We start from the raw sequence: 72,089 nt of genomic DNA, 5'->3' as shown, positions 1-72,089 counted from the left end.
ATATTTTTATTATGCAAACAGAAAATGCAATCTTGTAACTCTGCTAAAAGCAAATGTTTCCATGTGTATGCAACAATTCTGCTTCATTCTGTTGCAGTTAATTATGAGGTAACTTGTTCTTTTACATGCTTTAGGGTATATAATCCGTATAGCAGCCAAAGAACCATAATATGATGTGACAGAGAATACATAGAAAAATCTATTCACTTATGTGTCTCTGATGCTTACTTTCAGTTGAAATCAGAACTTTGAGTTAGAAATAGAGTTGACATTTGGAGGCAAGGGTTAGGCTGCTGGTTTACAGGCTTCTGTACCTTTGGAACAACACTTCCCCCCCCCCCCCCGCAATAAACTGTTTCTGTACACTCTTTTCTCTCTTTAATATTAATGCAGTTTCAGGAACTTGCTTCCATATATGTATTTCCTAGTAAATCACATTTCCTTTTACACAAGGTGCAATATTTGAACATAGTTGGAAGGTTATGGCATTGACTCGAGAAAGTTCAATTTACCAGCTTCCTAATTCTGTAATGTTAAATGTGTGACTGATTAACTCACAGAATCTGACACTGGGGCTCATAGGATAGCCTGTGTGCTGAATCATTAAAGAATGTCTAAATGTAGTTTTAAAGAAATGTGCTTTATTTCAGTGAATTTAATCTTAGTGCTTTTTTTTTTTTTTAAGAGAGATGTTTTAGGGGATTATAACAGAAATGTTTTGTATTTTTGTATGGAATTATGTTTTATGAAAGAGAAAGAATATTTATTCTGTGGCATCTTTATTTTAACATAGTAATCTTAATAACTGACATGATAAAGATAAGTTTTTGCATTGCTATTAATACCTGGGGCACTTTCTTATTCAACAGTGTCACCAAAAATAGCAAGTAAATCCAGTGCTAATGAAATGGAAATGATGATAATCCTATCTCAAAATAGGAACAATGTAGTAATATAGTGAGGAGTGGTGGTGGTTCCTTTCGTATATGCCAGCTTCCTAATTCTGTAATGTTAAATGTGTGACTGATTAACTCACAGAATCTGACACTGGGGCTCATAGGATAGCCTGTGTGCTGAATCATTAAAGAATGTCTAAATGTAATTTTAAAGAAATGTGCTTTATTTCAGTGAATTTAATCTTAGTGCTTTTTTTTTTTTTAAGAGAGATGTTTTAGGGGATTATAACAGAAATATTTTGTATTTGTTATACAAAATATTTGTATATTTTGTATAACAGAAATATACAAGTATATTTGTATATTGATATAGTGGAAATTTCCACTATATCATTTCCACTATATCATATCCCTGCTAATCACAGACTTGGGGCTGATAGGAGCCACAGATGAGTATTAGGAGAACCTCTGTTCCATTAACGCAAGTAAAGGAAAGCTCACTACTTCACGAATTCTCAAATCTGATGGTAATTCCATTAGCAGAATATAGTACTGAAATTTGTCAGATGTACCTGAGTCAGAGATCTACAAAATTAATTTTGAACACCAGCAAAATCATCATCATCATTGTCATCATCATTTGAATTCAAATCATTCAAATTTTATGAGAAACACAAAAATATTATAAATCATATTTTGGGGGATGGAAAAATCTGTAATCAATAGTTTTAATCCTTCATTGGAAGTCATTGTGTCACTTACACCCTCTTGTACTAATAAAAGTTAAATGGTTTTTTTATGGAGGTAAAAGATCTAACAATATAAATAAGAAATGACACCCTTCCTCTTGAGAGAGGGGATGAAAAAGCTTCTCACTCCACTACTCTGCCCTGACTTATAGCTGTTAAAATTTATTGAGTGACATCACTACTACATGTTCCATCTATTATGAGACAAACATGCTTTGAAGTCCTTAGGTTCTGCATCACCTACTCGCTCATGTCTGTACCTTCATAAAACCAGATGGAGAATATTATTTGATAATTTATCATTTCAATATGAAAGTTTAAAAAGTTGTCTTTTCTAAGTATGATGACTGATTATCAGTTTATTTCTATAGATAAAAAGGACAAGTTTGTGACAGACTATGGAACTGTAAAAATAAATGAGATATAATAATGTGTTGAAAATATTTACTCATAATTTCAGAAATTCTGTATGTTATGTCCTGCTTTAGGTCATTGGACTCTGAGGTAGTTAGATGACTGACAGTCATGTTAGATAAAAGCTCATCAGGTTGGCCTCAATTTGCTAGTGAAGTAAACACAAGTAGTAAGAGAAACACCAAAATATCATAAATCATATTTTGGGGGATGGAAAAGTCTGTAATCAGTAGTTTTAAGCTGACTGAAGATGAGTTACAAGTAAAGAAGAAAATTATTTGATGTCTGGGGGCTGGAAGCTCTTACGGAGACCAATAGTTCTATTAGGAAAAAAACTTAACCAGCTACTTCAACACTGTTTTTATTTACCATTTACCCCAATTACAACAAATGTTGGCTATTTAATGCATTTATTTATTCATTCTTTTAGTATTTATTGCAAGTTAATTATGTGCTGGCTCTTACTTAGGTACCTTCTAAGATACCCAGTTTTTTCCCTCAAGAAACTTAGAATGTAGGAAAAAAAAAAAAAAAAGGACAAGAGCACGAAGAGTTATAGTAATAGCAATATGTGATAATAACCATATATATTACATATATGCATATACATGCTCTATGCATTTTACATCTTTTAAACATGTAAATATATTGTAAGAATAGTTTAATATCCATAATATTAAAATGTCCTATACATTTTAACTTTGAAGTCATGTAGCAACTCATTTTTCTCTTCTGCAAAAAGGAGTCCTAAAAATAAGACCTAACTCATAGCATTATCTTGAGATTAAATGACATAATAGAAGTTCATATTGCAGTACCTGTTCAATAAACATCAATTATTATTGAAGATTTCTAATAGATTAGTTTCTACCTAATTTTCTAAATGTAGTTCTCATTCCTATGTCTTCTACAGATTTTAGTTAAAATTGTATGTAAAATTTTTGTCTATTAATCCCACATTTTCAGTTCTCTTCCACCATTCCTTCAGCCATACTTTGCATATATACACCAAAAATATCCTTGTTTTCTTTATTGGCATAATATGCAGTGAAGAGTATAAGGAAAAGAGGAAGTAATATTAGAAATAGTAAAAAACAGTTCCTGTCCTCAGAAAGGCAGCATTCTGCAGTAAAAACAATATTCCCTAGTGATTTGAAAACAGGTTTCTACTAACTAGGAGAGCAGTTTGGGGCAAGTCACATCATTATAAACCTTACTTTCTTCTTCTGTAGGAATAAGAGGCAATAGACTAGATGGTCTTTAAGTGTTATGATTGTAAGAATCCTACAATGGATACCTGGAATGGACAAATATATTACAAAGGTTTAAGGAAAATTTGCCACACAACTGAAAGGAAGGATATTTAAATTATAGAAGCAAATGAGTTTATGCTTAATTTTTCATAAAATTTCACATTTAAAAGGGAAAAAATACAAGACTAAAATGGTCTTCTTTCCGAATATGAATGCATTCATTCTGCAGATGAATTATAATTTTGTAACAGCTTTGCTATCTCATCTACTCTGGGTTCAAAGCCATATTCTCGTTCTCTTTAGAGAACATGCTATTTTGAGATTTATCCCGGCTAATAATCAATGCAGGACCCTGTGGCAAAAACTCAACACAGATGCATAGATGGATGCTGATCTCATGATATCCACAGAATCACTACTTCTGGTTTAGCTACTAATAAATGAATGTTTGGGTAGTTTAATACACAGGGGCTGGAAGCAAGTAGAGGCGATGGCCCCAAGAGATGTCACGAACGATAAATGCTAAAAACCTGGAAATGTGGTTGTTGATGATCTGCGATAGTGTTCCAGCACAGTAAGTCCCAGAAACTGACAGCTAGATATCAAAGTGAGAAAGATCACTTCTAGATTTTTATGTAACTAGAGGGAAAAAAAGCTCTTGCACAGGAACTATAGATGTATATAAGCAGTATATAATGAGAAAGTCATTTTCAAAGGCTATAGGGATTTGTGGGTTTGTGATAACTGTTAATGCACTTTCATGATAGATTTTATATACCAAAGAAGATGACCCTAGCTGACAATTGCTCTGAGATCAAGAATTTGTAAATTTAACTTGTTTTGTATTACCTAATTTTTCTCACTAAATAAATCTTCTTTTTAGATGTTTGCATGTAAGAGCCTGGAGGACAGAGACCAATGCTCTATTCTTCTCTATCTTTTTGCATGCTAGGAAATGCCCAGCAGAGTGATTAGTACATGATAGGCCCACAGTAATAAAGGTTTGTATTTAAAAATGCCCTCAAACACATTTATACACCCTTTTTCTTACAACAGTCTTGTAATGAAAACAAAACAGATATTATTCATGTTCTACATAAGAATAAAAAGAAGGGAAAAAAAAAAAAGAAAAGAAGAAAGAAGAAAAAAAGAAAAAGCAATGAAGTTCCACAGATTTTTAAATGACTTGAATGATAGTACTTAAATCCTGTTCTCTTCTTTTTAAACTTAAAGCTTTGGCCATCATATCACCCTGATTTTTCCCCATTTCAAAGCATGTGTGCTAACTTACATTCAGAAACCCTAAATAGTTTCTTCTGTATGACATTACTAACAAGAGATGAGCCAGAATGCAAGCCCCCAGCTAAGTAAACATTTTATTATTACGCGGTTGGGAGTGAGACTATACTGAAAATAGCAGTGTATCCTACGGAACACATTAAATGGGAATATAGTTTGTCTCTGGAGAGCCTGCCCAAAGGGATGCTTAGCTTAATTTATGCCAGGTTTTTTTTTGCCATTAAAAAAAGGTAATGGTAGAAGGGGAATATTAGAGAGTTGAGGGAAATTAAGTGTAAGGAAGACTTGACAGCATGAGGAGAAATGTCCTAACTCTCAGTAACAATAGCAAGGACATATTAAAAAATCAGATTGTAGGGGCGCCTGGGTGGCTCAGTCCTTAAGTGCCTGCCTTTGGCTCAAGTCATGATCCCGGGGTCCTGGGATCGAGCCCTACACCAGGCTCCCTGCCCAGCGGGAAGCCTGCTTCTCCTTCCCCCACTCCCCCTGCTTGTGTTCCCTCTCTTGCTGTCTCTCTCTGTCAAATAAATAAATAAATAAATAATCTTTTAAAAATCAGACTAAGAAATAAACTAGCTTCTGAGAGACAGGAGACAAGTTACTTTTTTCTCCAGGATAGGTTTCATGTCCTCATTTGTAAAATGTATATAGCAATGTGAAATTTCTTCTTGTACTAAGTGGAAATGTCAGAACAGTTTTAGATATATTTAACCTTTCATGTATTGACTCCATATAGTTTAAATAAGCCATTTGTAAATCTTTTTTTGCTATACCTAAAATAATCTTCTAGTAGTTGAGATAACCTTCATGATAGTAGACAATTTATATAACTATTTCCTCCTGGATAGTAGCTATTACAAGCTATGTTCTCTAAGAGTGTCACTGTCCTGGCAAAGCTCCAAAATACTTGCACATTACTTTGGGCCAAGAGGGTAAGCCAAAATTTCCTGGACACTCTTGAATTTAGTTATATATCTGTTTCTCTCATCAGAGAGTGAATCTCGGTAATAACTTTAAATAAGAAGTTTATTACTGAAGCACAAAGTGTGGGAAAAAAAATCTACAAAACCAGGTGTTATGGGATTTCATTTCTGGCTGTAATGATATGCAATATTAAGAGAGATATCACAGCTTATCTAAACCTTTACTCTTGATAAATCTTCCCTTTACTTACTGTACTCCCACTTAGGCTTTCTTGCCACCTCTCTAGAATTCTGAGCCTTGTCTATGCTTGAATGTCCTTGGTTCCCTTTGTTCTGTGTTTATCAAGCTTATTACAATGTTAGGACCATAAATGACAGTTTAATTATGAAATTCTTATGAAAATATTAATGTATCTTCCCTATCCAACCCTAATTGATATGTTTCCCTTCCACTGAAAGCTAGCAATTAATAAAAGTATTGGTGGAATTATTCATACTAAGATCTTTATCGTTTTTCCTAAGTGAATGTATAATGTGTAGGTCAGTACTTGCACTTAAGGAGGGTATTGTTGCCTAAACCCCAACTAATAGTGAAATTCATATATTAGCCCATATTGTGCTTTGGTAGGGGGAGCTTTCATATATTAGCATACATTCTAAGCATTTTTCAAGCACAGTGTCTTGGGTAATCACCCACCCTGCTCTCCCTATAAAGCCAACCCTTCCTCCAGCTCCAAGATGTCCATTAGAGAGCCCAGCTGCTGTCGGCCTACCAGGCATGCAGCCAGGTGGCTATAAGCCTGAAGGTTCCAGTGCCAGAATGTCACAGGATCCTCTCAAAGCTATTTGGTGAAGTGTAGGTTAAGATTACCTAGAATATCTGCTTGCTTCTCTCTATAGAATAAGTTGTAAGAATAAATGAGATAATTTAGGCACTTTGAGATCCTAGGAAGAAAGTGCACTCTATTTATTCGAGTTATTATTATTTTTAGTATTATTGATAAATGCTACATTGAAGTTGGCCTGAAGGTAAGGTCTGACACTTTACTATTACTGTATGTGAATATGAAGTTTCTGTAAAATTGGTTGCAGTTTGCTTCAGGTTACCAAGATATGGCGGGATCTCTCATTTTATTGAATTCCAAGTTGTGGAATACCTTCCCTATCTAAGTCTATTTGTAATGTAAATAATTTGTTTTGTAAATAAACAGCATTTTTCATAGTTGACATATTATAATTTCCAATAGAAATGTAAGCTAAATTAATGAATTCATTAAAAAGCATATAGTAAGGTGATGCTAATTTATTTTCAAGGGATGAATACTGCATGAATGCCTAGTTGTTTCTATCTTTATTGTTTTCATACTGTGCCAAACAATGTAGAAACCTCAAATAGCCAAAGGGTGTGGGGGCGGGGAGAAGGCAATTAGGAGCTTGTGAATTGGAGAAAAAAAAAAAAGAAAGAAAAACTTGCTACAGAAGAGACTATTAATTTAAATTCAATCTTCTCCCTTTTTGTGCATGAACAGAGGGCAGATTCTTTTCTGCTCTGAGGCATTCCCATATCCCTGTATTCTCAGACTAACTCTCCTACTTCCCCAATTACTTAAATCCTACAGAGAGACGCTAGTAAAGGCTGTTCAACTTCAGAGCATAAATGCAGGCTCTAAATAGCAGGAGCTCTGAAACAGTACTTTAGCCACATGACAGGCCAACATTTTTTCCCTTTAATCATCTCCCTTTTCATTTTCATTGGATCATTTGTATCTGACAGGGAACAGCCTGCCCCTAGAACAGGAATGTCCTTATTTATCCCTTAACCAGACCCTACCAGAAGCAGAACTTCCTCTTCAAGCACAAGTTAGGGATCCTGTTTCACATTTGATGTTTCTGGATTGACAAAAGGTAGAAGTTTTCCTCCCAGGGTGCCTGGGTGGCTCAGTTGGTTAAGCGTCTGCCTTTGGCTCAGGTCATGATCTCAGGGTCTTGGGATCGAGCCCCACAATAGGGTTCCCTGCTTAGCGGGGAGTCTGCTTCTCCCTCTGCCTGTGCCTCTCCCCCTGCTTGTGCTCTCTCCCTCACTTGCTCTATCAAATAAATAAATAAATGAATCTTTAAAAAAAAAAGTTTTCCTCCCTTCCTAATTTTTTTTTCCTGTGAAGACATGGGCTGAGTTCCTTATTTGAAATGCTAATATGTTACAAAAGTATTGTAACCCACCAAAATAATGTTTTAGACAAAATTCATATAATAGAACAAAAACATAATAAGGGTCCTGATGTAATCCTTATATAGAATAAATTTCTTTGAATTCAAATGTATATATCAAATGATACTCCCTTAAATACTAGAAACTGATATGCATTATCTTTATGAATAGTTATAATGAGAATACCATTTTCATGTCTGTATTGTAATAACACTATCAATATAATGTATTCATATCATTACAGTTGGAAATGTTAATTCAAATCTATAATGCTTTACCAGAAAATATAAAAAGGATGCCAAAATCTGTTTTAAGAAAGTGAGCCTAAGACCAGAGATATTTGTAGTTTATATTTCCAAATAGTTGGCAAAAAAAAATAGAGAAAGAATGTAATATATTCTGTTAAAGAGATGAATATTTTAAAATTGTGTGGGTAATTTATTACTATAAGAGATGGAATTTATTTCCCTCTATGTTGAGATATTTCTTGGCAGGAAATTACTCACCTAGGAAACTATCAATTCTCTTAGACCACTATACTCTCTTGTAGTGCAAGTCTCCCCAGACTTTAGGACATTTTTTTTTTTTCTTATGAATTACTGATTGTGGATAGATGCTCATAGTAATATTTCTGAACCTGAGAAGGGGTGGTGAGGGAAGGAAGGGTAAGTAAAGGATATCCTGTATGCTCCTTTCTATTAGAAATGACTGCATTCTACAGAGAAGGAATTTGAGGATAATCTTTCTCCAAGACTTCTTTATAGTATTGAGATTTGTGGTAGTTGCTGATCTATGCTAGAAATTTATAAACTCTTAAGGTTTATTGTCAGAGGATCTTTAATTTAGCAATTTTTTTTTTTTTTTCTGAATAGTGGATCCATTGATCCTGGAACAGAAATGCACAAATAAATCCCTTTATTTGAATATTTGTAATTACAGAGCAATATTTCATCTATAATTGGACCCTGACCCAAATACAGTAAAATATGTTTTAAGTAAGAACCATGTTTTTAAAGAAATCTTCAATGATTATAGGGTCACTTCTATGACAGTGTAGATTTTTTTTCTCAAAAATCTAGGGAGTGACTTTCACATTTTTGTCTGTATGAATGAAATCCCTAGTGTATGTAATCAGTGGAACTAAACAAAGTTGTCTCTCCCGCCACATGGAGCCCAGGGTTCTTGTAGATAAAATAAAGAATGGAAAGTAAGGGTAAAAAATATGATTTTCACCATTGGGTAAAAAAAAAATATATATATATATATACACACACACACACATACACATATGTATATATTTGGGTAAAAAATATATATATAAAATATATATGTTTAGTAAGGAATTCATTGCTATAAATTAAAAAAAACAAGTAGAAAACAACTAAATGCTTAATACATTCAAGAGAATAAAATATGAGGACTTGAGTAAGTGTTGGTGTCCTTGAAGGAGATGATGCATAGTCTGACCAAGAAGGATATCTAGGTAAGACTTGGTAAGGAATATTCCAGAAAGAAAGAACATTAAGAAGGCAGCAGTATAAGAAAGAAACACTGTGTGCAGAGGGGATGATGAAAATATTGGCTTGATTGTGGCTGTGTATATATTAGAGAAAAACTGCTTATCCAACCTTGGATTGGATTGATTAAGTCAGATCATGGCAAGTCTTGAAAGCTAGACAGATAAGTTTGCACTTGATGTCGTGAGCAACAGGATGCTACTGCAGATTACTGAACTGAAAACAATAGCAGGGCTTTTGGAAAAGTATTAAACCAGTGATAAGAATAGAAACTTTTAAGAAAAAAGTTTCTGGAAAGGCAACCAGATTTCATACGTTGACAACATGAGGAAATAATGTGCTTATATCATGTCTTAAAGGGTTTTGTCACTGCTAGAAAACCAAAGAGCACTGGAAGAGAAAGAAAATTAAAAGCTTTCTCCTCCCTCTTTCCTTTGATTTGTTTACAACTGAAGGACTCCTTAATGTGCTCATAGTAGGAATGAAAGGAGATGTTGAAGAAAGCCTGATGCAGATGTTAAAGAGGGAGTGGGAAGAACGGGGACTAGGTTTCCACAAACAGTGGAAACTGATGAGTTTAGACTATTGATGGGAAGAAACTGAGTAAAAATGAGAAAATAGACTTAGGAACAATGCTCTCTAGGAGTCTGTTAAACAGAAATTTCTATTTATAATGATTATTGATTTTTTAATGATAACCCAAAATACTAGAACGTCTTGAATTGCTTTCTAAATCTTCAGTGATTAAGTTATGCTCAAATTAGTCTTCTTGGATATCAGTGTATACTAATCCTATAAAAATAGGTAAGTCACATATACATATATGAAAACTATATAGCAACCAGAATATATGAAAATTGAAAACCCCTTTTCCTAATGAGAATGGATAATAGTTTGCTTATTATTGCTCATGCCAAACTAGCATTATAAATTATGTAATTTATTCACTAGAATTCTGAAGTTTATTTTTTAATTTTTTTAATTTTTTTGCTGTAAAAGCAATCTTTGAAATTTAAACTAACTTTTAAAAATATTTTGTCCAACACACTTGCAGGAACATTTTTTTCTTTTATAATAAACTTTGAAATTTAAAAAATAAAATCAATACTCGATGGACCTGAGAAAAAAGTTCAAATGCCACTGGCTTGTATTGTTTCTCTGTTTAAGTTCCATCTTTTATGCCATTCAGGCTATGTTATCCTTAATGTAGATAAGGAATCTAATTTTTTTTTTTTTTTTTGGAACAAGGCTAATGTAAGGCCAGGATTAGGCTATTATCAGATTTATTTCTTATATGAAATTTCCTTTAAGAGAGACAGTCACTTATTAACAGAGGATGAATGCTTCTTTAAAATCTGATTTCTATAGGAAAAACATGATGTGTGCAAATATTTATAATATGCAAGCATAATTTATCTTAATAATTGAGAAGCCTTTGTTTAATTAGATGAGCTTTGTTGTTAACCAATATAAACAGGATCCTAATTAATGAATTGCTGACATTCCAATTTTGCAGTTATATTTCATAATTTTTCATGATATGTTTTTCATTCTTACATAAACAAACATTAGAAAGACGGCAAGTTCAGGAGCAGTGATAATGACTCTTTCAGAAGGAGGACTAAACTAGCATCTATCATTTAGTGAGGACTTACTTTATGCCAGGCATCATGGTAAGTTCTTTACATACAGTATCTGGTTTTTTTAACACCTATGAGGTATATGTAATATTTTACCCATTTAAATTGACAAAAGCTAACTTAGGGAAGGCTTAATAAACGCCCCTAGGTCACACAGTTACTGTATGTCAGAGCCAGGGTCAAATCCAGGTATGAGTGATTTTCATAACCATGACCTTAACCACTTTTCTGTATTGCTTTTTGATGTCTGGTTCAGAAGGAGGAAATTAGTTGCCTAAGAGTGTACCATCAGTGGCCAGCTGGTATTTGCAACCAGAGAGACAACAAAATGAGCGAGAACGTAAAAACTGTAGAGAATCATGGAAATTTAAACCTAGGAACACAGTTTTGAGTTCATGTAATCCAGACCCTCAAACTGAGAAAACTCAGACTCAAAATGACCAAATGGCATTACAGACAAATAACATCAAACATTTATCAGCTGCTTTTATCTGTGGTAAAAGTCTAAAAGGTCATGAGACCAGTCCCCTACTGCATTAAAGAGATAATGGAGGAGGGGAGATTATGTCAGGGAACACAAAGTTGGAGATTTGAGGATCTAGTTGCAAGTACTTCTCCACAGCTTTTCAAAGGAAGAAAAAGAAACCTGTTTGTAATAATAATTAGGCAAAATTTAATTTCAGATTTAGAAAATCCTCATCTAACATCTTCAATGCACCAGATCTTATATTAGGTATTTCACATTTATTATCTCATTTAACCCTCATATGTGGAGCTATTAACATATACAGTTACACAGGATTGATATTAAACCTTGTTGACAAGCATATTTGTTTTAGACTCAGCCACCAATTCCACACATTCACAGTTAGAAATTATTTATTAAATCTTAATGGAAGTCTATTGTGAATAGCAATGCTTTGCCAAACAGAATTGCCTTTCGTTAAATAAGCCTTGGGTATATCTAAGTAATTCTTAAGCCATAAGGTTGTTTATATTACTATGCAAGTTTTTATATCCCACAATGTCATAACTCCTGAGTGATTGATTTATGGGAACTTCAAGAATGATTTTGATTTCACATGACTTTTTTGTGGTGACCTCCTAACTTAATTGCCAAAGAAGAGGAGACTTAACTATATATGCAGATCTTCTTCAACTTATGATGGGGTTATATTGGTATAAACCGCATCGCAAGTTGAAAATATCGTAAGTCAAAAATACATTTAATACACCTAACCCACGGAACATTATACTTTAACCTAGCCTACCTCAAACATGCTCAGAACAGTTATGTTAGCCTACAGTTGGAAAAAGTTATCTAACACAAAGCCTACTTTATTATAAAGTGTTAAATATCTCACGTGATTTATTGAACACTGTGCTAATTTATCGAATACAGAATGGTTGTAAGTATCTTGTTTGTTTACCCTCGTGATTATGTGGCTGAACTGGGAGCTGGGGTCACTCCTGCTGTCTAGCATCAGCAGAGAGTCTTACTGTATGTCACTAGCCCTGGGAAAGATCAAAATTCAAAATCCAAAGTATGGTTTCTACTGGAATGTGCATCTGTTTTGCATCATAATAAAAAAGGAAAAATAATATCAAAAATATCAAAAATAAATCAAAACATAAATTATCAGGGACTGTCTGTAGTTACTAGAACAAAAGTATTAAATAAATGTATACATGGGTCAGAACCAATGTTTCTAGACCATTGTTTCTTTCCCACACTGTAGTCCTCAGACAACCTGCATCATAATTACCTGAGCTGCTACTGAATAGGCAGATTCCTAGGTCCACCTCAGAACAACTGAATCAGAATCTCTGAGGGCTTGACACATGGATCTGCATTTTTAACAAACCTTGCGGGTGATGTCCATGCACACTAGAGTTTAGAAGCCTCGTTAGGTATTTTCAGTCCAAAATTTTCCCACATTGCCACAGAGGGGGGGTTAAAATTAGCAGCTCTGTAAGGATTTCCCCTGGTTTATTTCTGCTATAATTTCATGTGGGAAATTACATCTCATATAGACTAGGAAGGAACTTGTCTTGAGAGGAAAAATTCTTGTTGGAAGAGATTATGTTCTCTCTTTTTTTCTCGAAGACTGTGTGAATGTCTACATCTTTGTACATGTGTATGTGTATGTCAAATAAGAAGGAAAAAATAGAGTGCTTCCCTCACCCTCACATGAAGAAAACCTTTGTACAACACAATTATGTAAATAACTTCAAGAAGAGATGTCACATTTGTCTGCATTTGTACTCATTTTTGATTCCCCTATCTACACAATCCATCTTAGTGAATAATGGGTGTCTTGTTCTCTTATGTAATACAGTCTTTGAATTGCAGTCATGGAAATCATCTTAAAAGGTCATCTTGTCCTTCCCTTGACCTCCAAACCTCATATATTTGAAATTCTATTTTTAAAAGATTTCCACAATTGCAATGTTCTGAAATCCCTTGGGGACCCATTTAGTGTTGAGCAGCTTTTTCAATTATCAAAAGCTCCTTTCTTTCTTCCCTTGTTTTGCTATTAAAATTCATTTTCCTCTGTTATGTTTTCAACAAAAATGAAAATAGCTAGTCACCGTAATCTATGGAATACCCTTCATTGAAGACTATTAATAATGGCCTTTCAACCAGCTCTTCTTTAGCCTGAATAATATAAACCTTTTTAACGCTTTTTGGAATTCTCATTTTCTAACCCTTCAATTATTTATCTTCCTCTATCCTGAACTCTCTTCATCCTTCTTAAGTTCTGGAGTGTGAAACTAGACACAGTAGGATCTCACCAGTGCTGAATATAATGGGAGGATTACCTTGCTGTTCTTATTTACTCTACTCCTATTTATGCATCCTGTAGAACTCTGAGAGGTTCAGATGAGATATAAATGGGTGTCCTGATGCTCATGGTCTCGAATAATTTCATAGCACTTTTCATAAAGATATGGATGTTATTTCCAGGAACCAGGGTAGTTTGTATCATAGGTAATTATTTTCTGCCTATCTGTAGCATTCTAAGTTTCAATTAGATGAATTATTCTTCACTTCTACCGGTAAAGCCATTATTGCAAAAAGTTGTTTGAGTAGAACAGAACAGCTCTGCATTTTAACAAAGGGAGAAAGGAGACTTTATATCTAATCTGTAAAGAGGCTAGCATTTCCTTAAGTGTATGAAATACAGTGATACAGAGTCCTGCTTCCCATCCTAATGTGCACTGTCCAACATGCTCTCTATATTTTTCTCCTAAATCCTCATCTTGCTTCGTTATCCTAAGTCCTGACAGGAAAATCTACCTTGATAATAGCTTTTATTCACCAATTTCAGTGAAATTTTAAGTCAAAGACGTTTAAAGTAGAATATAAAATCAACAAAGCTGTAAGTCAGATTTACACTTGTTTCATCAATTTAACTAAAAATGCAGAGGACTCAGACTTTTATTTTTGCTTTTTTGTTGGTGTTGTCTAGTTCCATATTGGAAATGGTCAATGAAATTACATATTCATTGTTCTATAAAAATATATTGACTATTTACTGTGGCAGTGCATGCAATCAGTTTATCTGTTGTCAGAAGGTCTAAAGCAATAAGCAGTCTGGCTTTTTATGTATCCTCTCTCTTATTTTCTATTGAAATAGGATTTCTTTCTACCTTTTCTTTTTAAAAAGTTGTCTTCAGGGGCACCTGGGTGGTCCTGATCCCAGGGTCCTGGGATCGAGTCCCACGTCGGGCTCCTTGCTCAGTGGGGAGCCTGCTTCTCCCTCTGCTGCTCCCCCTGTTTGTGCTCTCTCTTTCTGTGTCAAATAAATAAATAAAATCTTCAAAAAAAAAAAAAAAAGTTGTCTTCAGTGTCATCCCATTTATTTGATGCCAAGACTTTTCTTCATGCAGTTCACAGTCTCTTAGATATAGGTAAGACAGGAGGACCTAGGCAGCCAGGTGTTGTTCAGAAGGCTGACTTCAGGAGCACATCTTTATCAGCTCATTCCTCAACTCTTTCCTACTTCTACTTAGCTAAATTCTTTTCATTCCCAGATGGGCTTATGGGAATTTAGGGATGTTTTACAAAGGCAGTGAATGTTTTTGAACTCCATCTTAAACCCAAATGTCATCTTGTCATTCCCATGCCTTTAACAGAACCTCTTGCCTATAGGATAAAATCTACACTGTTTTGTATGCTATGTCAAAATATACCCATTTTCAATTTCTCCGTTCTCTTCCACACACACCCCCAAACTGCTATTTTCTAGGTTATGCCTTTTGCTCTTACTTGTATCCTGATATGGATGAAAATTATATAATCATTCTTCTATTAAGATGCAGCTCAGGGGCACCTGGGTGGCTCAGTCGTTAAGCATCTGCCTTCGGCTCAGGTCGTGATCCCAGGGTCCTGGGATCGAGCCCCGCATCGGGCTCCCTGCTCAGCGGGAAGCCTGCTTCTCCCTCTCTCACTCCCCCTGCTTGTGTTCCCTCTCTCGCTGTGTCTCTCTCTGTCAAATAAATAAATAAAATCTTAAAAAAAAAAAAAGATTCGGCTCATACATTTAATACACTAAAAAAGCTTCTCTAACTTCCATTAGCAGAACTTTGTTTCCTTCTTTATGTTCCTATGGCAGTTTAAAAAAGTTTGAGGGGGATAAGAGGACACTTATCGTGATGAGCACTGAGTAATGTATAGAATTGTTGAATCACTATATTATACACCTGAAACTAATACAGCACTGTATGTTAACTATACTGGAATTAAATTTTTTTAAAAAATCTTTGCTATAATATTTAATATTTTTATTAACATTTTTGTTTAATTATCTGCCCTTTGCTCTAGAAATGTGCTTTTAGATGCTAGGACTATATATAATCATTCATTCATTCACTCATTCAATAAATATTTTACTAAGACATACTAGAAGTCAGGCACTGTCATGTGATATAATGCCGATGAAGAAAAGAAATAAAGGCTATGTTTTTATGTTCCTTTAATTCTTTTTTTTTTTTTTTTTGAGAGGAGGAGACAACAAGTGGACAAATAAATAAGTTTATTTCAGGCTGTGATAGAAAATAAAACAATAATATAATAAAAAAATCAAATTCAAATCCTAGATTAAGGAAACTATTCAGCAAAAGCATATCTGAGGATGTGATCCTTAAGTTAGACCCTAAATAATGAGCATGCGTTAGCTATGTGGAGATCTGGTAGAAGAGAGTTTTAGACAGAGGAAGAATATGTGCTGAGGCCCAAATAGCAAGAATGAGCTTGGTGGTTTGTAAAAGAGGGCCATTGTGACCAAAACAGAGTAAAAGTGGAAGGGCATTGTCAGAAGTAACATAGGAGATGTAATCAAAACCATACAAACTGTCTTTAATAGAAGTTCTTCAGTAATTTTTTAAGTGAATAGTAATTGGAATTGATATTAATTTAATATTTTTAATTGTGTAATGAAGTTCATAGGATGAAAATTAAATGCAGTAATAGATTTAGATCCATAACCCTTACATATTTCAATCCAATAATGGCCAAAGTACTATTATATGTAGTATAATATAGTACTAACATCAGAGACAATGTACAAAATACGTCTGAGGCTATTACAAATAATATTATTATACAGATTAATCATGCATACTTCTCTTTTGTGATCTAAAATAATTTGTAAAGAAGAAAATAAAAAGACTTTTGATGTCAAAAGAAGAGATGAATTAAAGATAGGGCAACAAATTGGGTAATTTGTGAATATAATTCTTTCTATGGATATATTCAAAATGAATTTGACTATAATTTCTTAAAGAATAGGAACTTTACCTGTTGTTCGGTCTAATATTTACTTAATATCTTCTACACAGATATTTAATTAAACAGAAAATATATATCCTATTTTGTATTTTAAAGTTTACCTTTGCTTAGACAATTAAAATGATTTTTAAAAACCTCAAAGATTGAAGTATAAGTTTTTGTTTATTAGTTTCTTTATAGTTATGTTAAATATTTTCTACAACTTTTCTATAAAATGGGTTTGGATCAACTCCAAAATAATTTTGTGCATTTTTTTTCTTTTATACTAAATAATCATTGGGGGTGGCCTATCATAATTAAGAAGAAGAAAAAATCATGAAATAATATTCTAAAGACTGAAAAATTCAAAATTACAGTTTTTTTTTTCATGAAGCATTAAGCAGATGGTGGAGATTACTGTGGTTCTTGATGAGTAGGAGTAGGAACATCTCCACGTTGTACCGTGGATAAGTGTCAGCTAACAAGTACATGTTTAGTGTAAAATTTGATGGAACCTATTATTCCACTTTTATACTGAAGTGTTTGTGCTCAAATAATCCCCATTTTGAGATTCTCTAATGATGTCTGATCCATATTAAAGCTGGGAATTCCCTGCAATATTTCATTAGACTTGTCAAACAGATTTATTCATAAATGAGAATAAATGAGCATGTCAGCATAAGTTATTGTGGTAATTTGTGAAACTGTTAATGAGATATTTTCAGAGCTCATAAAAGGGAAGAACTATGTCATTAAATTACTGCACAATACTTTTATTTTGATATAGTAAGTGAGCCGGTATTTTATCAAAGACGACACCCTGATGCATCAGTGGACTGAAGATGAACAATTAAATGTTCCTATGAAAGAGGTCTGATGTTATTTAGAAGCAGTTAAGACTTACAAAGGAATGTGGAATTTTTAAAAAAAAGGTGATTGTTTTGAATTAATTGGTATGTTTTTAACTTTTTAGAAAGTAATTTATGAATATTAGGAAGCAAATCAATAAAAAGAATTACCTAAATTTATAAAAAAAAAATACACAAACATTTTACAGTGTAACAAGTATGTGGTGTTTTGAAAATAGACCCAAACATTAGATATTTACAGGATCAAAGGATAAACCAGTCTTACTAGTGAGTCCACAGGGACAGTCAGTTAATTGTGGGTGTTAAATGTGGGTTCTGCTGTGCTGTGAGGAAAGGAGGAAAAGGACATGGACCCAAGAGAATGAAGAATATGTGAGTTTATCTTAATTTGAACAATGTTTAAAAATAAACTGTATAAGCACTTTAGCAGAAAAGGAAAATTGATGATGCTGGCAGATACCACAGGACATTCTACCAGGAGGGAGGAATGTGCTATTGGAATGGAAAACATTGCCTCTTTAGTGAAGCAGAAGGAGCACTTGTGGCTTACTAGACACTGTAATAGGCAGTGTAGGGCTTGTGAAGAAACAAGCTCATTGAGTGTGCACTGTTCAGTTCTCTAGTATCATTTCTATGGGATCCAGAGATCCAGTACAATTTTCGTAATGCCTTTAGGAGCATTAATTAAAAACCAAATCATCAAGGGTCTGCACACCTCGAAGGCAGTACACAAAATATTTACAGCCTCTGAATATAAGAACCTAGTGTCAAAACAAGAAAATATGCATATAGATAGGTCTTCGCGATACCTCATTATAAGTATAACTCATAAATAACTCTTTCCTTTTAGCGGTGGTTTCATTTTGTCTCCCTTAATGTATCTGGTAGATGAACACCTTTCTAAAATCTCTCCTACCTGTGGCTTTTATTTAACTCAGTAAGAAATCATTACTGGCTCTCTTCCCTAAATAAAAGCTAGGTGAGACCCATAAGGCTTGAAGTAGACTAATCTTAAACCTGACAGGTGTAATCATCATTGATTTCATAAGAAAATGTCTGTTGGGTGCTTACTGAGTATAGGGCCTTAGGTAAGAAGCTGGGAAGGCACTTAGAGATTCCCTGCCCTGGAGAGCCTATAATTTCAGTAGTGAGATAGGAGACACACATAAAAGAAAAGTGAATTATTAAATGAGTGTATTAAAAAGTGCCATAATTCTTTAGGAAGGCCACAGACATAGAGGTATTTGATAGGTAAGGCATTGTGAACAGGGATATTCAGTTGGGACATAAAGCAAAGGCAGAATAACTTTAGAATACTTTACAGTTGTACAAAAATTTTGTGTCATTTAATTTGCTTGTTATAATTACCATGACCATTATTAATTTGCTCATTTTTTAAGCTACTGAACCTCAAGGAATTTTACAGTAAAGTTGGGAGTCAAATTTAGGCATTCTGTTTTATTGCTTATTCTATTCAATAGAGGACTTAGACCATCAGGTAGACTTTTTCTGGGAAAGTTCATTATCAAAATCATGGAGGTAGTATAATGCTAAACAGCATGGGACCCGGTGTTCAGATCCTGGCTTTATTCCATTTTATCTGTGTGACCTCTGACAAATTGTTTCATCTATTAAAAACTCCATTTCATCTGTAAAAAACTCCATTTCATCTATAAATCATGAAAATATTAGTTTCTCATAGGGTTGTTTTGAGAATTAAACAATGTGCAAAGTACTTAGACTAGTATCTAGCATGTATTAGGCTGAGAGTTCTCAAATTTGGAGTTTTAGGACATTTTACACACTTAAAAATTATTGTGCACCCTAAGAAAATTTTCATGTGCATTTATAGCTATCAATATTTACCATATAATGATTTTAAAGCATTTTTGTATAAATTAATTAAAATTGTAATAATAAACCTGTTGCAAACTAAAAGAACATTTTGTAGGAAAAATACTATTTTTTCATCCAAAAATTTGTAGTGAAAAGAATGGCATTGTTACACTGTCACATTTTTTTTCAAATCTTTATCATTTGCCTCTATGAAATAAAGCTAGATTATCATATCTTCTGCATGCAATCTATTGTGTTATGTTGTTTTTGAAGAAGTAATATGAAGAAAAACTGGTATTATACAAATATGGTTGGAAAATGGGGGAGTATTTTCAAAAGATTTTTATATAATTGTGGATATTCTTCTTTAATACTATACTAAAACTACATAAGTGATCATTTCTTAAAGATTAATTGCAATGTGGAATCTGAAACTCTATCAATGAACATTTTAAACTCTGATACATTAAAGTCCATTGATCTATTATGTACTTTTTAAAAAATATATTTTATTTATTTATTTGAGAGAGAAAGATAAAACATGAGCGGGGCCGGGTTGGGGGGAGTGGAGTGGTGGGGAGAGGCGCAGAGGCACAGAGGCAGAGGGAGAAGCAGACTCCCTGGTGAGCAGGGAGCCCAAGGCAGGGCTCAATCTCAGGAGCCTGAGATCATGACCTGAGCCCCAAAGGTGTATGCTAAACCAACTGAGCCACCCAGGTGCCCCAACCTATGATGTACTTTGAATCGATCTCTTACTGATGCATAATTTTATAGCATCATGCATTGGTTATTTGAAAACTGTTGAAAATTGAAAAATTGGTTATTTGAAAATTAACTGAATTATTCTGATCTTCCAAATGTTGACGCATTTCCTTATACAGCATCAGAAAATCACATTCATTAATGTCACCACCAATCACATTAGAAAAGTCTTTAATTATTGGGAAGATCTTAAGCTTATGACGGTGGATACAAGTTTTTTATATTTCTTATTTTTGCTTGAAATCTTGAATTTTACTATTAAAAATGTTAATTGTTTTCTTTGAAGTATAAACTCACATTGTTCATTTTTGAGAAAATTTCTGCCAAAAAAATCTGAATAATGTAATTTGTCATTTGTTCTTATGAGCAAAAAAGGTTTTCCATGTAAAAAGCATCTAGTACTAATCTCAAATTGTAACTCAATTGCACAACTAATTTTTCTAGAGATGACCACTGTACTTTCAGTCTGCAGAGGAAATGCTTAAGTGTATATTTTCCATTTTATCACATGGAAGAGTAAAAAAGACATATTCAAGGATTGTGATTCAATAATATTGATAATTTTAATGCTTCATGGATATTTGTAGGTGAATCTAAGATATGTATTTTTTTCTTTTTTAGCTGTATGGCGGTAAAGGATTCAGTAATAACAGTACAGTTTTGTACTCGTGCCTTGATTTGTGCTGAGACACTAGCAGTTTTCTCCACCTTCATTGAAAATGTCAAACAACATTTGAGCATTACAAAATAGATACTGATCACAGGAACCCCTGTCTCAGGGTCTTAGGGACTTCAGGATCCTTGACCACACTTTGAGAACCACTGTAGTAGGCATTCATTATTATTACCATTAAGAAGAAAGATACTGTACTAGGTCTGTGCAAAGAATTAGTAGAACAGGTAAATGAGAATGGCAGATTCATGTAGGAAGAAGTAAGAGATTGTAGAGTTCTATTGCTAAAGTGATCTGTATTAAAAAAATTAAACAGGGCGCCTGGGTGGCTCAGTTGGTTAAGCGACTGCCTTCGGCTCAGGTCATGATCCTGGAGTCCCTGGATCGAGTCCCGCATCGGGCTCCCTGCTCGGCAGGGAGTCTGCTTCTCCCTCTGACCCTCCCCCCTCTCATGTGCTTGCTCTCTCTCATTCTCTCTCTCTCAAATAAATAAATAAAATCTTTAAAAAAAAAAATTAAACAAATACACAAGACCTAACATTTTACTTTGTAACAGGCTGCAACAGGATGTCCCCTTGTAGCATAGAGGAATGATTCTATCAAAAAGAATGTACAACTGTTAGATGAATATAAGCTATATAATTAAGTAGTCCACACAGTGTTTGTGGATTTGAATTGTTCACTATTGTTCAAGTGTGTTACTTTTATGTATCTAGTTTTGTCAGACTTTACATGATATCCTCCATGGCACCCAGCCCAAGGGAAAAGGTAATTATATATACTTACTGAACGATTATTGATTACTATGCAAGCCATATTTTATAGTCAAATTATGTGTGTGCTTCAGTATCACAGACCCAGGAAGGGTGATTTTGTGCTTAATAGATATAATTTTGAAAGTTATATCTAGGTGGCATTTCTTTTACATGCTTCTAAAAGAGACGTATTGTTCTATCCCTTCTATGTGATCTCTCATTTACAATTATATTTATCTGGAAAGGAAAATTCACTAAGGTAATCATATCCATTAGGTTCATTGTACTGGAACCAACATTAAAATTTAGAATTAACTTATTTATATAGAACTTTGTATTTTACAGGAAACTTTTTTTTTTAAGATGAAGAAAAGTTGTTTTTTTTTTTTTTTTTAAGATTTTATTTATTTGCGAAAAAGAGAATGAGAGAGAGAGAAAAAGATGGAGGGAGAAGGTCAGAGGGAGAAGCAGACTCCTGCTGAGCAGAGCCCGATGTGGGACTGGATTCTGGGACTCCAGGATCATGACCTGAACCGAAGGCAGTTGTTTAACCAACTGAGCCACGCAGGCAACTGACAGGAAACTTTTTGATATATCATCCTCTCATTCAATATTCCAATCCTGTGAAATCTAAAAAAAAAAAAAAAAAAAAAAAAAATCCTGTGAAATCTGGGGTCTTTTCCTCATTTGACTGTCCTTCCTAAATGACCCCAGGCCACGAGCTGAGCTTTGAGAAATAAGCCTCTAAACTAGATCTGCTGATTTTTGTTTAGTCTTAAAACAAATATACCATGTTTACCTTCATTTTAGATTAAAAATATGTAATTTATCACACTGCTCCATGCAATAAAAATGTTAAAACCTTCCTAAAATATCCTTTGTAATTGGACAGTCAACTGACATTGTAATAGTACAGTAAAAATGCTTGCAGCTCAGCCTCTGTTTGCCAGCAGAGGCTGCTCTTAGGTTAGTGATTACCTTGAGATTACAGCGTATCAAGAATATTAAGCAGCTGAATGGAAGCTACATTATGATGTAATTATGCAGAAGTTAGATTTAAATTGAATAATAACCACTTGAGTGACTCTCACACATGTGTTAATCCCCACATCATCAGAAATTATGCTCTTTACAAAGATATCTCTGAAGCAGAGCAGAAAGTGACATTCTTGAAATGAAAACAGTTTATGGCTTGCCAGGAGCTAAGAATTGCTAATTTAGAAAATCAGAAAAAATCTGAGGCTTATCAGAATGGATTTATAAAATCATACACTTATTCTTATCATAACATTTCTTTGATTTGCTTAAAAAAAGTGCAAATCAGTCCACATCTGTTTAAACCAATGTAAAAATAAAAGTAATTGCACATATATGAGAAACATATTTTGTTATATTTTTAAAATTAAAAAAATATATTTACTTGCTAATAAGCAGAATGGATAAAATGAAGCAATGATGTAAGATAGACTATTTTATTTTCTTAATAGTTCCATGAGTGTGCAATGTTCATTTCCCAAAGAATGACTGTAAAGTTTGAATTCTCTTCTGGTAATTCAGACATATAAAATTAATTAAACCAAATACTTTTAAAATGGTACTTTAAGGGGCGCCTGGGTGGCTCAGTTGGTTAAGCGACTGCCTTCGGCTCAGGTCATGATCCTGGAGTCCCTGGATTGAGTCCTGCATCGGGCTCCCTGCTCGGCAGGGAGCCTGTTTCTCCCTCTGACCCTTCCCTCTCTCATGTGCTCTCTCTGTCTCAAATAAATAAATAAAATCTTAAAAAAAAAAAATGGTACTTTAAGAGCATTTTATTTTAGAAGACTTAAAATATCAGAGAACATTATGAAATAGAGGTTTTATCTTCATTGTTAGGAATTTGAAGTTTGAAAAAAAATTCCTATTAGTAATCTTTTTAAATTTTTTTTTGTAAATATGCATTTGAAACCAGTAAGTATTTTAAATATTTTATTTATTTATTTGAGAGCGAGAGAGAACTAGCAGGGACAAGGGGCAGAGGGAGAAAGAGAAAGAGAAAGAGAGAGAAAAGCAGACTTCCTGCTGAGCAGGGAGTCCGACTCGGGGCTCTGTCCCAGGACTTAGAGATCATGACCTGAGCCAAAGGCAGACACTTAACCCACTGAGCCACCCAGGCACCCTGAAACCAGTAAGTATTTTAAATACCATTTAAACCATTTTGTTAGTGACAATAGGTTATCTATAACAATGATCCATAGGGGGGCTTAGCAAACTTTTTCTGTAAAGAGACAGTAAATATTTCAAGTTTTACATCTGTAAAGAAATGAACATAGCTTTGTTTCAGTAAAACTTTATTTACAAAACAGCTGGTGGACCAGATCTGGATTGTGGGCAGTAGTTTGGCAGCTCCTGATCTATAGTATAATATTACAGAAAAACTAAATGATTTTTATCAAAAATTTTTTATTTCAACACCAGTTGTTACTGTTTCATAGCATCTGTTGGGGACTTGGCATTTATTATTCTATTTATGTTATAATTAGATTAATATGTTTCATTATCTATATTTTTGCACCTGATGCCATAGATTATATACTTTTTATTTTCTTTTTTGCATTCCTCTGTTACCACCCTTTTATAAAAGTAAAAATTATAAATATAATTATTTTAATCTTAAAATGTCACTCTGGAAAAAAAGTCATATATATAATAGTTAAAACTACTAGAAATTGTAGCTCTCTTTTTTTTTTTTTTTTGCAGCAATGTTTATTTCCCCAGAGATTTATCCAGGATTATTTTTTGCTAATTTTTGTTATTTCATGCTAATATTTAAAAAATAACATATTAAAACTTCTTTATAAATATTGTGAATATGGGTTTTGTTTAAGATAGGTTTTTTTTAAAGATTTTATTTATTTGAGAGAGAGAGAGAGAGCACACAAGCAGGGGGGAGGGGAGAGGGGGAGGGGGAGGGGTGGAGGGAGAGGAAGAAGCAGACTCCTCACTGAGTGGGGGAGCCCAATGCAGGGCTCCATCCCAGGACCCTGGGATCATGACCTGAGCTAAAGGCAGACACTTAACTGACTGAGCCACCCAAGCACCCCTAAAATAATTTTATATTAGGTAATAGAATTTTAATGCTAAGATAATCCTATGAGAATGTGGATAAATAAGTTACTTTCAACTTCTTCACAAAAGAGTTTTAATTCTATATTTGTTATTTTAAAAATTTATTGTTGTATTCATGTGGCTGTTAATAGGGGGAAATTTTGATTAAGCCATTCTCAACACTGCTTAGCCAAATGGCAGACCTGATAATAATTGACAATATCAAACATTATCTAGAAGCCATAGTCCCAGTATTGTCTAACCAGTAGAAATAGGAATAATAATACAAATAATAAAAATTGGAAACAACTATATTAACCTTTATGATTGTCTGCTTGCCTACCTTGCAAAAGAGGAAATACACCTTTAAAAAAGTTTGCTTATTTGTTTAGTTAATCTACCAAAACTATTGCGCTTTTTAGGTATATTAGGCAAGAGCAAGTTATACGCTTTGCCCAAAAACTGAGATGGCATTGTTGGGATTCACAATACTCTGTACAACTCTGTGGCCAACTGATTCTCAGTTGGGAAATCACATGCATCTCTAATAGGAATTTGCCTTGGTTCAAAAACATCTGACTTCTGAATTTGTACACAAATCCTATTATTTGCTATTATGATCACAGCACTACTGCTTTAAACAAATATCTACTACTTTGCTATATACATTGGTATTAAAGATATAAATAAAATGGAAATCTATATATACATTTACAAGTACTTTTTTTTTAAAGATTTTATTTATTTATTTATTGAGAGAGAGAGAATGAGAAACAGAGAGCATGAGAGGGAGGAGGGTCAGAGGGAGAAGCAGACTCCCCGCCGAGCAGGGAGCCCGATGCGGGACTCGATCCCGGGACTCCAGGATCATGACCTGAGCTGAAGGCAGTCGCTTAACCAACTGAACCACCCAGGCGCCCCATTTATAAGTACTTTTAACTGATGAGATATATGTGCTCACTATCTTCCAAAAGATGTTTCTTAAATTTAATATATTTAAAGATACTTCATATATAATAAATACTTTTGAACCAACAAAATTAAAAGTAAAGTGACCTTCTAAAGTGTTTGTACTAAGTTCTCTGTAAGTATCATGTAAGAATTTTTATATTTCTTATAAAGAGTAATTAGTTTAGAATCTAATATGTTTGGAAAAAGTGCATCTATTTTTCTACCACAAATACTAGTTCACAATGAAAATTTTAGTCCTGAAGTTTTAAATTAATTTCATGTGAAGTCAGTTAACTGCAAGTTTGAACAATATAAATGCAATTTTTTCTTTAATTCAAATTCCACTTCTTGAAAACTGTCCTTTGGTAAACTGAATAAAAGTTTTCTTCAACTTTTTAAATGATTTACATAACTATCTTAAGACATTTCATATCCTTAATATTTAAAAATATTTTCCTATTTGGGGCATTAATATTTTAATCCTGACATTAAAATTAATGTTTTTCCATTAGGAAAAATAATGATATCATTTATTCTCAGAGTGTCTCTGTGCTTCCTTTTTTTTTTTTAGTGAAGAAAGCAATGTCACAACTAATTTGAAAGAGACTTCAGATCAAAATTGGCTTTTCTGCCAAGAAATGAAAATATAATATTTAAATTTTGGCTTCCTGATGTGCCTTCAGAATATGCATAGAGGGTATCCATATATTCAAAAATATATAATTTTAATCTAAGAGCCCAAGAAATTTGCACTTTAATAAAAGACATTTTGAATAACATACCTTGATTTCAAACTGTGTGTACTTAAGTACATGTGACTTGTGTCTATTGAAATGAAGCAGTAGTTTTGGTTACATTCAAATGCTACTAGAAATATACATGGTGTTTGGATCCATCAGAGCTGACAGTGGTTGTATGTTATCCTGGTTCATGGTGAGGTTGAGTAATATGGTATAAACTTGAGACTAGAGCTAAACTTCCTCCATTAATGAACAGATTTAGCTGTATGCTCTAGGATTAAGGCCAGGTCTTCAGACAGTACTCAGTCCTTAAAAGCCATCTCAGAATAAAAATGGGCTTCTGGATTGGACTCCTTAATCTAGTCTTACAAAAGTTACCCCAACAATCTCTTCAGTTATTCTATTAAGTAGGTACATCTAAACAATATGACTAGATCAGCTTTCTAAACTGTCCTTTGTGCAGTACTTTATTGAACCATTCTTCACTAGTGAGAATTTTTTTTTTTAATAAATGAAAGAAAGAGAAAAGCAAAAAGAGGGAGACAGAGAGAAATAAGTTATTAGATTTAAAACTTAAATAGCTTGGGAAGCTTTGCACTTGCCAGATGGAGATCTATCATACTCACAGTTGCCTTAATGTATTCTGGTACAGGAGTTGGCACAATAGACGTGCAATAAATATTTGTTGAATAAACCAATAATTGAACAATACAGAATACTGATCCTCCAAACTCTTATGGAGTGTTTCTCATATTTTTTCAATGCACGATAAATAGTACATTTATATGCTAATCAATTTTCTAAGCATTTTATAAAAATTATTTTATAATCTCCACAATTTTATTACATAGGTACCAGTATTATTTCTATTTTATGATAAGGAAACTGGCTTACAGGGAGCTTGGTTAACTTGGCCAAGACCAAATCCAAACAGATGATGTGCTCTTAATCACATAATTAATTCTACTTTACATAAATGATCTTGAACTATCTGCTATCAGATTTTTATCAGCAGTCCAGATGAGATTGTGAGATTTTGTGCATGTGTGTGTGTGTGAGTGTGGTGTGCACATGTGCTGTGGTGGGAAATGGGGTGGTATTTGATGCATATGGCCCCTACCCATATTTTAATACCAGTGTGTCTCACCTTTTTTCCCTCTAGCATAACTGAAGTATAGACTATATTTCATGGATTGGATAGTGCAAAACAGAGATAATACTTTGTTAATAAGCATTTTACTCTCAGGCATGAAGAGTAGATGTAGTTAGAAACTGATCTCCCCATATCAGGTTCTTTCCAGGTGAAGCATACCTCCCTTTTATTCTTTCTCTATTCCAGTGCAAATCTATTTTCTATATTCTCGAACTTATTCCTGAATCAAATCATATATTTGGGTAGCATTCAGAATTATGTTTATAATAACTCTGCACTACCTCCTCATACTGAAATATTGACAGATATTTCAAGAAACAATTATATAAAACTCAGTATTACATTTATTACAAGGAGGTTGTTGGGGATGCATTCCTACATGATTTAACATCACCTAAAGAGAGATGTTTCAGTCATAAAATCTATTGCTTTCCTCAAATAATTGATGCTTATATTTTGTAAATAATGTGAACTGTGAGACAGAACATGTTCTGTGTTTTGCTTTGACTACTATGGTATGATATTTTAAATTTGCAACCCTTTTTAAAATAACTTCATAAGCCTAATGACCTGCACAAGTCTGGTCTTGCTTTTACTTGATCTATATCTACATTTTCCCTCAGTCCTTAATTTTCATTGATTTAATTGAGGTATTTGAAAGGTAACCTTAATTTTTTAATGATGCAGTATAAAATAAATATATATATACAAAGGGTAAGAAAAATAATAAATATAGTAGCCAAAGCAGTCACTCAATGTCAGAAAATTGGAACTAGCATAATGCTTTAATAGGCACATGAGGGGGAGTCTGAGAACAGACAATAAGTGAATGTCTAAGTTAGCAGTTAGACAGTCAGCTTCAGAATGTCTGTCAGCCTACTCCTGAAAGATTGGAGTATGGGGCAGTTACTGAGACAAACATTTATGTATGTAATGGCACCCAGGTTTAAGAGCTAGCACATAAACTATAACAGAGGGTCTAGATGGGAAGCCCAAGAATCATTGTTGATAACTCTCTCACCTTTAACCTCTACTTTTAAGTCATCAAGTCTAGTTGAATCTGTCTGGAAAACCCTTTCATGTGATTTTCGTTATGTCCATTTCCTATGGCACCAAACTCAACTGGAATTCTGCAATGACCTTATATTTAGTCTTTCTTTTTATTTTTTGTCTTGACTAATAGCATCTTCATATTTCAGTCAGAGTTATCTTTAAAAAACAGTTGGCAAGTATATGTCTCTACCATGCTATATTCCTTTGTGGTTCCCAACTTCCATCAGGATAAAGTCTGAGGGCTGATTTGTCCCCTTGTTTTCTACTCCCTGCCTACTCTTATAGCTTCTTACTTATTTTATGCCATATTCCCTTGTTCAATATGAGTCAGCTATACTTACCTGCCTCAGATTTCTAGAACGAGTTATTTCCTTCTTGCCTTAGGGCTACTGCGTGTAGTACTTTTCTTCCTTCTTTTCTTTCTTTCTTCCCCTCCCTCTTTCTGCACTCTCTTTCTTCTCCTTCCTCCCTCCCTCCCTTTTTCTTTTCCTTCTTTTCTTTCTCTTTCTTTCTTTCTTTCTTTCTTTCTTTCTTTCTTTCTTTCTTTCTTCCTTCCTTCCTTCCTTCCTTCCTTCCTTTCTTTCTTTCTTTCTTACTTTCTTTCTTTCTTACTTTCTTCTTTCCTTTCTTCTTTCTTTCTTCTTTCCTAGCTGCTGTCTTCTTTCTGCCCCTGGGTGTAGTTAATTCTTTCTCATCTTTTGGATCTCATCTTACGTAACACTTCCTTAGCGTTAAATTCTCCCTTCCCCTCTCAACTTGGGTGAGAGCCCTAACTCTATGCTGTCAGCACATGCTATACCTCTACTTGTGTTAGTCATGTCTGTATCCAAAGCACCTAGCATTCTTGGCATATAGTCATTCCTCTTGTAAATCATTGTTTAATGAATAAATGAATGATTAGCAGCAAGAATAGTGTCATAATGATTTTCATTAGGTTGAACTAAACATCTTAAATTCTTCCTGGCTATGGTTAGAAAGGGCTTTGGTGGCAGAGTCGGGCTGAGCAGGTAATTAGAATTTTCATGATTCCAGAGCTATGGGGAGAGGAGACAAGGCCAGATAGATTCTTTTTATATCCACGATGAGATTCCAATCAGTTAATAGTGTTTCAGTTAGAAGAACTTACACAGCTGCTATCTTTCATGGTATAGAAGTGTAGGATCCTCCTAAAATCCTGAACACCGTTTTGCTTTGAAACATAACCAAGTTATTCCTGGGTGCCCTTTAAGTAAGAGAGAGAGAAAAAAATGAATCTTGGTCATTGAGAATCCCACGTAAACTTACAATCACCATTTTGTCCTCATTCCCATTATTTCATTTTGGAAATTAATCTATGAAATCCTATGGTTTTGTTGGGATAGAAACTAGTGAGAAAGATTTATTTTTACTTTTTTTAATATTTTATTTATTTGACAGAGAGGGAGAGCAGCAGGCAGAGGGAGAGGGAGAAGCAGGCTCCCCACTGAGCAGGGAGCTCTATATGGGGCTGGATCCCAGGACTCTGGGATCATGACCTGAGCCCAAGGCAGATGCTTAACCAACTGAGCCACCCAGGTGCCCCAAGATTCATCTTTAAAGTAATTTAAAACATTACATTTTCTTTGGTATATTTTGTACTAATTCATGAAATAAGATCAGGACTCCATTCCTTGATTGGTTCAATGAATGATGCGACCTGTTGATTTTATTTCGCCATGTGCCTTTTATTTGAACTTGAAAATACAACCTCAGAAACACCAAAAGCTACACAATATAAAGTAAGAGATAAGGCTGCTTACAAAAAGGACCTGAGGCTGTGAACTCACTGCGGCTTGGCAGAAGCTGTAAGTCAATCATATAGCTTATAGGAGAGAAGATTTGGCAGGATAGAAATGAAAATCTTGCTTTAGTTTTTGAGTGAACTTCATAAAATTTATTTTCAATTAAAAATTGAGCTACTTAGTCTATGTGATGACTACTAAAACTGCCACTCCTGAATAGCCAAAGCAATCTTGAAAAAGAAAACCAAAGCTGGAGGCATCAGAATTCCAGACTTCAGGCTGTAGTCATCAAGACAGTATGGTACTGGCATAAAAACAGACACATAGATCAATGAAACAGAAGAGAAAACCCAAAAAAAAAAAAAAAAAAAAAAAGAAGAAGAAGAGAAAACCCAGAAAGGGACCATAACTATATGGTTAACTAATCTTCAACAAAACAGGAAAGAATATCCAATGGGAAAAAGACAGTCTCTTCAACAAATGGTGTTGGGAAAACTGGACAGCATTCTTTTGCATAAAAGAATGAAACTGGACCACTTTCTTACAACAAACACAAAAATAAATTCAAAATGGATGAAAGGCCTAATGTGAGACAGGAAACCATCAAAATACTAGAGGAAAACACAGGTAGTAACCCCTTTGACTTCGGCTGTAGCAACTTCTTACTAGATATATCTCTGGAAGCAAGGAAAACAAAAGTAAAAATGAACTATTGGGAATTCATTAAGATAAAAATCTTCTGGGGCGCCTGGGTGGCTCAGTTGGTTAAGCGACTGCCTTCAGCTCAGGTCATGATCCCAGGGTCCTGGGATCGAGCCCCGCATCGGGCTCCCTGCTCTGTGGGGAGCCTGCTTCTCCCTCTCCCACTCCCCCTGCTTGTGTTCCCTCTCTCGCTGTGTCTCTCTCTGTCAAATAAATAAATAAAATCTTTAAAAAAAAAAAAAAAAAAAAAAATCTTCTGCACAACGAGGGAAACATTCAACAACACTAAAAGGCAGCCTATGGAATGGGAGAAGATATTTGCAGATGACATATCTGATAAAGGATCCAAAATCTATAAAGAACTTATAGTACTCAACACCAAAAAAATGAATATCCAATTAGAACATGGACAGAAGACATCCAAGATATCCAAGATAGCCAACAGAATTATGAAAAGATGCTCAACATCACTTATCACCAGGGAAATATGTATCAAAACCACAATGAGATACCACCTGACACCTGTCAGAATGACTAAAATTAACAACATAGGAAACAACAGATGTTGGTGAGGATGCGGAGAAGGGGGAACCCTCTTACACTGTTGGTGAGAATGTGAACTGGTGTAGTCACTCTGGAAAATAGTATAGAGGTTCCTCAAAAATTTAAAAATAGAACTACCCTGGGGCGCCTGGGTGGCTCAGTTGGTTAAGCGTCTGCCTTCGGCTCAGGTCATGATCCCAGGGTCCTGGGATCGAGCCCCTCATCGGGTTCTCTGCTCAGTGGGAAGCCTGCTTCTCCCTTTCCCACTCCCCTTGCTTGTTTCTGCTCTCGCTAACTCTCTCTCTGTGTCAAATAAATAAATAAAATCTTTAAAAAAAAAAAAAATAGGACTACCCTATGACCCAGCAATTGCACTACTATTTACCCAAAAGATAAAAAACTACTGATTCAAAGGAGCACATGCACACCAATATTTATAGCAGTATTATCAACAATACCAAATTATAGAAAGAGCCCAGATATTCATCAACTGATGAATGGATATAGATATATATGCATATATATACAATGGAATATTACTCAGCCATAAGAAAGAATGAAATCTTGCCATTTGCAATGATGTGGATGGAGCTAGAGGGCATTATGCTAAATGAAACAAGTCAGTCAAAGAAGGACAAATACCATATGATTTCACTCATATTTGGTATTGAAGAAACAAAACAGATGAATGTAGGTGAAGGGGGAAAAAAGAGGGAAGCAAACTGTAAGAGACTCTGGACTATAGAGAACAAACTGAGGGCTGATGAGGGAAGGTGGGCAGGGGAATGGGCTAAATGGGTGATGGGTATTAAGGAGGGAACTTGTTGTATTGAGCACTCAGTGTTATGTGTGAGTGATGAATCACTAAATTTTACCCCTAAAACCAATATTATGCTGTATGTTAACTAACTAGAATTTAAATAAAAATTTGAAAAAATTTTAAAAATAAAACTGATATAATAAAATACTAAGGAAAAAATAAAAGTACCACTCAATTTATAAATATATAAAAAATAATGTAATTTATAATATATAAAATATAAATATATAGGTATATGTATACACACACTAGATGTTTGCCATCATGGAAAAAAAAGTCAGCATAGATAGCATTAAAATCTGAACTGTTAATTATTATTAATATACAGTTTAAAGTTTTTACATTATTTACTATCTATGTCCAATATTAAATCCTGAGATTTATACCAACATTTTTGAGACTGTGCTCTAACCCACTTCAAAGAATAAGAGGAGAGCGCCTGGGTGGCTCAGTCGTTAAGCGTCTGCCTTCAGCTCAGGTCATGATCCCAGGGTCCTGGGATCGAGTCCCACATCGGGCTCCCTGCTCGGCGGGAAGCCTGCTTCTCCCTCTCCCACTCCCCTTGCTTGTGTTCTTGCTCTCGCTGTCTCTCTCTGTCAAATAAATAAAATTAAAAAAAAAAAAAAAAGAATAAGAGGAAGGGCCAGATGTCATCATTTAACTTGATAATAAAATTATTTATGCTTTTAGTGTTGATTGGATATTTATATAACAACAAGAAAATATAAAGTAGTAGTTATAATTATTATTTATAGTTTGTTTTTTTGTTCTGGCTTTTCTACCCTAAAGAGTCTAAGTAATGGGAGGGGCAAATTTTATATTGCCAATTTTATATATATATATATATATATATATATATATATATATATATATTCCAGTAATATAAGTATTCTAGGTATTCCAAATATCTAAAATATACATATATATGTTATATATATTATATTCCAATAATACAAATTCTAGGTATACATATATATGTATGTATGTATATACATATATATTTTTTAGATATTTGGAATACCTAGAATTTATATTATTGGAATCAGAAATGTAACCCAGTTACATGCTACTATCTTTTGTGATGATTGTTTTTGCATACATCTTTTTGCAATGAGTAACCTTTTACCTAAGCAACTAGATGATTCTGAATGTAACTTATACCTCTCTTTATGATTCTGAATCCTGTATCTCTCCTCTTTTCTGAAGTATCATATATATATATATAACTAACTAGAATTTATATATATATATATATATATATTCCAAAATGTATTCTATGCTACGTCCTTTGAGATTCAGTACTATAATTATTTTTTATTGGTAGCAGTGGTAATTCATTTTTATTCTTTTATTCCTAAATATGCTTGTGTCTCTTTCTAAATTAATATTTTGCTTAGGTTCTGTACTATCTTGTAACTATTTATCAAACTCTACCTTCCTCATTAAATGCTAAATATTCCCCCAGATATCACCCAATAGGTCTCATGTCTTCTCCAAACAATTCAGAAGGTCTTTTCTATTCTCCTTCATTTGTATCTCCTCTGCCTGCCTTTATGTTGAATTTTGAACATCAGTAACAGAACCTGGAAGTAGATATTTTTACAAATACAGTTTATTCTATACAGTAGTACAATCTCCAAATCAAAGAATTTCATAAAAAGTGTAAGCAGAAAGTGAGCGAAGCTATCACTAAGTTCTCCTATATGCTCTCACTGATTTGAAAATAGCATAAATTGTACATTGTGAGGATCAGGGAAGTCGGGGTACAAAGACTATGAGCCTTCAATATGTAGAAAAGAATTGATAAAGTGACATATTTCTTATTGTTTAAAGCCTTGTTTTAACTGTTTAATGACATTAAAAGATATCTGAAATAAATATGGAGATTACATTGAATTTACACGGAAACTTTTCCCTCTTTTGCATTTAATATAATTATTGTACTCCCTCTTTTACCACTCTGTCCTCAGCTCCCTGCAGTTCTGATTGAGAAGAGAGTTTTTGGCAGTCTATTAATTTGTTCTTTCATTCCTTGGAGAAGGATTATATGCCTGTTTCATGGAATTCATATTCCAATTTACTTATGACCCTGCCATATTCAGAGAGTGCTAGAGGATAGATATTCCAAGGTGGTGCTATAGGAAGAATAACAGCTGGAAAGCTAAGATGGAAAGCTCTTTAAGTTCTAGATGTAAAAAAAAATGAGATATTCAATACCAGTATTTTGAAAGATGTTGGAGATATATGACAAAAACTCAGAAGAGAAGTCAGAGATAAATGTATTTTTAGCATTATAAATCTACAGCCATTAATGAGGATTAAATCAACAAGAGAAGAAATGCAGAGAAAAAACAGCTCTTTTTCTTTGAGCTTCCAGGAATACCCACATTTGGGAGGTTAGTGAGGAGAGAATGTAGAATTAAGGGTCAGAAAGATAATGACTAGTGAGGTAAAAGGAATTCTAAATACATGCAGTTAGGCAAAAAGATATTTTTCAAAAATGAACAGTTGGTCAGTGGTAACAAATACTGTAATTGGATTTACGAGAATTAAAACCTGTTAAGCATCTGCCTTCAGCTCAGGGTCCTGGGATAGAGCCCTGCATTGGGATCTCCACTCAGCAGCAAGTCTGCTTCTCCCTCTCCCTCTGTGATCTCTCTTGCTCTCTCAAATAAATAAATAAAATCTTAAAAAAAAAAAAAGAATTAAAATCTAAAAGAGCACACTTGATTGGTTAATAGAAAAGTAACTTGAGATTTAAAGTACATGAACATATACTTGTGGGTGAATAAGCCAAATGGAGATTAAAAGGAAGAGGTTATAATAAAATAAAAGTAGCTGACACAGAACACTAAATTGAGAATTTTATGGAGAAAAACTCTTGTTTTTGCTTTCCAATGCTGAGTATCTCATCAGCCCCCTCATCTGAATTTGGTCCACCCAGTACTTTTCTGTTCTTGTCTTTTTTTCTTTCATTTCAAGAGTGTATCTGATTAGGGAACTGGGTTTGGGTGGAGTATAAAGCTCATTTTGAGGAATAATGTAAAATTATAAAAATACAGCTGATCAATTCAGGAGAGTTTTAAGTGTTAGACTCATGAATTATTTGGCAAATGATGTGCTGTCAACAAAGCAAACAATGTAGTAGTGCATTGTTTTTAAAAAACTAACTTGGAAATAATATGTGCAAGACAAATAAGAGCAGAATCAAACTAATTAAGAGGCTTCTGCACCAGTGAGGTCAAGATATCACACCAGTCCTTCATTTTTAATACTGGGGGCAGCAGTATATCGAAAAGAGGTGAGGGACCAGATGACAACATATATACTATGCAAGTAGATTTTAAAGAACTTGACAGCTGATGTGAGGGCAAGGGAAACAATGATCTAAACACTAAGTTGACTATATTAAGGAAATCAAAAGAGAGGAGACCAAGGTGATGAATTAGATTTTTTGTCTTGATAGGGTTTGCAGTGGGATATTCTTTTGGGGAATAAACATTGGCAAGGAAGGGGCTAAGTGTATAAGACAAGCATTTTATCTTTTTTTAAAGATTTATTTTTATTTGAGGGAGTGGGGAGGGGCAGAGGGAGAGGGAGAGAAGCAGACTCCTCACTGAGCACAGAGCCCCATGTGGTGCTCAGTGTGGGGGCTAGACCTCATGACTTGAGCCAAAATCAAGAGTCAGATGCTCAACCAACTGGACCACTGATGCGCCCCAAGGCAAGCATTTTATTTTGTTTTATTTTTTAAAAGATTTTATTTATTTATTTGAGAGAGAGAGAAAGAGAACGCACAAGCAGGGGGAGGAGCAGAGGGAGAAGGAGGAGCAGACTTCCCACTAAGCAGGGAGCCTGATGCGGGGCTCAATCCCAGGATCCTGGAATCATGACCTGAGCTGAAGGCAGATGCTTAACCAACTAAGCCACCCAGGCACCCCAAGGCAAGTATTTTAAAATATAGATGTTGGGATTGAAATTCAGAAAAGAGATTTCTCTGAGGCCTCTTTCTCTGAGACCAAATGATAGAATAAGAGATAAATATGATAAAAGTAATTTGCTGAGTTTGGGAGGATATTATCTGAGGAAGTTCATGCTGGGAGTTGCTATTAAAGTATGTGTGAATTGGGAATTTAAAAAAAGATATGGGGATGTGTAAATTTTGGTATTGTTTTCTTGGGAATATGCTAGGGAACGAAAAAATGTGTGAATTAAATAATGTTTTACAATAGTGAGTTCCCAGTGAAAGATGAATGCCATGCTTTTTTTTTTTTTTTTTTTTTTTAAGGAGAATTTGGCTTCGTGTATTTAAATCTTTAACCAACAGTAATTCATGATCTGGAAGCAGAGAAAAGGCAATAAACTCTAGGGGTGGGTGTAGTAATGGAGACAAAGTTCATGATGAGTTCTGGTCAATTATAATTAGAGATTAAAGAACTGAATTGGCAGGGTTGAGTGAGAGGAGTTCATACTGAGAATAAAAAGAAAATTTAGTGAACCTGAAAGAAAGAAAAGGTAAATGGTTTATAATAATGGAAAGAAAGCACCTAATTTGAGATTTTGAAGGTAAAGAGGTGCTGTGTGATATTCTTGGTGGTGAGAGTATGATGCAGGGCTTGAAGAACATGACCGATGTTAAGGAAAGAAGTTACTAGGTAGAAGATAGATGGACAATAGAAAAAAATGGGATTGAAAAGATGATGGGGAACATGGAAACAGGAGAAAAATGATCCAAGTGTTCATTTTGTTTTAGCTATAGGAGTCACATTTCTGTGGGATTCCAGTGTTTGGTGGATGGGAAGTTTACAAAATCTCTAGAAGGATCACAACAAAATCTCTAGAAGGATCACAATCAGCCTCAGAGAGAGGCTGAGGTTTCAAAATTGCAAGCACACAAATTTACAAGGAGTATTACAGGCTTAAATAGGATGAAACAGACAGGATGAACGTGAAGAAGTTATTGTTTGTATTTTGGGAATTCACCTTTTCTATCTCCATCCCCTTTAGTATTATGTCTCCTAAATGATATTGGAAGATGAATTTAAAAAATCATTTTACATTCCATGTTTTCTTGTTTTGTTTTGTTTTTTTAATAAAGGTTTAGGCTTAGTTTTTTTTTTTTTTTTAAAGATTTTATGTATTTATTTGACAGAGAGAGACACAGCGAGAGAGGGGACACAAGCAGGGGGAGTGGGAGAGGGAGAAGCAGGCTGCCCGCGGAGCAGGGAGCCCGATGTGGGGCTCGATCCCAGGACCCTGGGATCATGACCTGAGCCGAAGGCAGACGCTTAACGACTGAGCCACCCAGGCGCCCCTTTGTTTTCTTGTTCTAAGTATATCTGTGTATATAATCAGGCCAACTTGCACACATTTATTGAAAAAGGATAAATTTTTAAATTTAGAAATTTAGAAAAAGGATACATTTTTAAATTTAGAAGACATTTATAGGCATGTATATATTTATTCAATAATAATTTATCACCTAATTATCTCTTCTGCATTCATCTCCACCTACTTCTTTAAATATACTCTGAATTTTTAATTTTACTATTTTCTGTTCCCAGACATTTTTTTTGTGTAACCCTGAGCATGAGCAACCTGTTTATTCTGCTTCTTTGCTTGATAAGCCTCCCCCAACCTGCCTCTCCCTCATCCAAAATGTTGAAATCATAAATGCCATTTATGAAAGATATTTTCTCCATTCTTTTCTGAATTCTTCATCCAAACACATGTGATGTTTCCCTCTCTTGATCCCCACTAGCACTTTTCAATATTTTTTATACTTAACATATCCTTCATTTCTTATACTTATAATTTCCTGATTATTGTGTACTTTTCTTCATTGCATACAAAATTGTAAACTTACTCATCTTGTATTCTCTCTGCATGGAATTTTATAAATAATAAGCTCCTATATTTGTTTGAAGATTTGCTATTATAATGACTATAGCTTTTCATTTGAGCCTATGTCTCCTTTTCATTTATTCAACTATATCATCTTTCAGATTATACCATATATTCTGAATCTATTAATATAATCTATTTTCTTTATATGTCTCCTTAGCTCGGGGAATGAGGTTTTTAAATGCACTAAAGATAGTCTTTGTTCTTGATGATAGTTACATTAACTCACTGATGAATTTACCTTTACATTTGTCTACTACCTGTGGTGATATTTGATAAAAAGAATTGCAGTAACAATGGTAGTAATTACAGTTTGCTTCCCTGAATCTGGAGTACCACTCTTTTAAATGATCTCAAAGACCTATGTGTCTCTTCCAACAAATAGAAATATTCTGTAAATCACAAACATCTAAAATTAGTTCATAGAATGTTTAGAAAGGAGAATGTGTTCTTATTAAATAATGTCATAAACAACTGTAATATATACTGAAATTGTAAAAAGATGGAAAGCATCAATTACCGTTAAACAGGGGTCCTATAATAAAGTAGTTACTGGAAAATACTGCAACAAAGAAACTCTTTTCACCAAAAAAAATATTTCTGGAAGAAAAATTTAGTAATAATTTATATCATTATAATATAATCTTGAAAAAAATTCCTGGTTATAAACGCCAAGAAAAATAAAAAGAGATATTAATATTTGAGATTATTAAAGCAAAATAAACACATGCATACAATATTATATCATTATGTCATCTATGTCAAGTTAAACATTGAGCGATTTACTCATGTGATATTAGACTAACTTTGATTTATGTAATTTATTTTTCCACACTTTCTCAAACCTAACTACCTGGAGGTCTCTTTCATGGAGTTGTTAACAAAATATAAGGCCCCAAAACAGGTGATTGGTATTGTTACCAATCTTTATTTTTCAAATGAGAGAAACTAAGCATCCCTGGGTAAGGTATATTACCGGTTAAGATTTCCAGGAAGCAGACTCTGAGACAAAGTTTAGGGTGCAAGATATATATTAGGAATGGTTCCTGAAATTGACGTTTGTAAAAGGGAGAAAAAAGAAGAAAAATCAGGCAGAAAAGAGGTTCAGCTTTCATGCAGGCTGGACAGTCTCAGCAGACCTCACAGGGATCTCTGGAGCTAAAATTGACCTGTTCAGAATTGTCCCAGGTTGGGCTGAAGGTAAAATGGCTCCATGTTTATAGCCCTGCTTCCAATAGTTAATTCATGTGGCCTCCAGGAAAGGTGTGACCTTGGGAGAGGTGGGTCTGCAGCTCAAACATCATTTAAGTGCTGACAGCTGCAGACTTTCTGCCAACAGTACTTCTAATATCTGGGCAGCAAATCCTTCCTTGACAGTGTATTTGGGCAGAGCATCTCTATGTCCATGACAAGGTTACTTGACCAAGATCACAAAGTACTGGAAGTACCGAGAATAAAACTAATCATATTTATATCCAAAGCCTATATTCTTAACCACTATGCTACAAATACCTTGTCTCCCTCTCCTCTGCAGGTCCTGAAACCCACCCAGTAGACTTAAAGCCTTTACCCTCAGTCTAAATGTTGCTTCTGTTGGTAGTACCATAGTGCATTTTTCACTGTCCTCCCCTGACCGTGTCTCAGGACTGTAGAAAGATAATCATTCTCAGATTCAAGTGACCACACAATGGCCTTCTTTGAACTTTGAGTTCAAGAGAACTGGTGTGAAAAAAAAAAAAAAAAAGAGAGAACTGGTGTGTGTGTATGTGTGTGTGTGTGTGTGTGTACACATATTAAACATTTATTAGGTAACTACTATTTTCCAGCAACTTGAAAACACTAGTTTGCAAACAGAATGAAAAATAATAGAATGGTATTGAATCACAGAGCATTTTCATTTCATTGGTTCTTTAAATTGATCACATTCCCTAGTTTCTAGGAAACTGAGTATAAGTCACACCACAGATTCTATGCTTACACACTTCTACTCTCAGAATCATTTGTTCTCCCCAGCACCCACCAACATTGTCAGACCATGCGTCTGGGCTCTCTATCTCAAGTGGGGTTTCTTTCCCCATCTTTTTATGCCACAGTGATTGAGTCATTGTTTTTTTTTTCCTGCAGTTTTGTTGGTGTGATTCATTAACCATAGGACCTACTGCCTTTCCCCCAGGACTCCCAGGTGTTTGTGAAATAAAATCCTGGTTGGTCATGGTGCCCCATGAGTATTGGACTTGCCAAGAGTTTTGGTGTGTTCTATTCTTAGGAACCCACTCTGAGAACATAGTTACGTGGATATGGAGAAATCAATGAGGTAGAACATTATAATGACTACAAGATAGATGTCTCTATCGTGTTGCCAATTGGTTACTTGGAAATTTTCAATTGTAATTTTAGAAATTTCAAAATGGATGAAAATATATTGTAGAGGTGATACCAGGTGAAACTGGCCTTGCTGTCTTATACTGATGCTTTTCTTCACCTTGGTGCATCTATCATCCATGGAGTCTGGCTATTCACCTTACAGACTCAGAACCCAAATGTGTCAATAACCCTAGAGGCAGTCTTTCTTTCATGAGTTTTATTCTGCTGGCCAACACACCATTTCCCAACTAGCTTCTATTTTCTCTTCACAACTATATACCCTATATAAAGTGAAAAATATAAACCCTCATTTTTCCAATCTTTTTATTGGTAGGGGTGGACATGTTAAAGAGCTCTGGCCAATGTCTGCTAAGAAATGTCTGGGAAAGCTTTCTCTTCCCTTTGAAAATATCAAAATATTAGGGACATCTACCCTTCCTCTTAATTCTTGCCTTGAATACTGACATGATATCTTGAGCTGAGGTTAACTATCTTGTGATCATGAGGAGAAGGCTATATTAATCTCTGAGATTCTGGTCCTGGCATTTGCAATCCTGAAACTAACAACAGCAGTTGCTATCTTCAGTTTTCTTGTTATGAGAGAAAAATTAACTCCTATGTTGTAAGCCACTGTTGGTCTGGTATTCTGTCACTTTGGGATGAAAATATGCTTGTTAAAAGCAATTGTGCATGAATTCAAAATGGTACTTTATAAATTTATGAGAAAATTATCAAACCTATCAAAATACTTATTTCAACATACTGAGCTATATCCTTGTAGGTAGGAAAACCCAATTAATGACAGCCGGGAAAGTATGGATTCTGAACAAATGGATTGCACTAGAAGAAAAGAATGTCTAAGGACAACAGATTCAGATAACCTGATCCCCCACTGACACAGTAGGAATAGCATTGCCTATGGAATGAAACATTCCAAGTCCACTGCATAGGACTGTATGTACTCTGAACTATGTATGCTAGGATGAGCCCTGAAAATTTTCCCATTGTGACTCTTTTTCTAACGTGATTTCAGTACTTACCGACTGCATGGCCTTGGGCCGGTTCCTTTTCCTCTGTGCCTCTGTTTTAATATGGTAATGGTCATTTTATTTCATAGAGTTTGTGTGAGGATTAAATGAAAGCTAATCTAAATAATTTAGAATACTTCCTAGAATGTAATAAGTGCTCAATGATTTTAGATTTATTTCATGTCTAGCTAATTTTTCTTAAAACCACATGCTTTCTCTATATATTTTAATGTATTTGGTCAAGATAGAATCAGGTCTTGTGACCTCAGATCCTTTCCGCTTTTTAAAGATGGTTTGTAGGGACGCCTGGGTGGCTCAGTCGGTTAAGCATCTGCCTTCAGCTCAGGTCATGATCCCAGGGTCCTGGGATCGAGTCCCGCATCAGGCTCCCTGCTCCACGGGGAGCCTGCTTCTCCCTCTGCCTCTGCCTCTCTCTATCTCTCATGAATAAATAAATAAAATCTTTAAAAAAAAAAAAAGATGGTTTGTATACCTTTGCTCCGATCAATTATGCGTTCATATGACTAAAAATCTAATGTTTAGAAAGTTTTTTTTCCTCACAACTATCTTTCCATTTAAAAAATAGATAAATATACTCACTTTTGAGAAAAAAGGAAAAAATAGTCTTCATACACATATATACAGATATATTTCCTCATAAATTTTGGTATGATCCAGTATCATGAAGTTAGGAGGTAGGGGCTTATATTCAGATAGTTTAGAAGTTCTTCTGAGCGGAAAAAGGAATTGTCAAAGCTCATTATTTGGTTTGTTGCAAAGTGCTCCCTGCCCAGCATTCTTTTCCTAGCTGTCTAGTACTGCTTAGGTATTCTGAGATTACCCTCTGTCAACTCATGAGGTTTCTGAGTGCTTTTAAAAATATCCCACAAAACTTTTAAATGAAAAAAATGAGGACAGTTAAGAATTTTGAGAGGCCTCCAAATGAAAAATCCTGTGAAAAGGTGTCACAAATTGAGCCAAAAGGGTTTTCAGCTGCATTGTAAACAAACTAACAGATTACCAACTTCATACTTCATATTAATGAAAGCTCATTCAGAAAAATTGGTGACAATCTGCCAAGACTAAATACAGAACTAACCACAACCTTACTGAATGTCACAAAGGTTTCACATTTAAAAATATAAAATTTTAGGGGTGCCTGGGTGGCTCAGTCGTTAAGCATCTGCCTTCAGCTCAGGTCATGATCCCAGGGTCCTGGGATCGAGCCCCGCATCCAGCTCCCCACTCCGCAGGAAGCCTGCTTCTCCCTCTCCCACTCCCCCTGCTTGTGTTCCTGCTCTCGCTATCTCTCTCTCTGTCAAATAAATAAATGAAATCTTTAAATATATATATATAAAATTTTAATTGAAGAAGACAGAATAATGCAGGTAATGACTGATGGCTAATGCTATCTGAGATTCCATTGGATATTAAAGGTGACGTTCTTTTGTTTAATTCTGACATTTACATTCACCTTTTAACATAAACAGTCTATTTACTCTTCATATTAATGTCAAATGAAAATAATGACACAACTGATTTTTTTTTTTTTGCAATACACCAGATTTTTAAATCATTTTTAAAGCACTTTTTAAATCCTTTAGGGGTGCCTGGGTGGCTCAGGTTAAGCGTCTGCCTTTGGCTCAGGTCATGATCTCAGGGTCCTGGGATTGAGCCCCATGTTGGGCTTCCGGCTCAGCGGGGAGTCTGCTTCTTTTTCTCCCTCTGCCCTCTCCCCTCCCCCCTGCTCCTGCTGGCTCTCTCATGCTCTCTCTCTCTCTCAAATAAATAAATAAAATCTTTTAAAAAAATAAATAAATACAATCCTTTAAATTCTTGAAAATCCTTTTCAGATAAACCAGCTATCCCACTGAAAGATGGGGTCATTTTATAATTGTGAGGGAAATATTTCAGTATTACATATGTGTTTCTGATAACTCCATTATTTTAAATTTAAGGTAAGGGCCCTGTTGAGTCCATATCTGAGGACTGTTACCTTTGGTGAAAGATATTGAGCATGTATAAAGATGGTGATGATGATCATTATAGAAGTTTTTGCTGCAACAATACAATAGCTACCAATACTTTATCACTTTTATTGATCCAGAAAATAAACTAAGTAATTAATATATGTTTAAAAAAATTAAGTAATAATTGGAGTGATTTTTTAATCTGCATTTTCTAGATGAAATATTGAAGCTTAATATGGTTAAATTACTGAGTATAATTTAGGCAGTAAATGAATTTGAATTTAGATCTTGTGGTTTCCAAAATCTGTTCTTTGAACCAATAACAATATACTTTATTATGCATATGTTATGAATGAGCAATTAAGTGCATGAGATAAGTTTTTAAAACTACTTTTTCATGTTAATTATAGAAATTGCAGTTAAAATTATAATTAGAAATACTGGTTCCATTAGCTAATTTCATATTACTGAAACTTGAATATATGTTAGAAATATCTTATATTTTCCAGAATAAAGTATATTTCATCTCAGTCTCCTTCTCACCATTTTCTCTCTACTTTCATTCATGTTCCTCAGGACCATCTAAATACTAACTAGTGTGAAGCGCTTCCAAACACTCTCTGTCATTTATCCTCCTCAACCTTGAGAAGTAATTTATAATCTCCATTTTATAGGGATTATAAATACTTTTCAGAATTTAATTATGTGTCTAAATGAAAACTCCACCATAACTTCCTGTAGTGGAAATGGTACAGATGTTAGAGTTTAGGAGTCTGACCTCAGAATTTGGGAAGATATAGGCAGATTTTCAAGTTACTGTCTCTATCTCTCTAGCCTGTAATTCATTTGCTAAACTAATTACCACAAATTGTAGACTTTTCACTATGGTCATGTTCCATTTCCAAAACCAATATATGTGTTGCTTAGGATAGGTAAGACTATGCTGAAGAATCAAATAAAACTCAATATACCAATGGCTTAACACTTTAAATGTTAATTCTCACTGAGGCTTTATCTGTCATGCCAGGTGTCTCTGCTGGGTGTCTCTCCTCTAAGCATTGACTCATGGGTTTAAGCTGTTTCCATCTTTTAGCCATGCTCTTGGAAGAACATGCCTTCCAAGGCCACCATGGCAGAAGAGTGGACCATAAGGCTTGATGGGGTATTCTAAATGGTGAGAGCAGTGAGTTTTTTATAGCTCTTCTGTCTGTATTACATCAGCAGTCACATGGGCAACATAATTGCAGGGGTGACTAGGAAATCTAGAGGAGCACATAAGAATAGTTTCTTATTGACTACCTGATTGAACTTCAAAATCTGGTAAAACCCATAAAAGAACTGTACTGTTAAGATAACTGGAACAATTTTGGATCAGAAAATATCTGAGACCCATTCCATGACACTTCACTGTGTATGTCAAAGTACACAATAATTATTAATAATAATCTGTTCCAGGACACCTGGGTGGCTCAGTAGGCTAAGTGTCTGCCTTTGGCTCAGGTCATGATACCAGGGTCCTGAGATCAAATCTCACATCCAGCTCTCTGCTCAGTGGGGAGGTTGCTTCTCCCTCTGCCTCCCACTCCCCCTGCTTGTGCTCTCTCTCTCTCTGACAAATAAATAAATAAAATCTTTAAAAATAATAATAATAATCTGTGCCATTTAGAAGCTGCAATTACAAGATTAACCTTTATTAAACTGGTTTTATAAAATTGTAATTTTATGCTCAGAAGAGAGGGATTGAGGTGGTATATAGTAAAACAGGTATTAGAAAGTTGGGGGAGCTGGGCTATAGGTCCAGATCTAACTGTGATCATAATCTGACACATCATGTAACTTCTCCATGCATCATTATCCTTGTGTATAAAATGACAAGGGCAGCTGATGTGATCTCTAGATATTCTTCTAGAGCCTAGAATTCTATGGCTTTAGCTATCCCAGAGGGCACTACAGCAATGATCACAGGCATAAACTCTGATGACGGAATTCCTTGGTTTTAATCCTGGTCTAGCATTTATTGGCACTGTGAATTAAACAAAGCTTCTATGTACTTCAGTTTTCACATCCAGAAAATGTTGCCTCATATATCTCTACAGAGGATTAAGTGATTTAATATATGTAAATTAATATGCTTAGAGCATTATATTTAATACATTTTAGCTATTATTTTTATCTGAGAAAACCTCTGAAAGAAAACTTGGTAACTCTTCAGAAGTCACACAACTATTTGGGAGCAAAACTGGAATATAATCCTTGATTTTAGTTCTTTCCATTTCTACTAGGCAACACTATAACTAAAAGTTCTAAAATATCCTATATAATCACTGCTTCATAAATGATTTTTTTCTATGAAAATGAAAATATAATCATTTCCATCTATAAGGAAATGTTGACAAGTTTTCCTGCAAAATGTACATGTAATGGGAAAAAATGTTGAAAGCTTTTGAAAAAATATTATTGAATACCTAGCAACAGCAGCAACTTATTTCAGTTCTAAAATTATTTTAAAAATGAGATTTAAAATGTGAAATACCCATTCCTGTACATGATTGCCTATTGGGCAATTACAGAGACCAGATAATAAGATATTTTTCTGATTGTGAACATTCCTTTGATTATTAAAAAAATCTCAGTGTTTTAGCAATATTTATTTCACTTGGTTAACTAATTTAACATGTTACTAATAACTTGTCATATTTTAAAATAAAAATGAATGTAGCATTTATTTTACAGAACTTAAAGAGGAAAACATTTATTTAGTGACAGCTCCTTATCACATGTTCAAGTTTAATTTTGACAGCCATACTCAAGGAAGGGTATTATTATCCTCTGGTTCAGATGAGGCAATGGAGGCTCACACAGCTTGTGTGTGGCAGGTCCAGGATTTATTCAAGCCCAGATGTCAAATCCTGAGTTTATTCTGCTGAACATCAGCATCTCACTCATTGTCCAAAATAACTGGGGGTTCAGTTAAATAAAAGAGGCACTGTATGATGAATCTTAGTGTCAGGTCTGGAGTTAGAGAATCTGGCTTTGAGGCTAAGATTTTTCTCTCACAGCCCTTCAATCTGCCTGAAATTTTCCCAAGAAGAGAATGATTATTCTTCAAACAAGAGCATATCAATAGCTATATTTGTAAATTGTAAAATACCATGCAGGTAATGTTATTACTATTATTATTATTTTAAGTAGAAATAACTTAAATATGAATTTTCTCCACACAGACATTTGACATAATAAACTTTCCTTAAGATTATCAAAGTTATGATTTAATTGTTAAATTCCATAGCTTCTTTATTATCATTAGTCTGCTTAATTTCTCTGTGGCATTTGACTTTTATTTACTTATTTGTTTATTATTATGTTTTGGGGGGATGGTAAGGGGCAGAGGGAGGAGATGGGGGGATGGGGTAACTGGGTGATAGACATTAAGGAGGGCACATGATGTAGTGAACACTAGGTATTATATAAGAGTGATGAATCACTGATATCTACCTCTGAAACTAATAATACACTATATGTTAATTAGTTGTCTTTAAATTTTAAAAAAGGTTATTTTAGGTAGTCTCTGAGTATTATTTATTCCAACTCTATGTAGATTTGAAAGCTCCCCTCCTTTTCATTCTTACATTCATTGCCTTGGTTGGAATCCTCAGTGATTCTTGTCAGATTTCCCACAATCACCTTCTAAATGGCCCCGTACCACCCAAGTCTTCAGGCCACAAACAGCATCATTAATTTAGTTTGTCTTCTTAAAATATTAATCTTAATTTAAATGTAATTTGCCCCCCAAATATATCACAATATCTAAAAGTCCCTCTCATAAACTAGAGTCATATTTAAAAAGTGGAACCCTGGGCGCCTGGGTGGCTCGGTCATTGAGCGTCTGCCTTCGGCTCGGGTCATGATCCCAGGGTCCTGGAATCAAGCCCCGCATTGGGCTCCCTGCTCAGCGGGAAGCCTGCTTCTCCCTCTCCCACTCCCCCTGCTTGTGGTCCCTCTCTCGCTGTGTCTCTCTCTGTCAAACAAATAAATAAATAAATAAAGTCTTTAAAAAAAATTAAAAAATTAAAAAAAATAAAAAATAAAATAAAAAGTGGAACCCTATGTAGACAGACTTGAGTTAGCACCTCATGTACTATTAACTAGTTGTGTGTGAACTTAAGACATATTTCTTTGAAGCACCGAATCTCCATCTTTAAATGGAATCATAAAAAATGTGAGAATTAGAGGGGCGCCTGGGTGGCTCAGTCGTTAAGCGTCTGCCTTCGGCTCAGGTCATGATCCCAGGGTCCTGGGATCGAGCCCCGCATCGGGCTCCCTGCTCTGCGGGAAGCCTGCTTCTCCCTCTCCCACTCCCCCTGCTTGTGTTCCCTCTCTCGCTGTGCCTCTCTCTGTCAAATAAATAAATAAAATCTTTAAGAAAAAAAAAGTGAGAATTAGAGAAAATATATGCAAAACACGACCACAGTGTTGGGAACACAGGGGGTGTTCAATAAATCACAATTAAGAACTGTCTAACACATCCTTTCCCATCTAACCCAGTAATCTAAGCATCAATAAAACTGAGATTTTCAGCATTTTTCAAATATGTCTAGTCCTTTATCTATTTGTTCATGTAGTTCCTCTACCTGGACTATCCTTTTCTACCTTGGTTCCTAAATAAATTTCTCCTCATCTATAGAGATTATAGTGTGTGTGTGTGTGTGTGTGTGTGTGTGTGTGTGTGTGTGACAGAGAGAGAATCATCCTGTGACATTTAGGCAGCATGTGTTTTGCTCTTATCATATAGTTCTTTGTCACTTGAATAAGTCACTTGGGTAAGGAGGCATTCTGCTTCATCTCTCCAGCACCTGGATTACTTGTATATTCAGTAAATATTTGCTAATTGAATGAAATGTAGTCTTTCTAAAAATGCTTACATAATAGAATTTTGTCCAAATTTAATTGTAACTCATTTTTTCTCATAGTTTTTTAAAGATCTAGTTTTTTTTATCTCTGTTTTCTGCTTTTTCAATAATTTTTCCCCAAACCTTTTACCACATTATAAAGTTACTAAAAAATATTACCACAAGTATAAAGGAGGGCTATTATTTATTTTTAAATAGCAAAATGACAGGAAAGAAGTAGAAAATAGTTACATCAAATGTTCAAAAGTAATTATTGATCATACAGGGATTAAGTTGTATGGTAGAAAGAATACAGGCTTTGAAGATGATCTGCTTAGGACTTTTCTTGTAATAGATTTGTGATTCTCAGTAAACTTATGAAACTTCTTTATTTCCGTTACTTGAATGGGATTAAATACCTATGTCTGAGATAGGCATGAAGATTAAATGCAAAGTAAATATGTAAAATTACTGAACGGTAGGTAGTTGGAATAGAGTCGGTATTCAATAATTGTCACATCTCATCCATATCCTTACCACTTCTACTTAAATGGAAACATTTCCTTCAGATTTATAAAAGTCAGATTTATATAAAATTTCAAATAAATAGGCAAAGAATAAGAAGAGACAGTTTGAAGAAAATGCATTAATTAATAAATATAAATATATAATCATTTTCTATAAAAACTAAAAATATAGATTCAAGTAACCTTGAGAGTGCATTTTATATTCATTAAAGTAGCAATTTTTAAACATATAACAACTAATTCTAGAATGGTTTTAGTAAACCTGGTGTACTAATTTATTACCGTTAATACTACAGATGTATATAACCCTTTCATAAAGTTCATTATACTTACACATAATAAGACCTATAACAATGGCATTTAGCTAGATATATTTCTACTACTTTATTCTCATTAAATAATTTAAAAGAAATTGAAGGCTATAAACACTAAGCTATTTATTGTGGCATTACCAGAATTAGAAAAACTTGATGGAAGCAGCCAGAATGTTAGAATGATTAAATGCATAATACAGCCATGACTTAATATATAGGAATACTACTTGAGCATTAAAAACAAAACACAAATATTATATAGTCCAGTGCTGTTTAAATAAAATATTATGTGAATTACAAATGTACTTTTAATTTTTCTAGTGGCCACCTTATAAAAGTAAAAAGAAAGGTAAAATTAATTTTAGTAATATATTTTACTTAACCAAAATATTCAGAATATTATTTCAACCTGTAATTAATATAAAAACCTTATCAATGAGTTTTCCCATTCTTTGTTTGCTACGAAGTTTTTGAAATCTGTTGCAAATTTTACATTTATAATGTATTTGAATTTGGACTAAACACTTTTCCAATCTCAATAGCCACATGTGGCAGGCTGCTACCTTTTTGGACAGAGCAGATTGTGGGCAGATATTCAAGACAAATAGAAATATTCTTAATAGCATATACACTATTATTTCAAACTCCTAAGAGGAAGCTCATTTATGTTTTTGTATGCAAAAGTGTAAAAAGAGTTAGGAGAGTGAGATTAGGGCTCTCTTTACATAAATTTAAATATTCTCATACTTTTATTGTTTTTCTTTTAATAAAAAAGTCTTAAGCCTTCAGACCAGTGCTTAATTTGCAAACTATAGATACTCGGACTATATAACTTCATAGAAAATGATGGTGAGCTTCAATTTGTAATACGTTCACATTTTAACCCTGTTTCTGTGGAATTAATAAGTCTTTCCAATTCAGAGCTGTTTGGTATGCAAAATAGTCTGAACATTTTCATAGAGAGTAACAAATAAATGACCTTTCTGGATTAAGTCAGTCTGGCAGCCTACTATTTTTCACATTTCCAACAGTCTATATTTGGTTGATCCTGTGAGTTAATAAAATAAGAAAATGTATTTAGAATCTTATTAATAAGAAAAAATATCTAGCATTGTGCCTTTCACATATTGAACACAAAATGCTTACATATTGAATTTAATTTATTTGATGTTTCTTCAATTGAATTATAGATGGATTTGTTGAAACCTTTTCCTTGGTAAGATTTCCTTTTTCTTCATCTATTCCCCTATGATGCCTCAGAAGGAAAGAAAGCCAGAAACATGGACAACAAAAGTCTTAGAACTTTTGATAGATCTGGAAGTGAACAGAGTTCTTTCATGTAACCATTTTCTACCCAAACAGTTCTAAATGAGTGAAATAGGTCAAGATTTTTGCTTTTCATTTTTTTACAACTTTATTAAGTTATAATTGACATGTAGGAAGATGTTCATATTTAATGTATATAACTTGATGTGTTTAGGCATAAATGTACATCCCTGAAAATATCACCAACATCAAGGCCATGGACATATCCACCCTCCCAAACTTTCCTCTTATCCCGTTTATTACTTTTATTATTTGTGCATGCATGTGTATGTATGTGTGTGGTAAGAATACAACTTAACTTCTACCCTCTCTTCAATAAAAAATACAGTTTTGTCAGTTTAGGCACTATACTATGTAGTAGATCTCCAAAATTTATTTATCTTGAATAACTGAAACACTGTGCCCTCTGACAGTCATCTCATTTTCTCCTCCTATGGCCCCTAGTAATCACCTTCTACTCTCAGTTTGAGTTTGACTACTTTAGACTTCACATATAAGTGATATCATATAGTACTTGTCTTTTTCTTTGTGGCTTATTTCACTTATTATGATGTCCTCCAGGTCCATCTGCATTGTTGCAAATGGCAGATTTCCTTTTATAAGATTGGATGATATTCCATATAGATATATATCCATATAAATATATAAATTTAAATCCATATAAATATATCTATAAATATATATATCAATTAAAAGATACATTAAATCTACATTTTCTTTTTCCTTTCATCCATAGACAGTTGTTTCCATATTGTGGCTTAAGTTAAGTTGTTTCCATATCTTGGCTCTTGTGACTAATGCTGCAGTGAACATGGTAGTGCTCTTCAAGATTCTTTTGGAGATCAGTCCTTTTTAGTGACATGTTTATTCAGATTATTTACCCATTTTTCAACTGGTTATTTCGGGTTTTTTTCCAGAGATGTATGATTTTCTTATATATTTTAGATATTAACCTATTATAAGATAATATGGTTTGCAAATATGTTTTCCCATTATGTAGGTTGCCTTTTATTTTGTTGATAGTTTCCTTTGTTGTGCAGAAATTTTTTAGTTTGGTGTAATCATACTTTATTTTTACTTTTGTTGACGTGATGTAGTGTTGTATCCAAAAAAAAAATATTGCCAAGACCAATGTCCAGGAGCTGTTTCTGTTTTCTTCTAAAAGTTTTACTGTTTCAGGTCTTACATTTAAGTCTTTAATCCGTTGGAGCTGTTTTTGGTTTATGGTAGATATAGGTCCACTTTCATTCCTTTGCATGTTGATGTCATTTTCCCAATACCATTTATTGAGGAGACTATAATTTCCCATTTCGTATTCATGGAGCTCTTGTGAAAAATCAATTGGCTATCTATTTGTGTTTTTTTTTTTTTTTCTGAGGTGTTTATTTTGTTCCATAGGTCTATATGTCTGTTTTTATGCCAGTGCAATATTGTTTGGATTACTATAGCTTTGTAATATAATTTGAAATCAAGAAATGTGATGTGTGCAGCTGTGTTCTTTCTCAAGATTGCTTTAGCTATTCAGGGTCTTTTGTGGTTCTATATGAATTTTAAGATTGTTTTTCTATTTCTCTGAAAAATGCCATTAGAATTTTGATAGGGATTGAAAAATCTGTAGATCACTTTCAGTAGTATGGACATTGTAGCAATATTAATTTTTTTCAGGGCCGCCTGGGTGGCTCAGTCGTTAAGCATCTGCCTTCAGCTCAGGTCATGATCCGAGCGTCCTGGGATCGAGCCCCACATCGGGCTCCTTGCTCGGCAGGAAGCCTGCTTCTCCCTCTCCCACTCCCCCTGCTTGTGTTCCCTCTCTCTCTGTCTCTCTCTCTCCGTCAAATAAATAAATAAAATCTTAAAAAAAAAATTTTTTTTTTCAGTCCATGAATATGAGATGCCTTTCCATTTATTTGTGTCTTCTTCAAATTCTTTCATAAATGGTTTATAGTTTTCAATGTACAGATAGCTCACTTCTTCAGTTAAATTTATTATTAAATATTTCATTCTTTTTGATGCTATTATAAATGGGGTTGTTTTCTTAATTTGTTTTTTGAACACTTCTTGTCAGTGCAAAGAAATGTGACTGATTATTGTATGTTGATTTTGTATCCTACAAATTTATGGAACTTATTAGTTCTAACAGTTTTCTAGAGGAGTCTTTAAGGTTTCCTAAATATATAAAACCATGTCATCTGCAAACTGATAATTTTGCATCTTAATTTCCAATTTAGTTAACTTTTATTTCTTTTTCTTGTCTAATTGCTTTGCTTAGGACTTTGAGTACTATGCTGAATAGGAGTGGCAAGAGTGGGTATCCTTATTTTGTTCATGATCTTAGAGGAAAATCATCTGCTTTTCCCTGTTGAATATGATGTTAGCTGTGGACTTTAATATATGGCTTTCACTATGTTGAGTTATATCCTTTCTATACCAAACTTTCTGAGAGTTTTTATCAAGAACAAATGTTGAATTTTGTCATATGTTCTGCATCTATTGAGATGACCATATGATTTTTATCCTTCATTTTGTTAATGCAGTGTGCTACATTTATTGATTTACAAATGATGAATCATCCCTGCATCTCAGGGATAAATCCCACTTGATCAATGTTTATGATCTTGTTAATGTGCTGATGATTTCAACTTGCCAGCATTTTGTTGAGGATTTTTGGATATCTACCAGTAATATTATCTTGTAATTTTTTCTTTCTTTCTTTCTTTCTTTCTTTCTTTCTTTCTTTCTTTCTTTCTTTCTTTCTTTCTTTCTTTCTTTTTCTTTTCTCTTCTTTTCTTTCTTTCCCTTGACGGGCTTTGGTATCAAGATGATGTTGGTCTTATAAAATGAGTTTGGGAGTGTTCTCTCCTTCCCCCACTGTTGCAAACTACCCCAAATAATGGAGGCATTCTGTTTCCCTCCATTTGCTCGGTGAGAAAAGACAGGATTGGTGTCTGCATGTGTGATAAGAACACAGTATAGCTTCTACCCTCTTTTAAGTATTAACTACAATATTATTGGTGATAGACACTATGCTATATAGTAGAATTGTGCCTCTGCTCGGTGCCCCACAAGACTGGGGAAGCCAGGCACTCACTTAGCATTCACTTTCCCCTGTGGGAGAAATCACTGGTCAGGCGGGTCTCTCTTGCCCCTGAGCTGTGCCACATTCAGGGAGGGGTGACACAGATAAAATGAAATATTTTTTTCTTATCTTCTGCCTGCATCTATTCTTGGATTTTTGCTCTAGTGAAGTGCTTGAATCTCTCAACTGGACTCCTGGACTCCCATAAACTTATTTTTATTTGTGGGCAGCTCTTCAAATCAGTGTTTCTGTTGGGAGTTGAAGGTTAAAACCTCCTATTCCATTATCTTGCTGACACCACTCTGAGCTTTTCTAAGCCTTCCATGTTATATTAATGATTATTTATCTTTAAAAATATTTATTTAAACTGCAATATGATTCTTATTCTCTTGGAATTACACTTCCACATAATTTTATTTATTTATTTATTTTTTCCAAACCAGTTTCAAGCTGCTTGAGGACAGGACGATTGTTTATTATTTCTCACAATGCCAAATAACCTTAGATGGTGCTATGCCTAATAAAATCTTCAAAATGTGTTAATCTGATTTGATTTATAAACACTAAAGTAAATGTAGATAGGATTAAAAAACATAAGCACAAGGATTAAATTTATGTTTTCTGTCTAGATAATAATGGCATAATACAGTAAATAATTATGCATTTCATTAAAGAGGAAAAAAGTGATTAAGAGTGAAATGGTGGAGATGACTTAGTGGTGTGTTCTTTGAAAATGTTGATAAAATTAAACAAAAGGGTTTGTTTTGGGTTTTTCTGTTTTTTCTTTACAACTCTCTGTGCAGAAAAATCTTTTTATCTCAGCACCTGATTATCAAATGAGCTATGCCTTCAGACCAGGTGTGATCAGTTATTGATGGTACTGGATCCCCTTTCCATCAGGCTGCTACAATGATTCAGCTCCATTTTATTACTTTTTCCTCTACTACCCTACTTTTCACACCACTATGTTAGGTTATTGTTCAAAAGAATGATCATAACTGAAGTTATCTAATCTAAAGCAGATTTAGGCTGTAAATAAGAGTCTGCTACAATTTGTAAACGCTCCTTTATTCCAGAAACCCGTTCTTCATTTGCAAATCCCCATAGCTATGGCTGTACAGTCTATCATCATCTATAGTGTGCAAAACCAGAATGTGATTACACATATTTTATAAAATGGGAACTGCTGACAACCCAACCCACTAGTTATTTCCTAGTAAAAGCATATTAGTATGATACACATATAACACCATAATGTATACTGTTATGTATCTAGTAATTAATTTCTTAATGACTCACTAAATATTTATGATATTTTCTTATTATAACAAAATCTTCAGCTTCCCCAAGAGCTATCCTAATTTAGGCAGATATTTAAATAGAATCACTTAATTATGCTTGTTTTTCAGTTGTCTTGGGAACAATGTAATAATATTAGTAGAATGTTTTCTTCAGAAATGAAAAATAAGGGGCGCCTGGGTGGCTCAGATGGTTAAGCGTCTGCCTTCGGCTCAGGTCATGATCCCAGGGTCCTGGGATCGAGCCCCGCATTGGGCTCCCTGCTTGACGGGGAACCTGCTTCTCTCTCTCCCTCTACTGTTCCCCCTGCTTGTGCTTTCTCACTCTCTCTATCAAATAAATAAATAAAATCTTAAAAAAAAAAAGAAATGAAAAAGAAAACATTTTGAAGATGTGTAAGCTGTTTAAAGATCAAATTTGGAGGATAATACGGTTGATTGTGAGTAATATTATCAGTGCACTAGGTGATAGACAAATACATAGATATATAGATGGATATTTTTATGCTGGTAAATTTCATTATTGTGGATTTACTGGGTTTCTATTAAATTATTTTAACTGCTGCAACAAATTTTCAGATTGGAATGTATTGATTATTATATGCTTTACAATAATAGCAGCATTTTAAAAGAAGTCCCTAAATACCTGAGGCAATGAAGCATTTATTCTAATAGATCTCTTAGCATAAAGTTTTGCTTAGTGCACGATCTGGATAACTTTGCTGAATCTCCTTGCCTTGATCAGTATAATGATGTTTCAGTTTTGTTCTCAGAATATCAAGTGTTATGCTTTAATATAAATGGTAATTCTTTATAGAAAATGACAAGGGAGCAGAAAATATGCCAGCTGTACTTCTTCTGAGTCCTATGACTTCAGATCTTTGCCTTCACAGAGTTACCCCTTTGACTGAGAACATGATTGTAAAATCTGATTTTGGCCTGATCTTTTAATTTTGTTCTTTTGTTTCCCCCGGAACGGTGATCTGTAAATTCTCAGAGGATACTGAAGCTTCCTGAATATGCCCACTTCTCAAGACATAAGGTAACTAAAAAACTTATAATTTATAAACTAAAAAATGTCAAAATATATGTATCTCCCAGGGTTTGGTCCTAAGTCATCCCTTCTTTCCTGTCAACTTTATCCCTCTAGGTGATCTATCCAGTCCTGTAACTTCTAATGTCATCTATAGCAAACAGTCCCCAGTCTTTATCTTTCTTCCTGTCTTCAAATCTATATATATGAGTGTTTATTTGATTCCTCCACTTGGGTCTCAGAACATAATTTCCTCTCATCTTCCTATTGTCCTCCCATCCTCCTCCTCCAGTCTTTCTCATATTGATAAATAGCATCACATCCAATCTGTTGATTAAGCTAACCTAGGAATTATCATTAATTGTCTTTCTCTCGGCTCCCATACCATACTCATCAGAAAATCCTGTTGTTTCTTTCCAAAATACATCTCATTTGCATTGCTACTACCCTATTTCAAGAAATCTTTGCTCATCTGGGCTAATGCAATAGTCTATTTAATGGTTTGTCTGGTTCTACTTTTGCTCCCTAATTAGCCATTCTCCGCACAACAGACAGTGTGATCCTTTAAAATTCGTGGCACCCTTCTGCTCAAAATCCTCCAATGGATTCTCATTGCACTTAGAATAAAATCCAAGCTCCATACAAGTCTCTACATGATATGGTCACTGCCTCCCTCTCTCTCTCCAGTCTTAATTGCTATCTCTTGCTCCTCCTCATTGACTTTGCTCTAACCACACTAGGATACTTTAAGTTCCAGGAAAACACCAACTTATTTCCACTCTTGAAGCTTTGCATCTGCTTTTCCCTTTGCTTGGAGCTCTCTGCCCTCTGACTTTCATGCTGGGCTTGATGTTTTCATTCAGGTCTCAACCCAAATGTCATCTTCTCAGAGAGACCTTCTGAAAATCAATCTAAAGAACTACCTCAATTCCTCTGTTTCATCCACTATTTTATTTTGTGCATAGCAGTCATCATCACCTGAATTTATCTTACTTGTATATTAAATTTTTCTCCTCTATTTGGAACTGTGATCTTTCTATACTTTTGTTACTCTATCTCCCACCCCTAGAAGAATAATTGGAACATACTAGGTATGTATCCTGGGAGTGTAGGGATACGTGAGAGAGAAAAAGACAAAAAAACAAAGATAGTTTATGTGCAATATGATACTGAAGTGCTTGACATTTAACCCATGGTTTGAGTAAAAACTGGTTTGGGTAAATACTGATCTGTAGGATTCTTGGATGCAAAAGATTCTTTGGACAAATTAGTTTGGAAGATTCCATTAGAGATTTATAAAACTTTTTAGTCTTTTATTCTATAAAATTTTATAGTAAGGAATCTTAATTAATCATATTTGATCAAATGAATCCTAAAGTTAATTGGCCCTAGAAAGTATCCCCCCCCCCTTTTGACATATTGACTTTTGGAATTGCTGATCTAAATCAACACAGTGTCCCACTTGGAAAAGAATTAAGGTAACAATAAGGTAATATCTTTTTTTTTTTAATTGTTTAAAATAAAGCCTCAATGAAAAGGAAAGACATATTTGTTTTTGAGAATTTTGTAGGAATTAAAAATGGCTACACTGAAAGAAGAGACAAAAATATGCTAAAGAGAAAATTTGATAAATAGCAGTTAAGATCTTAGAAATCCATAAAATAACAATAGCAAAAATTAAAAAGGAAAAACGGATACTTTAAAATAGTTTCAGATTTAGAAGAATAATATTGGGGAATTTTGAACAGAATGTAGTCAGATTTCTAAAAGGTATAATTATCAAACTTATTCTTTATAAAACCTATAAAAGATGGGATAACATAAACATGAATATCCTGGTTATAGTTAAGGTAAGTGATGTAAAACCAGACGTTTGAAGTTAATCAAGAGAGATTAGGGACATTAAATTGAGAGATATAAGTCTGTGAAATTTATAATTAACCACAATGTGGAGGGATAGTTTTTAACAGCTACTCTTTAAAAAATCCTGTTTTTAGCTACATAAAATTTTACCAACATGGCTGTAGTGCTTTGAATTTTCATCATATATTTATGCTTTGCTTTAAAGCTTATGAAGAGCAAATATGAAAGTTTGTCATAGATAGGGGATGTATTATAACTCCCAAATGAAAAAAAAAATGTGTATTTGAATTCCCAAGCCTCTATATATCTATCCACAGAACCACTGTTATATTTTTAAACCTCATTCTTGGAAACACTGCAGATGTCAGATCAATTTAGAAGCCAAAGAATACCTCTGGGGTTGACATGGCAGCAACTGAAATAGTGTTTGGCCAAATTAAGAATGTATGCCAAAGATGCCAAAAATCACAGTAACCTGGCAGGTGGATAGCTATTATTTAACTGTATGATCATTACCGGTTTCTCTACTGAAAAACTACCGGCTGTTTATGCAGTGAAATGGAGCCCATGATTTAGGCAGAGTATCTCTCTGTTTTGATGTCAATAGTAGCTAGTTGGGGATTATACCCAATCACAAAATAGAATTTCTCAAGGAAGTACTTGGGAAGGAAAAAAAAAAATCTTTTAACAAATTATATTATAACTCACTTAGAAATAGAAATGGAACAATATCAATTCAGAAATTATTTTTGCTATATAATCTTAATATTCAGAATGCTATTCATATTCTGCACTACTTATATATTTCTTTCTTTCTGCTACAAACAGATTGGCCTGATCTCAGTTTGCTGCAGAACATTTCAATTTTAAATTTTTATTCTGTAAGACAACTAATAAGATAATTATTTTTAAATAACTTTCTCTATATGTTCATGATTCCTGGATCTCTGCTCCCTCATCTGCATACTGGTCTTACGGTATTGATCTCATGCTGTTTGGAAAGAACTTAACTTTCATAATTTTTAAAATCCCAAATTGGCCAAAATTGCTTAAGTGCCTCGAAATGCAACATGTGTTCTTACATTTAAGAGAGTTGATGATATTTATAAATAGCTTCTTTCTCTGGATCCACATTATTGTCCTCCTAATGGATAATGCTTAATGATAACATTGTTTTAAAGTGGGAATATCTGCTATTTTCAAAATGCTGGAATTTTTCTATTCCATCATTAAAGGAAGAAATTGATAGTAAAGACTACTTCAAAATTATAAATGTATATCCTCAAAAAGTCTTATTAGGAAATTAATTTCATTTCTGTAAGCCTCAAATGTAATCAAATAGTCCCATTAATGACCCATGTGTAGTGGAAAGAACATTAAATTTGACCTGTGTATGTGTCCTGCCTCTTCCAGGGAGAGTGTATTTGATCACATCACTTCTCCTAAATGTACTTCTTTGGTTAATGACATGAGTGTAATAATACCTAACCATGCAATAGTGTTGTTTGTAAAGAAATGCAAAGAATTATTACTATTAACATCATTGTCATTTTCATCATTACCCATTTACATCATTATGGTTATTATCAAATTTAATGGAGTCCATGAAAGATTTCAGAACTTCCACATACACAGTTACAAATCTGAACCCACTATTTAGGGGTAAAAGGCAAAATTTAGAATTTAATATACAATCAAATAACAAACATAATTTTGACTATTTTTTATCTTTTCTATACTTGTACCTGTCAAAATTTCTAAATTGCTGTATTGGACAAATAATAGAAGATACAGAAAGTATAAATTGGAAAATGCAAATGTTTAATTCAGGTAAAAGAAATTACTAGGTGCTTCTCAGCTCTTTCATGTCCAAGTTGAAATCACAGAAAAGGCTTTGGGCAATCACAAATAAATTGATGCTACATTTATGTGCAAATTTAACCTCCCACATAATGTTCTAAGTGATGTGGTTGTATCGGTTTTAGAAACTGACAAATAAATTACATTTGCTAGGGTTCCTATAAAAGAGTGACACAAAATAAATTATAATATAACATAAAAATTAGTTTTGATATGCAAAATTTTATGCCCTTTATGTCATGTATGCTGGACAATGATAATCTAATGGAAAGTTAGATTAATTAAATAATCCAGAAATTCTTTAATCAAATACCCAAATTCAAGTGTTCTTGACAGATTGAATAATCAGCACTGTTGAGAGCAAACCTCCATATCTAAGAAGCAAAACAAAGAAAAAAGCACACACATCTGGGCAAATAAATCTGTCTGAATCCTTTATCATTCTTTATCAGTTTAGTTTTTGTATTGTATCTTTTCTGAGTTGTGCACTGGTTTTGTGTGTTTTTGTATAACCATAAGAACACATAACATGCTAAAATATAAATAACTGAGCTTGAATAGACTTTCAATAGTGTAATCATTCATTTATCCATCCATCCACTGAGGAAACAAAGATATCTGAGTATCTATGTTTAATTGGCATTGTAAATACAAAACTAAATGTCACCGCTTGGCTAGCTTAAAAATAATGATTAAAGTCTAGTATGATAAGTAATGCTACACACATGCACGCACACACACGCACACTCAGCATATATAGTGTTGGACAAAGAAAAGTGTAATTTCAAATTTGTCACATAGAACAAGGAAAAACCACTTGAACTAGATTTCGAAACCTACCAGGGATTTTTAAGTGCTTAAGACTGAATTGTTTACTTCGGGAGAGAGAAAAATCATGTGCAGTGGCAGAGAGGAGTAGCATGAGTTGAGTTGAGGTGGGGCCAGATATATGATAAAAACAAAAGTAGATGGGCACCTGGGTGGCTCAGTCGTTAAGTGTCTGCCTTCGGCTCAAGTCATGATCCCAGGGTCCTGGGATCGAGCCCTGCATGGAGCTCTCTGCTCAGCAGGAAGCCTGCTTCTCCCTCTCCCACTCCCCCTGCTTCTGTTCCCTCTCTCACTGTGTCTCTCTCTGTCAAAGAAATAAATAAAATCTTAAAAAATAAAAAAAAGACAAAGGCAGAAACTAAATCATAGAATACTTTGTAATTTCATTGAAGGAATTTGGAATTTGTGGAGTTTAGACTATGGCTAATATTGTACCCCTGCTGCCAATATAACATTTGAATAACAAAATACGATTTTCGATTTTGAAAATTCCTGTAAGAGCAGTAAGTCTAATGAATTGAAAGTGTGTAGGGGCATAAAGTATTACCACATAGCTTTGTAAGACATAATGAGGACCTAAATTAAGCCAATGAAGTGAAAATAAGAAAACGTGGTGAAACAGTTTGCGGATAGCTTGGAGTCGGTGCTGCAGGCCGGTGCCTTGCCTCCGGGGACCCTTCCCAGCTGTCTGTCCAACTCGCTCCTGATGCCGGTAAACTTCTGCAAATGGTCCCTGCCCTTGAGCCTGCAGGAAGTGGATGAGCAGCCCCAGCATCTGCTGCCGGTCAGATACACCAGGGCGGAGGTAGCCGAGCTGGGCCAATTGCTGACCCCACCTAGGTTAAGAACTGGCCCACCAGTGTTGCATAGTGTGTCCTTGATCTGGGTAAACTCTACACTTGGTCATGACAGATCCGGAAGCGCCCAGCAGGAAGGAGCCCAAATGCAGGGACTGGCAGCCTTTTCTGGTGGTGAACATGAAGGGCAATGACATCAACAGTGGTACCGTCCTCTCCCATTAGGGCAGCTCTGGGCCTCCCATGGGGATAGGCCTTCACTGCTACAACTGGCTGGTTTAAGAGCAGAATGGGTCACTGAAGTGTGACAAGCCCATTCCCAGCAACCGATCTGGAGACCACTGTGGCAAAATCAAAGTGGCATCCTTCCGCAAAAAGCATGAGCTCGGGCCGCCAGTGGCCGGCATGTGTTACCAGGCTGAATGGGATGACTCTGTGCTCAAACTCTATGAGCAGCTGTCTGGGAAGTAGGGGAATGCTAGGAGACAGAAACCATCCCGGAGGTCTCCAGCTGTGGTCTCTAGTTCAGTGATGCATGTAGATTTCTCGGCTTCCCGGTTCTCGTTCTCACAGGCGAGGCCTGAGCAATCAGGTAGTGGTTTAGGGTGACTTTTCCTTCTGCCTATCCTTTATAATTCTAGAGGGTCACACCCCGGTTTATGTTCTGATCAAATTTGAACTCCATTTTGGGGGATATTTTGGTGCTAGGATGAGGTCATCAAATTGTGAAAAGAATAGCAACCCAGAATTTAAAGAAGAAAAAATGCAGGTAAAAAATCAGGTCTATGGTAATAGAGCAGAGCATCAACGAATCTTTAAGAGAGGTTTAAAAAAGAGAGAGATTCATTGCCTCTGCTTTTGTGAGCCTGAGTCCAGAATTGTGCAAGATGGCATTTCGGGGGCATGTTTTCACAGCCATGTCTCTCACCAAGACAGCCAGAAGCTGGCCTGTCCCCTAGACCCCAGTGTAGTACATCTTGGACTTGTTACTGGGGCCAGTGTCCCACTCTGGCTCCTTTAGAGAGCAGTACTGGAAAAAGCAATAGGGAGAATTGCTTTGTGGTTAAGGCCAGGCTATCTCCCTGAGGTGCAGGACTGGGTGAGAGGCTCTCAGAAATCCCATCTGCACCTGTTAAACTGGTTACTCTTCGTCTGTGTAAGAAAACGGATCTGGAGTTATGGAATGTTATGTTACTTCTGCTGTTTGCTTATAGCTGAATAAAAATAAAAAAAACATTGTGTGGGTGAAAAAAAGGAAGGACGGAAGGAAGGAAGGAAGGAAGGAAGGAAGGAAGGAAGGAAGGAAGGAAGGAAGGAAGGAAGGAAGGAAGGAAATGTGAAAAAATTGGTAGGGATATAGTAATCTATTGCATGTGAGGTCAGGACCCTGAGAGAGAGGGAAGATCTGCCAGATGGCTCTATGATTTCAGTTTTGAATAAGAAGACTATTTTTTTTATACAAATCAGAAAACTTACGAAAGTGAGAGTTCTAAAATAATCAAACTTTTATAATGTTGACATTTATATCTTAATGAATTTGCTGCTTTTATTTTAGTGAATACATACTTTTATTTAAAACTCTTTTTTTTAAGATTTTATTTATTTATTTGACAGAGAGAAAGCACAAGTAGGCAGAGTGGCAGGCAGAGGGAGAGGGAGAAGCAGGCTCCCCGCTGAGCAGGGAGTCGGACGCGGGGCTTGATCCCAGGACCCCAGGATCATGACCTGAGCCGAAGGCAGCCGCTTAACGACTGAGCCACCCAGGCGCCCCTATTTAAAACTTTTTTAAAACAAAATTATTTGTACAAGTAAAAATGTGTACTTGTGTATATCAAAGCAAAACAAAACATTGAAAAATTACCTAAGTAGAATTACTGTCTTTGGTTTACATTTATATGCTTTAATCAGTTTCTAAGCAGTATCTGTCTCTCAAAGTATGTCACTATAGAACATATTTTTTCATGTGTCCGATGATTTTTTAAATAAAATTGCTTGCAGTGTTTTTCAAAGTTGTATTTTATGGTTAATAAATTTGAAGTAGTTGACTGCCTCTATTGTTACAGCTCTGTAGGCCAGAAATATTTTTAATTGAGAAAAGTCTTCTGTATTTTTCCTAAAGTACATGTAAACTCAGAGTTAATTCTGCTAAATAAAAGATCTTCATTCTATGTTTTTATTGAAATACATAAAAAATTTAGTTCAAGTGTTTTTACCAGCACTGTTTTCTTCCTTTATTCAAAGTAATGTTTTCAATATAATAAAATTCATCAAATAAGATGTCTCTATGATTCTTTTCACTATCTCATCAAACTTAGATGCTGCAATAAACAAAGGCTGTCTCAATTTCATTCTATCCTATAACAGAATATTAATTTATTCAGTTAAAAAAAGAACCTTTAAAAGTTTTTCTCAGAACACAAGTTATTGTGTAGCTCAAGTGTAGACTTTCAGAAATAAATTATGTATCCTGTTTGAACTCTTATCATCTGATTTTCTAGATTATTTTGTTTCCGTAGGAAAAAAATTTTATTCCTTCTATTTCCAAGTTTTGTTTCAATTTTCTGAAAGTGTTAAACTTGACATTTTTAAAAAAGATTTCCAACAAAAGAGTGAAAGTTAACTAAAATTTAGAAAACTCTTTTACAACATAGTTCAATACCATTGTAGAACACTGACATTGATTTATAAGGTTGCTTTAAAGGCTAAAACATTTAAATAAATTTATTGATGGTGGGGAAAAAAGACAAAGTGTCAAAGCCTCTGTGTAAATGGCTTTGTGTATGTACAGAAGCTATAGTTTATGGCTTGGCATATTAGACTGGCAATATACTGAAATTGTTTGGAGATAATTACTAAGTTTGTGTGTATAAAACACATTCCAAATATATTCACTCTCTGTGCATTTTTAATTCAAAAAGAATATTACCTTTACTATGACTTCATGATCTACAAATATTTACATTTTTATCTTTGTAGAAGCTTATCATTTTAGTCTTCAAGGTTGAAGTTTAACTATTTTAGAATTATAATCACAGTAATCTCAGATGTTTCACCATAGAATAATTAACTTCCAAAAGCTTTAGAGACCATTGATTAGATGAAAATATAACTATTATTGGAATTAAACTGACTTTATATTTGAAATAACTTGAGACAATTTAAACCATGTATCATTTAACCCTTTGCAAAGTTTTTGGAAAATAGAGCCAACCCATGAACAGTTGTTGCTATACTTTTTGTATATGCATAAGAAAACTGGAGATTGGAAAAGTGAAATTAATTTAGAATAGTCATTTAATCTAAATGAAAAGCCATATTTCACAGAGTGATATATATATATATACCCATTTTCTATATTAATTAAATTGAGATCTACTGGCATGATTTTCTTTTTAAAAATTTTAACTAAATGCTATTGTTCCCTCCTGAAGATTTGGTTTTCCTGTGGCATGTGACATCATAGCTCCACATACAGTAGATGATCAAAGTTACAGATATTCTGTGCAACTCATAGCAACCTTTAGTAATAGATTTTATACTAAACACCTATTTCTTAGATTTTAATTTTTTTGGTTTTTGCTGCTAAAAGAGTTTATTGTAAGATGAAAATTCCAGCAATCAGTGAAAAATTAGTTATAAATATTTAGCATAAAACATCTTCCCCTAGATATGGTTCACTGGTTCATTAACTCATCTAGGGAAGGAAGAGATAGTTTTAAGTTACGATCATGAGTTCAACTTGGGCCTGGTTAGCTGTTGATGACTATGGTACATACAGCTGGCAATGACAAGGAAATATTTGTGAATAGTGCTTTGGAGTACAAGAGCGTGTTGTAAGATAGAAATACAAATTTGGAAGTTCTCAGCATATGGGTAGTAGTTGAAACCGTGTGAGATGAAAGATTAGGTAAGACATTTTCAGCACTGATACTTGTTGAGCAGTTTCTGGGAGGTCTTTGGACATTGACAACAAAGGAGAGAATGTAATGTTATTACTTTATGCTAAATGACTTGGGTATTGGTTTCTTGTAGCTGCTGTAACAAATTACCACCAACTTGGTGGTTTAAAACAACAGAAGTGTATTCTCTCACAGTTCTGGATGCCAGAAGTCCACAATAAGTATCACTGGGCCTGTAGCAAGGCGTGTGCATGGACACATTCCCTCTGAAGACTCTGGAGGAGAATTTGTTTTTTGCCTTTTTCAGCTTCTAGGGGCTGCCAACATTCCTTGTCATATGGCCACATTACTCCCATCACTGCTTCATATTGTCTCCCTTTCTTCCTCTGTAGTGAAATCTCCCTCTGCTTCCCTCATAGGCTTACATGGGATTACATTTAAAGCCCGTTCAGATAATCCAGGATAATCTCTCCATCTCAAGTTCTTTAATTTAATCACATCTATGAAGTCCTTTTTGTCAAGTGAGGTAACCACACTGTTCATAGGTTCCGGGGATTAGGATGTGGATATCTTTGGGAGTAGGAGGCTAATATAAGTAGGAGGCTAATCTTTCATCCTCTATCATCACTCCTGACTTTGGAAGACTTGGTACAGAAAAAGTAGTGTAACGTCTCATAATTTTTTATTGATTGAGATGATATTTTGGATATAGTGTATTAAATAAAATACGTTATTAAAAGAATTTTATTTAAAACATTTTTTCAATATAGCTACTAGAAAATTTAAAATTGCATATAAGTTAACACTGCATTTCTATTAGCACTGGTATAGAATGTGTATGAGTTTCAATCTCTTCATCTTACAGAGAAACTGCTATTTCCTTACAAAGAGTTAAAATTCTTGAAAGCACACTAAGTTAATTAAACGTTCAATTGTACTCTATGGATGTACTTTGCTCTATTGTAATCCATATTCAGTCAAACTCTTTATTGCTGCTTTTCTACATTTCACAGCAACAAACCAAAAGGACTTCATGTGAAATTATTGACTACGCTGTGCCTCTCAGCCTCAATTAACCCCTAATTCTATGCACCTGGGAGCCAAAGCAAACCATAAGGAGCCAAAGCACTACCCTGATGAAGCATCTCTGGAAGGAGGTCTCACATGGTGAGTGCTAGACTGACTGGCAGTCTCTTAGAACTGAGAGGAAATAAGGTAATTTTTAGGAGTTTGACATTTTCTTTCAAAAGAGATTGTATTTAAAGGGTGAAGGGTGGTGAGGAAATAAGGGTAAGGGGAAAATGTTTTTGTTGGGGAGGGATCCAAGGAGGACTTGTAGGAAGAGTCCTTCCAGGAAAGGAGGTTTGTGATTTGAGAGGACACTATATGTGGGCCTGGGGGAAGAGGTGAAAAAGAGTGATGGGGGGGCACCTGGGTGGCTCAGTCAGTTAAGTGTTTGCCTTCAGTGGCTCGGGTTGTGGTGCTGGGGATCCTGGGATCGAGCCCCACCTCAGGCTCTCTGCTCATTGGGGAGCCTGCTTCTTCTTCTCCCTCTGCCTGCCTCTCTGCCTATTTGTGCTCTCTCTCTCTCAAGTAAATAAATAAAATCTAAAAAAAAAAAAAAAAAAACTTAAAAAAATCTTAAAAATCTTAAAAAAAAAAAGAGTGATCGGAGGAGAAAATCTAGGAGATTCTAAGCAGTGAAGGTCTGGTGAGAGGGAGAAGAAAGGACACTACTATTTACCAAGCTTCTACTCTTTATCAGGTATTTTCATATATGTTATCAAAATTACACTTATAATATTCATTTTTGCAGGCCAAAAATTTGAGGTGTAGAGGCATGAAATGATTTGCCTAAGGTCACATAACAAATAAGTATCAAGGGGAAATTTAGGATCCATTAATTAGTGGGTTGATATTCTTTAGAGTGTTAAAGCTAGACTAAAAGGTGAATCTGTGAGGGTGGAAAACATGGCAAGTGACTTGAGAAAAGGCCTTTTAACTAGTTAAGTTTTTGAACTTGAGCACCTCCCCAGCCTTGCACTATATTTGTAATAAGCATAGACCTTTGGATTTATATAAGTACCTATAAGAAATATAAGCATATTTAAACGTTAGCCTCCCACAGACCTAAAAGAAACATAGTCAAAAAAACAGTTCAAGTTTTAGTTAGTTCATCTGTAAAAATGAAGGCATTAAAAGAACTACTCCAGGGGCGCCTGGGTGGCTCAGTCGTTAAGCGTCTGCCTTCGGCTCAGGTCATGATCCCGGGGTCCTGGGATCGAGCCCCGCATCAGACTCTCTGCTCAGCGGGGAGCCTGCTTCTCCCTCTGCCTCTGCCCCTGCCCCTGCTTGTTCTCTCTCTCTCACAAATAAATAAAATCTTAAAAAAAAAAAAAAGAACTACTCCAGCTCATAATGATGTGATTTAAAGGTACCATGATATCACCTCAGCCCGCAGAATCCCCAATAGTGTATTTCCCAACTTATACTAGTCTCCTTAGAAATCATTGCATTTTCATTTCACCCAGAACTATTATGGGCTCAACACCTTTTCTTCAAATATTAGCACTCCCCTCATTTCAGTGGACTCTTCCATCCAGGGCCTCTGAGATACGTTATTTTATTGATAACCTTCCCTGACATACTACTAAGCTCTAATCACCTAAGCATCCAGTCTATAAGTAGATATGACAGAGCAGCTGCTGTAGATGAGTGGAAGAAGATCCTACACACTAACGAACTTGGCTCACCATAAATTTACAAACAAAAACCAAAAAGCACTTTCCTTCTTGCTCCTCTTTGGCAGCCTCCTTTTATTAATTGCAGCACTTGTCTTAGGCTCCCTCATTTTACCTCATTTCGATGGATCACTGCCTTGACGTATAGAGCTTTTCACCCTTCCATGAGATCTGAGGAAAAGAAAGCACTTTAAGTCCTGCATCAGGCTCCCTGCTCAGCAAGGAGTCTGCTTCTCCCTCTGACCCTAACCCCTCTCATGTGCTCTCTCTCATTCTCTGTCTTAAATAAATAAATAAATAATCTTTAAAAAAAAAAAAGAAAGAAAGCACTTTAAGAAAATATCTTTAACTAAGCTCTATTTCAAATCCTTTTTTATTTTCTTAAAAAGGTATTTGTCATCATTTACTTTTCTCCTATTATCTTTAATTTTTCCTTTTCTATTGATTCTTTTTTATGTTCTAATCAATGACTAACACCTTCTTTTTAAGTTTTGGCAAATCAATAAGAGAAATAACATATCATTGTTCTTTAACTTTTCTTGAATTATGTGATTAAAATTTTAAATGTTTAGCAGCCATTTCATTCCCTACCCAGTGAATTGTTTTTTGAATATCCATGCAACTTTTTCTACTGATAAATTAGTATAAACTTTGCAATGTTTTTTAAGCTTTTTAATGAGTTAATATTAAGCATTTGTCATATTCATGACAAATTTTTTTTCAGCTTGTTGCATCTGACTAATGAGTAAGAAATGGTAGAAATCAAAAATTTAATCTATCACAGTGGTCATGCTCTTTCTGATATCTTCAAATTATACTTAGAATATCTTTTGCATTATATATTTCACATTAATACATACTTATATATTTGTGTAATATATCTGGGTTTTTTTGTTTTTTAAAGATTTTATTTACTTATTAGAGAGAGAGACATGGAGAGAGAGCACAAGCAGGAGGAGCAGCAGGCAGAGGGAGAAGAAGGCTTCCTGAGCAAGGAGCCTGACGCAGGACTCGATCCCAGGATCCTGGGATCATGACCTGAGCCGAAGGCAGCCACTCAACCGACTGAGCCACCCAGGTGTCCCTCTGTTTTTATTTTATTACTTTAAAGGTTTGAATTCATGTGGAATTATTTTACTCTTTCTCATAATATCACCAATGTATTGCAAGTCATCAAAATAGCAAATCATCTTTGACTTATCCAGCTTAATTCCTATTTAGTGTCATTAACTTAGAAGGTACAATTTTCCAAAATTAAATAAAGCTTACAGACTTGCTGATTCATTCTATTAGACAATAAGCATACTAAGGATAAGAATCCTGTCATATTTGTAACCTTAGCATATAATATAATAATTTGCTTTACAAAATTGGGTTATCACACTATGTCAATGTCATGATAATTATTTTACTAATACAATGCTTTGCAGGGTCTTCTTAAATTTATGCTTTTAACCAAGCCAACTTATATATTACTCAGTTGTCCTCATTCCTTACTTCTATATTCTTTCTTCTTTCATTGTGGCTTTAGATGATGTTGGCATAGTCTCTTCCCTATTTCTCATTCTAGAATTCAACTGCTTGATTTCAAATAGTATATACTAACCAAGTGTCTGTTCTTCTTTCTGACCACTTTAGATGACCACCCATTTTCAGTCCCTTAGGACTCCCTGTATTCATGAACTTTTCAATGGAACTGGCCTTATCCATTCACAAATTTGGCAGTCTTCACTCCCCAAAAAGGCTCTACACTTTGGACTTTCTAATATCACCTGCAGTAAGAAGAACACAATGACATAATTGCTTATTGACCATATATCTTACGAGAATATTTTAATACTGACAGCTGACAGCTCTAGCAAAGACTAGAAGGGTTCAGAGATTTCTAATAGGAAATTATTAAGCAGATTGCTTGATACATAGACTGTATGGAGAAAAAGTAAAAGAAAAAAAAACAGAAAGAAAGAAAGAAAAAGAAAAAAGAAAAGAGTAGCAATAAAAGAAAAGCAGACACAAGTCCTTAATGTTGGAAAACAGCTTCCTATGCAGTCAGATCATTGAACTTCTGTGAGGAAGTAGACTGAATTCACAGTTTAAAACTTCCTGAGGCACAGTGTGCCTGGGTGACTCAGTTGGTTGACTGTCTGCCTTTGGCTCAGGTCATGATCCCAGGGTCCTGTGATTGAGCCCTGCACCAGGCTCTCTGCTCAGCTAGAAGCCTGCTTCTCCCTGTCCCTCTGCCTGGTTATGCGCTCTCTCTCTCTCTCTCTGTCAATAAATAAATAAAATGTTTAAAAAAATAAAAAAGTAAAACTTCTTGAGGCAGTTTAGAGAATGTAGAGGAGGGACAGACAGAGGGAACTAAATAAGAAGATAGTGTGAAGATCTTGATAGAATAAAATTAAGTCCTTAGTATTGCCTTCTATATATATATATATATTTAGGAAATAGACTTGAAGAAGGAAAAACAGGTATAGATGTTGTTTTAAGACTAGTGAGAAGAAAAATAGTAAGTCAGAGACTAAAACCATATAGGTAAGCCGTAAAGCAAGATTTGTAGAAAGAATTAGAAGTATGAGACCTCACAGTTTTGCTTAAGGCCAACCTCTATTCATTTTCATTCATGCACCAGGCAAATAAGAGTAATGTAGAAATATTTCCTGTCTTTTATAACTCCATATTTGCACATTTTTGTAGGAGCTATATCATAATTTTTAGGAAATATAACATATTTTTTATGTTCAATAAGAAAAATTACAGATTTACAATGTTTCTTTTGTTCTTTAAAAATAATAGCAGCCAACACATATTGAGCACTCACGATAAATCAGACACTATGCTAAGTTCCTAAATCATGTTTCATTTTATTTTCACAGAAACCCTATGAGATAATACAAGTGTAATACACATTTTACAGATTAGGACACCGAGGCTTAACTGGTGAGGGTCATACAAATGTAAGTTGCAGAGCTGGGAACTGAACCTAGGAATCTAATCATAGAGCTACTATAGAATAAAACCCTAACTAATATTAAGTCATACAAAATCCAATTTCCAATATTAGTAATATAAAATTACTAATATGTTAAGAATATTTGTATATGTGATCACTTCAGCTTTACAAACTTAATCTTTTATCCATGGATATAATAGTTGTATTTACAAAATATATCTTTGTTTGCATTTGTAAGTGATATACTAATAACAATTTGCATTTTTATTGATGACTCAGGGCTCTGACAATAATTTAAAATAATGGAAGAGATGTAGTTCATTGGATTAAATCTAAGTATGAAAGGTCATATCTTCTGTCTAGATCTCATGAATAAATCCATAACCCCATGACCTTTCAACAGCATTCTTTATTTTAAGTGCAGGAACTAATAAAAAATGTGAAATGGGTATCTCTGTGAAGTACATTAAGACTGAGACAGCTGTCTCCTCAGGTTTGCCTAAATAGCAATACTTGATAATTCCAAAATTTAGAGTGGTTGATTATTAAAATATAATTGTACATTTTAAAAAATTATTTGGAGATTTTGGAAGAAAAAAAGAGTATTGAAGAATAATGAATATATTAAACGTGAGGCAGGCTTATGGGGATGATAAGTTTTTAACAGAGGAGAGGAGCAGGAGATTTTATCAGGAAAGTAAATTTGCATATTGCTCCAGAGGAATGCGTGAAAAGAAAGTAGATAATGAAAAGATAGTTTTGTTGGTTTATTTTTGTTATACTAATTTTGATATGCCAGCTGGGAGGAACATGTGTTCCCATTAACCTCTAGTCCCTAGCTGCTGTTCGTAAACCCTCCAGATGGCCTTATGGCTAAAGATTACTTCTGATCATCTGAGATTGGGCTAAAAGGGCCTTCGTAGTCCCTTTTAGGATATTGTTCAATTTGAAAAAGAAACCTTAAGAAAACCTTACTTTTTTTTTTCATTTCTTTTAATTTTGGTAAAATACATTTAACATAAAATTTATCATCTTAATCATTTTT

At 34.5% G+C, this 72,089-nt stretch overlaps 1 long non-coding RNA gene and 1 pseudogene across 1 annotated transcript; both read left to right on the top strand.

Moving 5' to 3' along the window:
* Positions 1-23,580: 23,580 nt before the first annotated feature.
* Positions 23,581-66,510, top strand: LOC129045445 (uncharacterized). Its single transcript, XR_008505192.2, has 3 exons — positions 23,581-23,732; positions 56,068-56,112; positions 66,364-66,510. It is a non-coding gene; the product is annotated as an uncharacterized LOC129045445 (long non-coding RNA).
* On the top strand, positions 61,361-61,922 carry LOC123834607 (phosphatidylethanolamine-binding protein 1-like; annotated as a pseudogene).
* Positions 66,511-72,089: the final 5,579 nt, after the last annotated feature.

This window comes from Mirounga angustirostris, unplaced genomic scaffold (genome assembly GCF_029215605.1).
Source record: "Mirounga angustirostris isolate CCGP_5_RB_7025 unplaced genomic scaffold, mMirAng1.0.hap1 SCAF_1, whole genome shotgun sequence".
Lineage (NCBI taxonomy): Eukaryota > Metazoa > Chordata > Mammalia > Carnivora > Phocidae > Mirounga > Mirounga angustirostris.
The sequence above is the reverse complement of the archived record's forward strand: the minus strand, read 5'-3'. Positions and strand labels throughout refer to the sequence as shown.